This window comes from Salvelinus namaycush, chromosome 3 (assembly GCF_016432855.1).
Source record: "Salvelinus namaycush isolate Seneca chromosome 3, SaNama_1.0, whole genome shotgun sequence".
NCBI lineage: Eukaryota > Metazoa > Chordata > Actinopteri > Salmoniformes > Salmonidae > Salvelinus > Salvelinus namaycush.
In genome coordinates, this window is record NC_052309.1 from 56,739,916 (window position 1) to 56,811,289 (window position 71,374).

At 42.5% G+C, this 71,374-nt stretch overlaps 4 protein-coding genes across 6 annotated transcripts; 3 read left to right on the plus strand and 1 right to left on the minus strand.

Moving 5' to 3' along the window:
• Positions 1-96: 96 nt before the first annotated feature.
• Positions 97-6,047, minus strand: nudt9 (nudix (nucleoside diphosphate linked moiety X)-type motif 9). 2 transcript variants are annotated; one of them, XM_038979406.1, is made up of 8 exons: positions 5,365-6,047; positions 4,882-5,138; positions 4,665-4,754; positions 4,141-4,227; positions 1,963-2,074; positions 1,076-1,222; positions 873-957; positions 97-633 (listed from the first exon to the last, which is right to left on the minus strand). In XM_038979406.1, exons 2-8 carry the CDS (start codon positions 5,061-5,063, stop codon positions 488-490), a joined length of 849 nt encoding a protein of 282 aa, XP_038835334.1. In that variant the 5' UTR covers positions 5,064-5,138; positions 5,365-6,047; the 3' UTR covers positions 97-487. The 2 variants fall into 2 exon arrangements, with proteins under 2 accessions (XP_038835334.1, XP_038835324.1); XM_038979396.1 differs by having other exon boundaries at positions 4,882-5,166; positions 5,365-6,046.
• Positions 6,048-14,093: 8,046 nt separating this feature from the next.
• LOC120033084 (mitogen-activated protein kinase 1-like) lies at positions 14,094-31,394 on the plus strand. Its single transcript, XM_038979353.1, has 9 exons — positions 14,094-14,494; positions 15,983-16,165; positions 17,505-17,694; positions 18,190-18,306; positions 18,438-18,552; positions 19,867-19,998; positions 20,803-20,912; positions 27,227-27,355; positions 27,491-31,394. Exons 1-8 carry the CDS (start codon positions 14,292-14,294, stop codon positions 27,344-27,346), a joined length of 1,170 nt encoding a protein of 389 aa, XP_038835281.1. The 5' UTR covers positions 14,094-14,291; the 3' UTR covers positions 27,347-27,355; positions 27,491-31,394.
• A 1,129-nt stretch (positions 31,395-32,523) lies between these two features.
• LOC120033171 (lysophospholipase D GDPD3-like) lies at positions 32,524-54,134 on the plus strand. 2 transcript variants are annotated; one of them, XM_038979457.1, is made up of 10 exons: positions 32,524-33,329; positions 33,663-33,705; positions 42,662-42,797; positions 43,066-43,111; positions 44,766-44,884; positions 46,634-46,723; positions 46,935-47,068; positions 47,429-47,488; positions 47,604-47,655; positions 53,397-54,134. In XM_038979457.1, exons 1-10 carry the CDS (start codon positions 33,191-33,193, stop codon positions 53,523-53,525), a joined length of 948 nt encoding a protein of 315 aa, XP_038835385.1. In that variant the 5' UTR covers positions 32,524-33,190; the 3' UTR covers positions 53,526-54,134. The 2 variants fall into 2 exon arrangements, with proteins under 2 accessions (XP_038835385.1, XP_038835392.1); XM_038979464.1 differs by lacking the exon at positions 47,604-47,655.
• A 4,158-nt stretch (positions 54,135-58,292) lies between these two features.
• On the plus strand, positions 58,293-67,808 carry LOC120033301 (protein yippee-like 3). The gene is made up of 5 exons (XM_038979583.1): positions 58,293-58,662; positions 65,282-65,400; positions 66,612-66,655; positions 67,171-67,279; positions 67,470-67,808. The coding sequence occupies exons 2-5, from the start codon at positions 65,284-65,286 to the stop codon at positions 67,557-67,559; spliced, it is 360 nt and encodes a 119-aa protein (XP_038835511.1). The 5' UTR covers positions 58,293-58,662; positions 65,282-65,283; the 3' UTR covers positions 67,560-67,808.
• Positions 67,809-71,374: the final 3,566 nt, after the last annotated feature.

The window sequence follows — 71,374 nt, forward strand, 5'->3', positions numbered from 1 at the left end:
CCCTAATCTTACTACATTTGCACACACCGTACAGACTTTTCTATTGTGTTATTGACTTTGTTTATCCCATGTGTAACTCTGTTGTTGTTTTTGTCGCACTGCTTTGCTTTATCTTGGCCAGGTCACAGTTGTAAATGAGAATTTGTTCTCAACTGGCCTACCTGGTTAAATAATGGTGAAATAAAAATAAAAAGGCCATAACTACTTAGACCTTTCTACTGCTTCTAACCTTAATATGCATTTTGATAGTGTATATATATTTAGAATGTATATTACCTATTGCTTTTCACTGTTTACTATGTGGTATGTGGTTACTCTGTAACCACTCCCTCTTTAATCAGGGCTGATGGGAACATGATTTGTTCAAAAGAAGACATGCTCTCATTGTTTCGTTACTCCCTGACCAAGGCCATGATGCCAAAACAGTGATAATGCTGCAGGGCCTTGCTCCGGCCAATCCTCTTGAACGTGAGGACAGTTTCCTTGGTTACCAGTGAGCATGCCTCTCCTTGGCGACCACCTCCAAGAACTGGGAGTGGCTTGCATAGAGGGATAGGACGGAGTCAAGGTCGATCCAGTGGACTTGCCCGGCATCATCGCCCGCTTGCAATGGGAGCTCGCTCACACTGTTACCTAGGTAACCAGAGCAAAAATCTACATTTCAGAGAACTGCAATGTGTGTACAAATAAAGAGCAGAATGGGGAAAAATGTAAAGGATAAGGAAACATGTTGCATGCTATCCTGCTGTGAGAATAGCCAAATCCTTATTGTTTTCATTGAATTTTGTCAACATTTTTCCTGCATAGATAAGACTGCCTTAACTTGTTGTTTATCAGTGTCTATAATATCATAAGAGTAATCATTGATTTACCTGTATCATCATGGAAGTTGACAGCAACCGTTTCCATCCAAGAGTTGTCATTATTTCTTGGGTCATCTACATAGCCCTTATAAACCTGAGAAGTAGATGAGGGACAGAGAGAGAGAAAGAAAACAAGTGTTTTATGTCAACTACACAAACAAATACAAAATGAAAATAAATATATGATGATAAATTCTTTCTAGCTTGCTGACCTCCAGACCCGGCGAGTTGAACAGCTGAGTGATGCGCTCGTGGATCCGCTCTCTGTCCTGGGGGGAAGCTGCCAGGGAATTCAGAGCCTCCTCAGAGAACTCACGCTGCAGGGTGAGGGACACCAGCTCCCCTGGGTCTACCATACCCTACACACTCAAACACACGTCATCGTCCATAAGAATACAGTGAGGTGGCCAAGATGATACAGATGTTCAGAGCAGGTGAGCAAGAGGAGGGAATAGCAGGTGAGAGAGGAGGAAATAGCTTTTTTTGCTATTATTATGAATAATTATTTTTTACCTTTATTTAACTAGAACAAAGAACAAATTCTTATTTACAATGACGGCCTACCAAAAGGCCTCCTGCGGGGACGGGCTGGGATTAAAAAAATAAATAAAAATACTACAGGACAAAACACACATCAGGACAAGAGAGACACCACAACATAAAGATAGACCTAAGACAACAACATAGCATGGCAGCAAACATGACAACACATCATGGTAGCAACACAACATGACAACATGGTAGAACACAACATGGCAGCAGCACAAAACATAGTACAAACATTATGGCACAGACAACAGCACAAAGGGCAAGAAGGTGGAGACAACAATACATCACACGAAGCAGCCACAGCAGTCAGTAAGAGTGTCCATGATTGAGTCTTTGAATGAAGAGATGGAGATAAAACTGTCCAGTTTCAGTGTTTGTTGCAGCTCGTTCCAGTCGCTAGCTGCAGCGAACTGAAAAGACGAGTGACCCAGGGATGTGTGTGCTTTGGGGACCTATAACAGAATGTGACTGGCAGAACAGGTGTGGTATGTGGAGGATGAGGGTTAGACAGAGGAGGGAGGAAGGAAGGAGTTTAAAGAATCCCACTGACCCCTGGGATGGCCCATTCCCCACAGTCTCTCCTCTTGATGGACACAAACTGCAAAACTGGCAGTTTGGACACTGGGTGCGACACTTGCTGTCCAGCTGAGTCTCTCTTCCACCTGTAGGGCGGTGACACATACAGTAGCGACAGGTTAAACTACGGAAACTACAGTACGCAAATCTACCCCTAACTCCATAGGCCGGGGTATTCAACTCTTACCCTACGAGGTCCGGAGTCTTCTGTTTTTTTGTTCTACCTGATAATTAATTACACACCCGGTGTCCCTGGTCTAAATCATTAATTGCACACACCTGATTAGAGGTGAACAATGAAAAAATTCAGTGGCACTGGCTTCGAGGTCCAGAGTTGAGTTTGAGGGTCATAGGCACTTCTGAGAGAGATGAACAGTTGAAGTCGGAAGTTTACATACACTTAGGTTGGAGTCATTAAAACTTGTTTTTCAACCACTCCACAAATTTCTTGTTAACAAACTATAGTTTTGGCAAGTCGGTTAGGACATCTACTAAGTGCATGATAGAAGTAATTTTTACAACAATTGTTTACAGACAGATTATTTCACTTATAATTCACTGTATCACAATTCAAGTGGGTCAGAAGTTTACATACACTAAGTTGACTGTTCCTTTAAACAGCTTCCAGAAGATGATGTTATGGCTTTAGAAGCTTCTGATAAGCTAATTGACATAATTCGAGTCAATTGGAGGTGTACCTGTGGATGAATTTCAAGGCCTACCTTCAAACCCAGTGCCTCTTTGCTTGACATTATGGGAAAATCAAAAGAAATCAGCCAAGACCTCAGAGAAAAAAAATGGAGACCTCGACAAATTTGGTTCATCCTTGGGAGCAATTTCCAAACGTCCGAAGGTACCACGTTCATCTGTACAAACAATAGTACGCAAGTATAAACACCATGGGACCACGCAGCCGTCATACCGTGCAGGAAGGAGACGCGTTCTGTCTCCTAGAGATGAACGTACTTTGGTGCAAAAAGTGCAAATCAATCCCAGAACAACAGCAAAGGACCTTCTGAAGATGCTGGAGGAAACAGGTACAAAAGTATCTATATCCACAGTAAAACGAGTCCTATATCGACATAACCTGAAAGGCCGCTCAGCAAGGAAGAAGCCACTGCTCCAAAACCGCCATAAAAAAAGGCAGACTACGCTTTGCAACTGCACATGGGGACAAAGGTCGTACACTTTGGAGAAATGTCCTCTGGTCTGATGAAACAAAAATATAATTGTTTGGCCATAATGACCATTGTTATGTTTGGAGGAAAAAGGGGGAGGCTTGCAAGCCGAAGAACACCATCCCAACCGTGAAGCACCGGGGTGGCAGCATCATGTTGTGGGGGTGGTTTGATGCAGGAGGGACTGGTGCACTTCACAAAATAGATGGCATCATGAGGGAGGACAATTATGTGGATATATTGAAGCAACATCTTAAGACATCAGTCAGGAAGTTAAAGGTTGGTCGCAAATGGGTCTTCCAAATGGACAATGACCCTAAGCATACTTCCAAAGTTGTGGCAAAATGGCTTAAGGACAACAAAGTCAAGGTATTGGAGTGGCCATCACAAAGCCCTGACTTCAATCCCATAGAAAATGTGTGGGCAGAAGTGAAAAAGCGTGTGAGCAAGGAGGACTACAAAACCTGACTCAGTTACACCAGCTCTGTCAGGAGGAATGGGCCAAAATTCACCCAACTTATTGTGGGAAGCTTGTGGAAGGCTACCCAAAACGTTTGACCCAAGGTAAACAATTTAAAGGCAATGCTACCAAATACTAATTGAGTGTATGTAAACCTCTGACCCACTGGAAATGTGATGAAAGAAATAAGAGCTGAAATAAATCATTATCTCTACTATTATTCTGACATTTCACATTCTTAAAATAAAGTGGTGATCCTAACTGACCTAAGACAGTGAATTGTTACTAGGGTTAAATGTCAGGAATTGTGAAAAACTGAGTTTAAATCTATTTGGCTAAGGTGTATGTAAACTTCCGACTTCAACTCTATCTCTTGCCTAGGGGGTAGGGGTGACCAACATTGGGCACAGGAGTTGGTTTGACTTTAAAGAGATTTTGTGGGAAGGTTAGGGTTAAGTTATCTGAAGAGTAAATGCATACTTTAAGAGATGATGGAATAAAGTGGGAAAGTTACCTGGTAACAATGGGATCTGCTGCGTGATTGGGTCCCCACCGTCCCAGCAAACCTCTCCCAGTCAAACCAGTGCGACCTCGAGGATTTCTACAGGAGGACAAGAGTTAGTTTACGTATGATGAATTGCTACACATACAATTATTTAAAATTGATATGAGGTCATATACATGTAGAACTCTGTAGCAAAACACTACTTAGTAACATGCTGCAGAATGCTAGCTTATCATTGGCTAGGCAATGCTTGAATAGGGTCACACATTTGCCACAGTTGCTTCTGACAGCTCATGCCAAGTAGGCATTATGTTGGAGATTTTAAAGATACACTCAGCAAGATGACATCAGCTTCAACAGAATTCAAATCTGCTAAGAATGATTTTCTTGGGGATTGCCACAATTTGAGACAAAAAATGGCATACTTGGCATATTTGAATGCAGTTGATGTTGTCTGTAAGTAGGTAGTTGTGTATTATGATGTAATCTTGCTGAGGGTCACCATTGTAGAACTGTGTTGGATGAAGGCTCACAGTGGCATGCCTTGCTCCACTCTGTAGTCTCCCTCGTGACTCCGCCTGTCCACATTGCCATCCAGAGCGTTAAACCGCGGGGAGAAAGACCTGTGAAATAATACAACATTGTAAAAATACTTAAAAATCATCAATAATGAACTAATCAGTTATAACCACATGTCGGTAAAACAGATAACAAAATTAATTTGAAACCCTCTCTCTCTCTCACACTCACCTGATGTCCTGATCGGCCCATACAGGCTTGATGAGTACAGATGGGGCAGTGTAGCTCACTGGTCTGTACTGGGGCCAATCAGTATTCCAGTCAACTTTGTCATCAGGCACTGGGAACCGCTGTGTCTCTGAGCCGGGGTACTTTGGGCATCTGGCCTTGTTGTGAGGGGCTGAGCAGGGCATAGTGAAGACACTGGGCGGTAGCACACACAGACTACAGCCACTGGTACTGAGGCTTTTACTAACTCTGGCAGAAAACTGGTAAGAAGAGAATGAGGTGAGAGGCCTGGGGAGGGAGAGAGAGATTTAATATCTAAAAGTAACATTTTAAGTAATCTTAGCAATCTATGACCAATAGTAACATAAAACAGGGATTAGCTGCAATGCAGAGAAAAAGGCAGAAGGTGAAAAGAACAGATAACTACCCAATGATACGAATAGAATGATCATAGGTCTCCAAAATTACTTCAGAATGATTCCATACCTGATTCCTGAGGTGCAGAGGCAAAATGGAAATCCTAAAAGGGTAAGTGCTATTCGAATCGGCCCAACCCAGTTTCGTCCCACTCGTATCATAACCAGTCAGTCAACACAGTACAGGCCTGTATACACACGGATAATGCTGCAGTAACCAGGAAATACAGAAATCCCGCTGCTATGCTTTTTTAAAATTACTGAATCTATAGGAATATTTCAGTGTTGTTGCGGACGGCGCAATCATAAATTATTTTGAAGCTGCCTTTGCTCATATGATTCGATGTTTAATTCAGTTTCAACACACTGTACCACAGATACAACACAGCTTGTCGTATCCAACGTGACAAATGAGTCACAGTGGGCAGAACAGGCAAGGAGGGGGGCAGAGCCAAGCACAAGCTAGCGAGTTCCCATTGTCGCGTTCTAGCATGCATATTTCTGTTTAGGGAACTCCTACTCTGTGACTTGCGCGTGTTCAAAAACTCAATTGGCCCTTGCACTCCTTCCAAACAACGCAATTTAAAAAAATCTTTGGCAAAGGGTAAAATCTACAGAACTTAGATTACAGAACGCAGAACGCACGTCTCTGTTCGTAGCAGATTGTAGTTTTGGGAACAGAAAACTGTATTGAAATCAAATGTTTTATCGATGAGAAAATTAGCACAACGTCTGCCAAAATCCATCTCGTTCCATCTTCTCCCACTGCCGGCCACTTGGCTTCCTATCATCACCATATGTGGTAGTGAGTGGATACCCGGATGCTTCACACCTAAAGGTCTGGTGAAATATCTGTCTCATTGTTCTATATGTGACTGTACTGTCTTTAGTTTCAACCTGTGTTTCTGCTTCCGCATGTCGTCGTAACGTCATCGGCCAGTCTGCACTTTGACCACAAATAAAACAATGAGCCAGATGTTTCACCGGATGTATGAATCTGAAGCATCCGGTTAGCATTTCCACTTGGTGGCGTAGACATGAGAGGGATCAGAGAGGAAGAGAGACCCAACTCGGCGGAAAATCTGTCTCCCTCCAGCAGGTGGCGTTTTTTCATTGTTTCGCACACCAAGCAAAGAGGTTTAGTATGGAGGTCAATGAGTCGAATTTGGTCCCCAAATAGTGTCTTATTTGCTACATGTGTTTTATCTGATCAAATAGAAGTTTCTTAATGCTTAACTTGTTACAAGTGTACTAATATAAGTAGGACATGTGACATCCCGACAAATTTGAGGAAAAAACACTTTATATTAGAGTTGTCTCAAGATGGCTATGCATATTCATGGCATGAGGCTAGTAGCATAGCATCTCCCTCCATTGAATACAGGCGGTTCACGTCAACAACCCTCATCGAATATTTAAAAAAGGATTGCAATAATGAGACGTATCCACCAATCCAATGAAAGGATAGCTAGACAGCCCACCGCTTTGTGGACAACGACTCTTGTTGTTAGGGCGGAGAGACATGTATCTTGTCAGTTTATCCATAATCTTTGGTGGGATACAGATTTGAGGAAAGAGAAGGAACACGAGACAGACGAACGAGGTTCGATGACGTGAAAGCGTAAGAATGGCGCTGTTAAGATCAGAGATTCGTCTCCTGAGTTTACAACTTTGTTCAAGGTGTACATACCTACATCTCCTGATTTCAAACCAAGTAATACTACTTATAGTGTTTGTGACGCTCGCCGTTTGGTGAGACGTAGATCCGGTGGAAATGGCAAGACTGAGAATACCCTGTTTGTCTTGTTGAGCTTTGATACAGAGTTTCTTCCTGATAAGGTCAGGTAAGGTTATATTTGCTATTCTGTGAGGGCCTTTGTTTCGAACCCGCTTCGGTGCTTTAGGTGCTAAGGATTCGGACATGTTGCAGCAGTGTGTAGAAGGGAGATCCCACAATGTGAGAAATGTGCAGGAGGGCACAGTCAGAGGGAGTGTACAGTTGGGATAGAGAAAGCACTGTGTGTCACCTGTGGGGGTGCCCATGCAGCTGGGGATCTGAAGTGCCCTGTGAGAGAGACAGGTGGAGATTGCCAGAGTGTGATTGGGGAAGAACGTTTCCTATGCTGAGGAAGTGAAGAGAGTAGAGGATAGCCCAAGGGTGAGTGAGTCGACTGGGAGGCCCACAGTGAGTAGGCCTGAAGAGAGAGAGCCAGAGAGGATGAATTAGAGTAAAGTTGGATTTCTTGCTTTTATAGCCATTGTGATCCACTGCACGGCACTGATGGAGCGGAAATCACAGAAGTTAGATGTGGTAGTTGCAGAGGTAGAGAAATATTATGGTGTGAGAGATTTTAGTGCAGAAGATCTACAGGAGGTTTTGAGAAAAGGGGTTGTTGTAGGATCGTTTAGGGCCAAAGTAGTGGAATGGGGTGGTGGGTTTTTGGGGAAAGCGTATAGGTACAGGGTAAGATGGTGTGGCAATTAAGTTTTTCCCATTCCCCTTTGCCCTGTATTAATTTATTTATTTTTGTCACAATGTAGAATGCACATTCCGAACTATAAAAGGCGGCAATATGCCAAAAGCATCTAGTCTTTCCCGGAAATTCACAAGAAGAAGAAGGCATTTCCACTCACCACCGAATATGGTGATGAGAGGATGCCCAGTGGCCGGCAGTGGGAGAAGATAGAGCGAGATGGATTTTGGCCGACATTCTGCAAATTTTCTCATCAATAAAACATTTGATCTCAATACAGTTTTTTGTTCCCAAAATTATAATCGGTTACGAACAGAGTGGACTACGTTTTGTAGATTTTACCCTTTGCGAAAGTAAAAAAAAAAAAAGTGTTCTTTAGAAGGAGTGCAAGGGCGAATTGAGTTATTGCACATGCAGACTTCAAAGAGTAGGAGTTCCTTAACGGAAATATGCAAACACATGCTAGAACGCGCCAATAGGATTTTGCTAGTTCGTGCTTGGCTCTGCTCAACACTTTGCTTGTTCTGCCCACTATGATTAATTTGCTCCCTTTTGAAACAACCCAGTGGAAGCAACAGTTAATATTATACCTCAGTTTTCTATCTTGGGCTAGTTATAAAAATCTTTGTTTTGATCCCAAATCATCCCCTGCTTAGTCCCCTACCCTCCCTCCCGGTCATGAATCCAGCTTTGTCAAATGAACATCAAAAGGTTTTTTGTGTTGTTGCATTTTAGCTAACCCTAGCCCTTTTCCTAACATTAACATAATTATTCTAACCTGCTATGTTAATTCTCCTAACCTGCTGCATAAGTTCTCCTAACCTGCTACAAAATGTCAAATCCGATGTTAATATTACAAAAGCTTCTAGCCATGACCTATCCTCCCAAGCACTTGTGACAGACATTCCTACCTAAGCAATACGGTTGCTTACAATGTTCCCTCTTGTTTTTTTCAGCACTGAGCAAATTTCAGGTCTGCTGAGCATAAACTTGAACATTGTGAAAATTCTGTGCCAACTTCCAGCGTGCGTTTACTGTGAACAATAAGGCTGTACCCACTTTAAATTACAGTTTTAACAGTGGCCATGTAGGCTACTGTGGCTATCTGATCATAATGTAGGCCTACAGAGAGTAGCCTACCATCAAAAACAATGGAGAAAATGCATCCCATAACATTTTAACATGAAAATAGCTGTTCTAGCGGCCAATATGTGGTGTTCAATGTAGGTCTACTTTCCATGACACTTTTGGAGAAAAAAAAACATGCAGGGCTTAACATTAACCTGTTTATCCACTTGTCCTTCAGACAAGGATGTGACTGAAAATGTTGTTGTGTTGTTTGATGCAAGAAACCACTTTACAAAATAAAATGCATTATTATTCCTATATCATTATTACAGAGAATCAGACAAATTATGCTACCCCCTGCCTATTGGCTAATTAGCTTATTCAAGCCTGTCTCAAAATACAACCCTGCCCCTTTTAGACAAATTTTTTTTTTTACCTGAATCACTTTTCAAAGATGTCTAGAAATAGATACGTTTTGTACTCTTGTAGGAAGCAATCACTCCCCTATTACTTACTACAGATAATTTATAACTGGGCTAATAACTCACTAACTAGCAAACGATATGAACAAAATGTGCACGCTTGGCTACATGTAGCTCTCGCTTTGATCTCAAAACAAGTTTATCTACTCACCAACGCTCGTGCTGTAAACACAGTCCAGTTAAAAGTAAATGGCACAGATCCATATATGGCAATGGTCTATTTGCATATAAGCCTACTGCAGCTCTGATTGTTTATACCACACCGGTCTGTGTAGAGTACGGGCTGAGTAGTGCATGTCAATGCAATAGAATCCTACTCCAAAGTGTTCTGCCTACAACAAAATCTCTTACATAGTTTGTTTTGTTTCGGTATGTTGCATTGAAAGTGGCTAATATTGCACTGATTTGATCACAATTGTCACAGTAAAGGGACACGTTGATAGTGTTAACAGGGAAAACTCTAGAACAGTGGTCACCAACCTTTCCTGAGTCAAGATCACTTTGAGTCAAAATGCAAGCTGAGATCTACCACTCAGACTTAAAAAGCATAAGCCTATGCAACATTAACCAATTAAAAACAGTACTGTAGCAATGAGGTTTGTGCAGTAAGCTATAGGCCCAATACATTATCACTGCATATTGGCTTTGCTTGAATTGCCCTGCCAATGCATTGTTGTTCAGGACATTTTTGTAAATTATATTTCAAAATTTGAGATAGGCTATATGATCACACCGATGATCACACCGAACATCTGTTGTTGTATTACTCATGATTTTTATTATATATTTTTTTATTTAACCTTTATTTAACTAGGCAAGTCAGTTAATTAAAAACAAATTCTTATTTACAATGACCAATGACCCGCAGGAGGCAAAAGGCCTCCTGCGGGGACGAGGCCCTGGGATTAAAAATAAATACAATATAAATATAGGACAGAACACACATCACAAGAAGAGAGACAACACAACACAACACTACATAAAGAGAGACCTAAGACAACAGCACAGCATGGTATCAACACAACATAACAACAACATGGTAGCAACACAACATTGTAGCAGCACAAAAATGGCGCCGACAGAGATGGTCGCCTCGCATCAGGTCCATTAGAAAACCATGCAGTTATTTGTTTTTTTATGTATTATTTCTTACATTGCTCTCAACATCCCTCTGCTCTCACTACCAAAAAGGGACATCGTCTTCCAGTTGATGTCAAAACTCGAATTGCACCCCATTATTTCTGTCTCGTGTTGTTAACGTTACTCCTATGAACAGAGAAAGTGAAATATTCCTCGATATTAAAAAAGATCCAAGTCGCTAATAATAACAACAACGCAAGCCTATAGATACACTTTCCTACTAATTTATTACTTCTGCAGTACTTGTTATAGCACTGAGTGAAAATAGGAAGAACTCGCATTTTATGGCTGATAAATGTGTTGAATACAAAGTGTTGCGTAAACATGAACTCACATGAACTCAAACATGAACTCACTCATGTTGACAGCCTCTCCCTAGTCATGGTTTGAACGTTTTGAAATGTCACAATATCAATTTTTCTGTAGCTTTCTTTTATGCCTGCTACATTACTGCAAACACGGTCATCTGAGCCCGCTGATAGCCCGCGGAAACCAACAGTGTGCTTAATTTGCTCTCTGGGCCCACCGGGAATGCAGAGTTTGTACCTCAGTCTAGACTCTAGACATATGAAATTATTTAAAATTGTAACAGTTCGCATAGCTGGCGCGCAGGGCAGCTGAATCGAGTGCATCTACCACCAACACCCGAGACACAAAAAAGGAACACAAGGCTTTTTTTCTCCTTAATTTCGAAATTGTCTCATCGCTGCAACTCCCCGACGGGCTCAGGAGAGGTGAAGGTGGAGTCATTATCGTTAAGGTTTTTACAGAAATGTTTGGCGATCGACTAGGAATGCCTTGGAGATTGACCAGTCGATCACCGGTTAGGGACCACTGCTCTAGACAGTTGAGGGAAATTCAATCTCGTGTTTCTCTCTGTGGGCTAATATTTCTGCGTGGCAGTCCCGTGCGAGCTGCGCCGCAGTCTCGGGCACGCAGCAGTTCAGACTTTAGAGGTTAAAGGGAACGTTGGTTGGTTGTCCTATCCACCAGTGGCGGATTTAGGTACGGGCGACATTGGCAGCCGTTCAGGACAGCATCTTGCTGGGGGCGGCGGCACAAAAAAACAGCATTTTATTTAACTAGGCAAGTCAGTTAAGAACAAATTCTTATTTACAATGACGGCCTAGGAACAGTTGGTTAACTGCCTTGTTCAGGGGCGGAATGACATAGTTTTACCTTGTCAGCTCAGGAATTTGATCTAGCAACCTTTTGTGAGCTAGGCAGGCTACTGCCTGGGAAGGTCTCCCACTCAGAAGTACGAGATGGGGGAGGGGGGCGGGTGTAGGTTGACCTCAGTTCTCCCCACTGGAAGCCTGAGGTAGGGGGAGCGGGGGAATCTATCAAATAGCGCACCTCTAACTTTGTACAGTACTAATGCAATTTAAAAAATCAATCACACTACGAAATGATACCAAATAAACCACAATTCCTTCATAATACTGTGAATATGTCTGTTTCACAGACATATTGTTGCATTTTTGTTCTGGTTTGTGCAAGATCGTTAATAATAATATCAAAGCAGTCTGCACACCACCCAACGTGAATTGATTTAGTCTTGACTCTTGTTTGACAGTATTGGGGGATGGGTAATGAATGTATTGATGCTCGAGTGCCAAATCAAAACAAACGGATAAGAAAAGGTCTAAGGCAGGGGTGTCAAACTCATTCCACGGAGGGCCGAGTGTCTGCAGGTTTTTGGTTTTTCCTTTCAATAAAGCCCTAGACAACCAGGTGTGGGGAGTTCCTAACTAATTAGTGATGTTAATTCATCAATCAAGTACAAGGGAGGAGCGAAAACCCGCAGACACTCGGCCCTCCGTGGAATGAGTTTGACACCTGTGTTCTAAGGCATCAGGTGCCCAGTTTGGGAAAAAGAGGAAAGAAGAAGAGGAGAAACGCGCAAAAGATAAAAGGTATGCAGCTATGTCATCTCTTTATTAGTATAATATTATGCATGTAATGAAATAGGCTAGTATAACACTTATGTTTGTTAGCCTATGTTGCTATGTTGCCTGGTATGCTATTACACATAGTGCGGCAATATTCCGTTTTCTGTCCAACTAGCTTACATAACATTGGATATAATTTCACACAGTTTCATCATGATAGTAGCCTGCAGCAAAACGATTACAACCTAACTAGCACATTATTGATTTGGTTAACTTTCATTGAGGTGACATCATAAAGGTTTTCTGTGATTGAATTGACTAGGTCCTGAGCTCAGTAAGGGGAATTTCCAATGCTGTAGGCTAACTTAAAATATGTCTATATTATTCTAATATTTTGCATCTTTTGGGATATATTGAGTCTTTTGGGGTGTCTTATGTCTAGAATTAGCCAAGGAGGTTAAATAGTTAATTTGGTTCCTATTCTGAATGTTTGATAAATTGTGCATAATGACATGTATATTTAATTGTGCAACAAATGTATTTAGGGTGTCAGACTCATATACTGTATTTCAATGCAAATTCAGGGGCACTTCTGAAATATTTTGGAGCACCCTCTGGCACTGGCCAGAATGAGGAGCCATTACCTCCTCAGCCACACAGGCCTCTTCAGAAATTATCTCGGAGCCTCAGGATGAGGAGCCATCCACCTCCTCAGTCACACAGGTGTCTTCACAAATGTTGTCTGAGCCTGAGGATGAAGACCCATTTGCTTCCACTTCTCCCCAGCAGGATTCTTCAGGTGTGTTTGGGTACACGCACATGTGTTTATGTGTGCATCCCTGCATAACATAAACAAAATAAATGATTTCCCTTTTGTAAAGTTTTAAGTTTCCATATTGTAGGTAACAATGATGATTTTATTATTACTGGGTATGTATAATGTACTTTCTACTCCAGACATTTAACCTGACACCCAAAAGTACTCCTTACATTTTGAATGCTTAGCAGGACAAGAAAATTATCCAATTCACGCTCTTATCAAGACAACACATGTTCATCCCTTCTGCCTCTGATCTGACGAACTCACTAAACACAAATGCATCTGTTGTTTATTATGTCTGAGTGTTGGAGTGTGCCCCTGGCTATGCATACATTTAAACAAAAAAGAAAAAGGTGCCATCTGCTTTTCTTAAAAGAAGGAATTTAAAAGTATTCATACTTCTACTTTTGATACTTAAGTATATTTTAGAAATCACATTTACTTTTGATACTTAAGTATATTTAGAACTGTATACTTTTAGACAAGTAGTATTTTATTGGGTGATTTTTACTTTTACAAATTTCTATTAAGGTATCTATACTTTTACTCAAGTATGACAATTGGGTACTTTTTCCACCACTGCTGGGTTGAACCAGGGTCTGTAGTGACATCTCTAGCACTGAAATGCAGTGCCTTAGACTGCTGTGCCACTCGGGAGGCCCTAGATGAATGCAATAATTGGAAGTCGCTCTGGATAAGAGCGTCTGCTAAAGGACTCAAATGTAAATGTAAAATGTGTGGTAAAAATAAATAAAAAAAATGTCCTGGGTGTGGGGAAAATAAGGTTTGTTATCACAATCAACATCACATTGGATCACTTTTATTTGGGTTCAGTTTTAATTTTTCTATTCAGCCTGCCATCCAGATGGTGGCAGTAACGCATCACAGTTGGGATGCCAAACGCCGCTGAAAGTCCTAAGCAAAGAAGACTACGAAGAAGAACTAGAAACGAATCCATTTACACGCTCTGGAGGGGGGCCCTGAACGATTCGTCTTCATCCGTCAACGAAACGAACCAAGGAAATATTTTTAACCTTTCTATCAACCTGAAGTCAATTTTAGAGTTGCGCTAGGCCCCCTCCCAAATATTGTCAGAAAATAGTAGATTTCTAGATTGAATCATGGCGGATTCGAGCAACAGTGCTGCGGCGGCTGGAGCCACAGGCTCGAATACTGGTGCCGCTGGGGCTGTTGCGCCCGAGGGAGCGACTGGAGCTGCGGGGATAAAGCCCGTGTTGGAGGTGGTAAAGGGGCAGAACTTTGACGTTGGCCCCCGCTATGTCAACCTCTCGTACATCGGGGAAGGGGCCTATGGAATGGTTTGGTAAGAGAAAATACATGATGTTCGCCGTAAAAACGTTGACTTCAGTATAAAAAACAAGCCAGTTAAGCTTCGTCTGAAGGCGTTGGCTAGCTCACTGCCTCATATCGCCTATTAATTGACATAACAACCATCTGGCTGTAAACGCACAGTTCTGCGCATACCCTTGTTGTGTATTCAATTGCACTTAACGTTACCACTGGCAGTGATAAACTATTTCTACGTAGTTAACTGGCTAGTTAGCAACAGATTGCCAGCGTTTGGCTCACTTAGCTAGCTAGCTACATTAGTTAGGTTAGTAGGTAATTCGCTACTAGTTAGCTACGCATTATGGTTTTAGTATGTCCTGATGCCCACCTATTGTATCCCAGTAATGTTCACAATAGCATAAAATGAAAGATCTAGTTTATACGTCATTTTGTAACAAACAACGCTAGCTATCTAGCTAGTTTGCTAACTAGCTAAATTATAACCGCAGCTCAGGCTAACTTGCTAGCTAACAACGTTATATTACAATTAGCCACCTAACTAGCTAAGTTGCTAATAGGCGTGGTTATTATGAGGCTGCCAAATTCTTTTTCAATACAGGAAGTGGGAGGAAGTGATTGCGCAGGTCTTTGTAATCTTGATACAGTATAAACAGTTCATCGTTCACACCGCGTGAGTCGTTTTTTGATGGGCCAACTGTTACTATCTAGTTAGTTACCGGTAGCTAACTAAATAGTTCGTTGGCTAGTTAACCAACCTCACTGATGATACCACTTGTTTTTCTTGTAGAAAATGTCTCGCGAGGTTTTCTGGGCACAAGGTGCGCGTGAGAATTGTTTACCCAAGATCAAAGATTGCGTTTAGCTCAATTGCAGATGTTTTCATTGGTCAAGGAAATCATAGTTCACAGCTCCAGCTATATGCAGTATCAACAGTTTATCTACCACCTACCAGAGGTAGATAAACTGTTGATACTGCATGTCATGTCAGCGAAGCAAGTTTCTACTTGCGTGTCATGGCAAGCACTTCTTGCCTTATCCAAGTTATCTAAACAATGGCAAGGTAGTGTTACACCATTATTTCATACTTGAAATTTGTGACCAAATGCACAACTACCTAGGGCACACCATAGCATACACACCACACTCTGAATGTAATCAAAATGGTGTATAGACCGAATATTTATTTTAACTTGTACATTTCCTTGACAGTTATATTTGCTAAGTTGTTAAATATAGCCAAACTTAAATAATTCAATATGAGCCCCTCTTCTGCAATGGTTCCTCTTAGTTGGTTGTCTCATTGTGCTCATGCTCAAGTGTCAGTCAGCACTGTCACTATTATAAAGAACTGCCGTGTCATGCAATGTGCTGGGCTTATTGTGCTGGTTGTAACTGGAGCCCTCTCTAACCCATCACTCTCTACCCCCCCCCCCCCCCCCCCCGCCCCCCGTCTCTCTTCCATCTCTCTCCCTCTATCTTCTCTCTCCTCCACCCCACCCAGCTCGGCCCATGACGGCATGACGGATTCTCGCGTGGCCATTAAGAAGATCAGTCCGTTTGAGCACCAGACGTACTGTCAGCGCACCCTGAGGGAGATCAAGATCCTGCTGCGGTTCCGCCATGAGAACATCATCGGCATCAACGACATCCTGAGGGCCCGCCGCATCGAGTGCATGAGGGACGTGTATTCTTTCACCCAGAAAGGGAAGGGAAAGGGGGGATACCTAGTCTGAATGCATTCAACTGAAATGTGTCTTCTGCATTTAACCCAACCCATCTGAATCAGAGACAAAGGCTAATGGGGAAACTGGCTGGCTCACTGTGCGTGATCTCTGCGCATTATTAGTGGTGGGGTAGGCTAAATAAATACAACAGAATAGGCCTAATTAAAATAATAGTGATAAAGGAACCGAAATATGCTGGGTAGAGCATGCCCAGAGCTCAATAGTACCCGGATCGAAATTGGATTGGGAGAGAAGGCCAACGCTCATTATTATTATTATTTATTTTTTTACATCCTTTCCACCCTCTGCAAAATTACGCAAGCATGGCTCCTCGCTCCACTCAGCTCATGCTCTGGTGTGGTATTAAAAAAATGTTATGCTTGTCTCCAGTCATGTAAAATGACTTGCATGAAATGGGTTTATCAAAGGCAATTTTTTCTCAGACCCGCAAATACCATGATAGATTTATGTAATGCATTTATTATAAAGTAGGTATTTTCACCCCTACCCATGTCTGCGGTGGTCTGTGAACCCACAGCCTTCTGGCCAGCAGCCCTGCGCACTATCAAAATTGCTACGTTGCTATGTAATGCTTACCAAAAAACTCTTTCAAAAACTGCATATCTAAGGCTCTGGTCTGTCTTAGGAGTGAGGGTAAACGGTATGCATTTCCTCTGCTATCCACTTTTTTAAATTATTATTTTGGGTATAGGGGAGGGTCACTTTTTGTAAGTGTTCAGGGAGGGTCAGGTGCAAATCTATTTTACTGAAGGGAGGGCCATCCATTTTAATTTCAGAGGTTTGATTTTCTCCAAGTATCCCTCATTATAAATAACGTTCGGTCCCTAAATGTTTTGCATGAGCGCAGTATTTCCTTGTTCCTAGGTTGATAAACAAAGGTTAATACAATGTTATAATTCCATGCTATGGAAAATAAACAAATTCATTGGACCTGCGCCGAAGTGAATGTTAGCAATACGGGGGGATACGCGATATTACAATGTGTGTGTGAAGGCCTTTATGCTTTCTAAAACTCCACCAGAAATTCACACTTAATACATGGAATTGGTTACGGTCATGTTCAAATGGATATGTGGTTGTTGGCCCGTAGTGCCCGTAACTGTCATATGCCTCCTCATCCTCGTTTGTCCCTTTGAATGGTGCCCCCTGCTGGTTCCCAGCTATATAGTGCTGAACCTCATGGAGACAGACCTTTACAAGCTTAGATCTAACAGAATTACTTGGGTTATGGTTTGGTCCCCCTCTGTTTGTTAGGCTCCTTAGCCCCTTGTTTCCCAGCTACATAGTGCAGGACCTGATGGAGACAGACCTGTACAAGCTCCTGAAGACCCAGATGTTGAGCAACGACCATACCTGCTACTTCCTGTACCAGATCCTGAGAGGCCTGAAGTACATCCACTCTGCCAACGTGCTGCACCGTGACCTCAAGCCCTCCAACCTGCTCATCAACACCACCTGCGACCTCAAGGTAATAATAACCAGAATACTACTACTAACCCTATATCTATAATACTACTACTGCTAACCCCAACACTATAACTGCAGTACTACTACTACTTATTCCAACTGTGACCTCAAGGCACAGTTAGCTACCCCCTATCCATCGATCTAAGATCAGGGCCAATATTTATAAAGCGTTTCAGAGTACAAGTGCTGTTCTATGGTCAGTTTTGCCTTGTCAATTAATAGACATGAGGCACCTGATCCTAGATCAGCACTTTTTCTCTGAGACACTTATGAATACGCCCATTGTATCACCCAATCATAACCATTAGGGAGTGGGGAAATCTAACCGTGGACCAATGGTTAGGGTCCATTGTGTGAAGAAAATGATCTACTCTGTAACCAGAAGAGGGCTTAGTGGGGATTTGCTGGCGTGAACAGGCCCGTATTTATTTAGCTGATTCTTTTACAAAACGTTTTGTATGTGTTTCTGCGTATTTTAACCACCCTCCTCTGTCAGATCTGTGACTTTGGGCTGGCACGGATAGCTGACCCAGAGCATGACCACACAGGCTTCCTGACAGAGTACGTGGCTACGCGCTGGTACAGGGCCCCCGAGATCATGCTCAACTCAAAGGTGTGTGTGTGTGGACTGTGCATTGATTCCATGTCTGTGGACCGTGTTTTCTCTGTCAGGCCTACTCCTGGTGATTTGATAGTGTGAATGTGAATTCATGTGTTAGTACTAACTCCGTGTGTGCTGTTCAGGGCTATTCCAAGTCCATTGATATCTGGTCAGTGGGCTGCATCCTGGCTGAGATGCTGTCCAACAGGCCCATCTTCCCTGGGAAGCATTACCTGGACCAGCTCAACCACATACTGGGTGAGAGAGACATGTTGTGACCCAAATGGCAGCCTAATCGCTAGCTAATGCACTTCTTTTGACCAGAGCCTTATGGGCCCTAGTCAAAAGTAGTGCACTATAAAGGGAGTAGGGTGTGACACTCGCTCCAACTTTTTGCATAAGTTACTGTATGCTCTTTTCCAAAATACCCTTTGGAAATTTCCTTGACTTTGGCTTCTGTCTGTGAGAAGGGTGGACATGGCTAGACTTACCTGAACTGGCCATATACACTGAACAAAAATATAAACTCCACATGCAACAATTTCAAAGATTCTGAGTTAACTTTCATATATTGAAATCAGTCATTTGAAATATATTCATTAGGCCCTAATCACATGACTGGGAATACAGATATGCATCTGTTGATACCTTACAAAAAAGGTAGGGGCATGGATCAGAAGACCAGTCAGTATCTGGTGTGATCACTGTTTGCCTCATGCAGTGTGACATCTCCTTTGCATAAAGTTGATGAGGCTGTTGATTGTGGAATGTTGTCCCACTGCTCTTCAATGGCTGTGCGAAGTTGCTGGATATTGGCAGGAACTGGAACACGCTGTGAGCATCCCTAACATGCTCAGTGGGTGACATGTCTGGTGAGTGTGCAGGCCATGGAAGAGCTGGGATATTTTCAGCTTGTGTTCGTTGTGTGTAGCTTATGCCTGCCCATACCATAACCCCACCTCCACCATGGAGCACTCTGTTGACATCCGCAAACCGCTCGCCCACACGATGCCATAGACTCTGTCTGCCGTCAGCCCGGTACAGTTGAAACCGGGATTCATCGGTGAAGAGCACACTTCTCCAGCGTGCCAGTGGCCATCAAAGGTGAGCATTTGCCCACTGAACTCGGTTACGACGCTGAACTGCAGTCAGGACCCTAGTGAGGATGCTTGATGAGCTTCCCTGAGAAGGTTTCTGACAGTTTGTGCAGAAATTCTTTGGTTGTGCAAACCCATAGTTTCATCGGGTGGTTGGTTTCAGACGAATTTGAAAAATCCTGGGCTGGCATGGTTCCACATGGTCTGTGGTTCTGAGGCCGGTTGGACGTACTGTCAAATTCTCTAAAACAACACGGTAGAGAAATTAACATTAAATTCTCTGGCAACAGCTCTGGTGGACATTCCTGCAGTCAGCATGCCAATTGCACATTCCCTCAACATGAGACATCTGTGGCATTGTGTTGTGTGATCAAACGTCACATTTTAGTTTCCATTTTCAAAGCATTTTAACTGTTTGCTACATTGTGTCCTACTGAACAGGACCCAGGTGTAAAGTGTGTGATTGGTTGTGCAGGCATCCTTGGCTCTCCCACTCCGGATGACCTGAACTGCATCATCAACATGAAGGCCAGGAACTACCTGCAGTCTCTGCCTGAGAAACCCAAGATCCCCTGGAACAAGCTGTTCCCCAAGGCGGACAGCAAGGGTAGAACACGCACACATTATTACATTACATTATAGTAATTTATTTTACCCAGAGTGACTTAGTGCATTCATCTTAGGGTCACTAGGTAAGACCGTCATAGTAAGTAAAACTGTTCCTCAATAATGCAACAATCAGCAAAGTCAGTGCCATGTTTAGTGCAAGAAAGGCAAGTAAAACAGCATTGTTAGTTTTTTTCACACATGCATGTACACACACACAAATTGCAGACATTCAGATTTCAAATACATTTGCAAGCATTACCATGCATACACACCCTCACACTTTCCCTTTTCCCAGCTTCACTAGCGGTCCCTGTTCTCCAACTCAGGTGTGAGCTTTGGTACACCAAGTAGACTTCAACCTAGTTAAAATGGTCACATTAGGTGTCTCCTTCCCTTTCATGTGGGATTGTGGTATTTATGGGTAATCCATTGATTTTGGAAAGAACTATCTGTTTAATGGTCATGAACAGTAAAAATCATGCTTTTCATAAGTTGCTTTGTGTATCACAAAATTAGCTTGAGATTATTTTACTGCTCACTGCGTCCAAGTTGATTGACGTACGTGTTTCAAAGAGCTGTCAGTCAAGGGGAATTCATGAATGTAAGCTCCCCACTCACTCAGCCTGTCTTTTCAAACTTCCTGGTAGTTAGCCATGAGAGGGGGAAGTTTAATTTTTCTCAAATGTTGAGTATTTCTATCCAAAACAAATATAGGTGTTATTTTAGTAACTCAAAAGGCTTTTACATGGGAAACAGAATGACTGTTCAAGACATTTTAACAACACCCCGTCTCTCCCTCCAGCTCTGGACCTGCTGGGCCGCATGTTGACCTTTAACCCTATCAAGCGCATCACGGTAGAGGAGGCCCTGGCTCATCCCTATCTGGAGCAGTACTACGACCCCACTGACGAGGTATGACTGCAGCAGCCCGCCCTCACATACTCAGGTGCCCTGTCCAGAAACCATCCAAGTCCTTTGTCACATGAAATTCTTTACCCTGGTTCGGTTTCCTGAAGCATTTAAGAATACAACAAAATATGTTTTGCTTTCACAACACCTAAAAAATAGACCACATTTTACATGACTGGGCACAGTGCGCAGTTTGACTAGGCTACTGATAGGCGTGTAACAGTCCACAAAACCCACACTAGCATGGTACTTCTCATATCCCACTCTGGGCTAATGTGATGGACTGTCACTGCTAGGGAGCTCTCTGTAGCCCTGGCAGTCCGTCCATACAGTATGTAGGAAGTGCAACACAAGGTGCATTGGATAATTCATTGACAACTTCGACGTTAGCTTGCTTATATAGAGTGGGTATTACTTGTTTGCTGAAATGGGTGCGAGAGGGCGAAGTTCATAATGTGAAGCAAGCACTTTCAAAAGGTGCTGAAACACCCTATTCTTCTCAACCACTGAGAATGGACTCATATCCGTGGCTGTAAACATACCTGTCACTCTGGTCATGTCTTTGGCCCGGTCAATCAGCTGCGAAGTGCTGTTTGAATGCAGAGGGGAGACCAATGTGTTTTTTTTTTTTTTTTTTTTCATTTCCATCTTGCTCCAGTGGTAGGAATACTGGGGTGATATCGGCCTGTCAAAATCCAATTTTATTGGTGTCATACACATTTAGCAGATGTTATTGCAGGTGTAGTGAAATGCTTGTGTTCCTAGCTCCAACAGTGCAGTAATATCTAACAATTCACAACAATACACGCATCTAAAAGTAAAATTATGGAATTTAGAAATATTAGGACGAGCAATGTCGGAGTCCAGAGTGTATATGTATGTGATGGTATGTATAGACATTATGGACAGTGTGGGTAGAATATTTAGTATATTTGTAGAATACATTTATTTATTTAATTTATTTCACCTTTATTTAACCAGGTAGGCAAGTTGAGAACAAGTTCTCATTTATAATTGCGACCTGGCCAAGATAAAGCAAAGCAGTTCGACACATACAACAACACAGAGTTACACATGGAGTAAAACAAACATACAGTCAATAATACAGTAGAAAAATAAGTCAATATACAATTTGAGCAAGTGAGGTGAGAAGGGAGGTGAATGAATGCAAAAAAAGGACATGGTGGCAAAGTAAATACAATATAGCAAGTAAAACACTGGAATGGTAGATTTGCAGTGGAAGAATGTGCAAAGTAGAGATAGAAATAATGGGGTGCAAAGGAGCAAAATAAATACAGTAGGGAAAGAGGTAGTTGTTTGGGCTAAATTATAGATGGGCTATGTATAGGTGCAGTAATCTGTGAGCTGCTCTGACAGCTGGTGCTTAAAGCTAGTGAGGGAGATAAGTGTTTCCAGTTTTAGAGATTTTTGTAGTTCGTTCCAGTCATTGGCATGGAACTGGAAGGAGAGGCGGCCAAAGGAAGAATTGGTTTTGGGGGTGACCAGAGAGATATACCTGCTGGAGCGCGTGCTACAGGTGGGTGCTGCTATGGTCACCAGCGAGCTGAGATAAGGGGGGACTTTACCTAGCAAGGTCTTGTAGATGACCTGGAGCCAGTGGGTTTGGCGACGAGTATGAAGCGAGGGCCAGCCAACGAAGAGAGTACAGGTCGCAGTGGTGGGTAGTATATTGGGCTTTGGTGACAAAACGGATGGCACTGTGATAGACTGCATCCAATTTATTGAGTAGGGTATTGGAGGCTATTTTGTAAATGACATCACCGAAGTTGAGGATTGGTAGGATGGTCAGTTTTACAAGGGTGAAGGGTGCTTTGTTGCGGAATAGGAAGCCAATTCTAGATTTAACTTTGGATTGGAGATGTTTGATGTGAGTCTGGAAGGAGAGTTTACAGTCTAACCAGACACCTAGGTATTTGTAGTTGTCCACATATTTTAAGTCAGAGCCGTCCAGAGTAGTGATGCTGGACAGGCGGGCAGGTGCAGGCAGCGATCGGTTGAAGAGCATACATTTAGTTTTACTTGTATTTAAGAGCAATTTGAGGCCACGGAAGGAGAGTTGTATGGCATTGAAGCTCGCCTGGAGGGTTGTTAACACAGTGTCCAAAGAAGGGCCAGAAGTATACAGAATGGTGTTGTCTGCGTAGAGGTGGATAAGAGATTCACCAGCAGCAAGAACGACATCATTGATGTATATAGAGAAGAGTCGGTCCAAGAATTGAACCCTGTGGCACCCCCATAGAGACTGCCAGAGGCCCGGACAACAGACCCTCCGATTAGACACACTGAACTCTATCAGAGAAGTAGTTTGTGAACCAGGCAAGGCAATCATTTGAGAAACCAAGGCTGTCGAGTCTGCCGATGAGGATGTGGTGATTGACAGAGTCGAAAGCCTTGGCCAGGTCAATGAATACGGCTGCACAGTATTGTTTCTTATCGATGGCGGTTAAGATATCGTTTAGGACCTTGAGCGTGGCTGAGGTGCACCCATGACCAGCTCTGAAACCAGATTGCATAGTGGAGAAGGTATGGTGGGATTCGAAATGGTCGGTAATCTGTTTGTTGACTTGGCTTTCGAAGACCTTAGAAAGACAGGGTAGGATAGATATAGGTCTGTAGCAGTTTGGGTCAAGAGTGTTCCCCCCTTTGAAGAGGGGGATGACCGCAGCTGCTTTCCAATCTTTGGGAATCTCAGACGACACGAAAGAGAGGTTGAACAGGCTAGTAATAGGGGTGGCAACAATTTCAGCAGATAATTTTAGAAAGAAAGGGTCCAGATTATCTAGCCCGGCTGATTTGTAGGGGTCCAGATTTTGCAGCTCTTTCAGAACATCAGCTGACTGGATTTGGGAGAAGGAGAAATGGGGAAGGCTTGGGCGAGTAGCTGTTGGGGGTGCAGTGCTGTTGACCAGGGTAGGGGTAGCCAGGTGGAAAGCATGGCCAGCCGTAGAAAAATGCTTATTGAAATTCTCAATTATAGTGGATTTATCGGTGGATAGATGTGTTTGTTTGTGTGTGTGTATATATATTTTACAGCAATAGTTAAATAGGATGGCATTACCTAGACTACAGTATATACATATGAAATGAGTAAAACAGTATCCAAACATTATTAAAGTTACCAGTGTTCCATTATTAAAGTGACCAGTGATTCCATGTCTGTACATAGGGCAGCAGCCTCCGAGGTGCAGGGTTGAGTAACCGTGGTAGCCGGCTAGTTACAGTGGCTTAGTACCAGGCGTGGATCCAGTCCGACAGGATGCTCTCAATGCTGCATCTGTGAAAGTTTTGTTAAGGTCTTAGGTGCCAAGCCAGATTTCTTCAGCCTCCCGATGTTGAAGAGGCGCTGTTGCGCTGCCTTCACCACACTGTTTGAGTTGTTGGCAGCTGCATAGGCTATTGTATTTGAGCAGTGGCAACATACTCAGTCCATTGCCGTTATAATCTACTGGGAAGCCAACATTTTCCCAAACTGGAGATTTTAAACGATGGAGAATCCTCCTGGTTTATCGACCCCACCACTCGCCATTGTACAAAATTAGGTCCCAGCTGCGCATCACAAAAGGACAGTTTGAAATGCACCAGTTTAGATTTTATTTTTGATTACAATGTTCACATAGGATCTAGTTGTTTCAACGGAATAGCCTGAAATATTTTTTCCAGCTCAGATTTACTCGAGGCATACAACGTAACGTAGGTATAACCTATAGGCCTAGTGTTTTTTTAATGTATTTTATTTCATTTATTTATTTGGGTTCACAGTGCGTACCGAACCGAGGTCCCTGTACTGAACGGTTCGGGACGAATATGTGTACCGTTACACCCGTAGCTACTGATATTCCCTAGGGTTGTTAGTTTGACACAGAAGAAGAGGACGCATCAGTTTTCACAGAATTAGATTTTCAGAAGGTAGAAAGTAATATGAGCAACAACAAAAAATGTGAATGGGCAATTCTTAACGTTTGAAACGATTTTCTGACCGATGCATGCTGCATTTGGATCAGTTTGGGGTCCGTGGACCGATGCAGTTGTATCTTAAACATTTGAATCAGTGACTGATGCGTTTCGGTGAATCGTTACATCCCTACGGATCAGGGTACCAAACGCTCCAGGATCATATGTGAATGCACCCTAAGGTGTTTGTTAGGAGTTGTATACTGTTATTACACTTAACAAAATATACTGAACAAAAATATAAATGCAACAATTTCAATGACTTCAGCGAGTTACAGTTCGTATAAGGAAATCAGCCAAATTTAAGAATGTATTAGGCCCAAATCTATGGATTTCACATGACTGGGCAGGACATAGGCCCGCCGACTGGGGAACCAGTCCCAGCCAATCAAAATGAGTTTTTCCCCGGCAAAAGTGCGTTATTACAGACAGAAATACTCCTCAGTTTCATCAGCTGTCCGAGGGGCTGCTCTGACGATCTTGCAGGTGAAGAAGGCGGGTGTAGAGGTCCTGGGCTGGTGTGGTCTGTAGTTGAGGCCGGTTGCACATACTGCCAAATTCTCTAAAACGACAGAGGTGTCTTATGGTAGAGAAATGAACATTAAATTCTCAGTCAACAGCTCTGGTGGACATTCCTGCAGTCAGCATGCCAATTGCATGTCCCTCAACTTGAGATATCTGTGGCATTGTGTGACACAACTGCATATTTTAGTGGCCTTTTATTGTCCCCAGCACAAGGTGCACCTGTGTAATGATCATGCTTCCTGATATGCCACACCGGGTGGATGAAATGTTCACTAACGGGAATGCAAACACATTTGTGAACAAAATATTAAGAGAAATACGTTTTTTGTACGTATGGAACATTTGATAGTTTTGTTCAGTGTATAAACGCAACATGCAACAATTTCAAAGATTTTACTGAGTTACAGTTCATTTATGGAAATCAGTCGCTTGAAATAAGCTAATTAGGCCCTAATCTATGGATTTCGCATGACTGGGAATACAGATATGCATCTGACACTAAAGAAAAAGAAAAGTAGGGGGTGGATCAGAAAACCAGTCAGTACCTGGTGTGCTCACCGTTTGCCTCCTGCAGTGCGATATCTCCTTTGCATAAAGTTGATGAGGCTGTTGATTGTGGCCTGTGGAATGTTGTCCCACTGCTCTTCAATGGCTGTGCGAAGTTGCTGGCATTTCGCAGGAACTGGAACACGCTGTGAGCATCCCAAACATGCTCAATGAGTGACATGTCTGGTGTGTATGCAGGCTGTGGAAGAACTGGGACATATTTCAGCTTCCAGGAATTGTGTACCGATCCTTGCGACTTGGGGCTGTGCATTATCATGCTGAAACATGAGGTGATGGCGGGGGACGAATGACACGACAATGGGCCTCAGGATCTCGACACAGTATCTCTTTGCATTCAAATTGCCATCGATAAAATGCAATTGTGTTCGTAGCTTTTGCTTGCCCATACCAAAACCCCACTGCCAACATGGGGCTCTCAGTTCACAACGTTAAAACGCCATACTGTCTGCCATCTCTCCGGTACAGTTGAAACCGGGATTCATCAGTGAAGAGCACACTTTTCCACTGTCCCAGTGGCCATCGAAGGTGAGCAGTTGCCCACTGAACTTGGTTACTACGCCGAACTGCAGTCAGGTCAAGGCGCGGTTGAGGACAATGAGCACACAGAGCTTCCCTGAGACTGTTTCTGACAATTTGTGCAGAAATTCTTCCCTTGTGCAAACCCACAGTTTCATCAGCTGCCCGGTTGGTTGGTTTCAGATGATTCCGCTGGTGAAGAAACCGGCTGTGGAGGTACTGGGCTGGCATGGTTACACGTGGTCTGTAGTTGAGGCCGGTTGGACATACTGCCAAATTCTCTAAAATGACGTTGGAGGTGGCTTGTGGTAGAGAAATTAACATTAAATTCTCTGGCAACAGCTCTGATGGACATTCACAGCTCTGATGGACATTCCTACAGTCAGCACGCCAATTGCATGCTCCCTCACCTTGAGACATCTGTGGCATTATGTTGTGAAACCACATTTTATAGGGGCCTTTTATTGTTCTCATCACAAGGTGCTCCTGTGTAATGATCATGCTGTTTAATCAGCTTCTTAATATGCCACACCTGTCAGGTGGATGGCATATCTTGGCAAAGGAGAAATGCTCACTAATAGGGATGTAAACATTTGAAAGAAATAAGCTTTTTGTGAGTATGAAAAATTCTGAGATCTTTCATTTCAGGTCATGAAACACGGGACCAACTATACATGTTGCATTTTTTATATTTTTGTTCAGTGTAGTATTTTCATTGTGTGTGTGTGTGTGTGTAGCCTGTAGCAGAGGAGCCGTTCACCTTCACCATGGAGTTGGATGACCTGCCTAAGGAGAAGCTGAAGGAGCTCATCTTTGAGGAGACGTTCCGCTTCCAGGCCACCTACCAGGGCTCCTGAGACATAGAGGTACACACACATACATACACTCACATCATTCATAACGATTACTAGACCTTTGAAAAAGATAGGTGGGCATTCTGCAACACTTTTAGATGTGATTTTTGTTCTGTCATTTTCATCTCCTGTTCATATCTGTTTCAGCTTTGAAGACGAGTGACAAAGCCACACGGAGACTCCAAACGACAAGATACAAAAAAAATAACATATATACAGCATACAAAAAAGGACCAGAAACATGTACATTTTTAAGTTTTCTTTATTTCTTTCGCTGGGAAGCTGTTTTTTTGGTGGGGGGGGGCTATTGTCTACTTAAAGGAAAGATTCACCCATTTTGATTGTTATTGTTTTTGTGCATCTCAGCAACGTTCTATTGATTCCTGAGTTTTTTTTCATGTGTATCTGAGCTACTGCCATTCAAACAGGCAGAAATTTGGATGGTGTGTGGTAGCATTGCGATAAAGTCGCTCTCACTACACTGGAAGTTAATAGGAATTTGACTTTTAGATCGCAAAAACGTCTATCATACATGTCATATTTCTCTCGAATGAGCCATTGATCATATTTTTTGCGATAATCCTACCTTGAGAAATGTGTAATTAAACAGAGGGTCCACCTCATTTCTCCTATTTGTCTGCCTCTTTAGTCCATGGTGCATTTCATGGTGCTATTGCTTATGTTATACTAGGTTAAACATGGTGAGAGTGCAATTTTACAACTAACTATTTCACATGCTGATATTGACTCTGGTATTATTGTGTAGCTACCTTTTGCTAGCTTGCCAGCCGGTCCATAGAGAGAGCATTGCGTTGTGGGTTTTGTTGTCGATTTGAGCTGCAACAGATTTCCCACAAGATTTTCACATGTTGCTACCAACCTTATTATAACAACAAAATTTAAAATTTGTTCACAAAAATATTGTTCTCACATTAGTGTTATTTAACACTGTAAATTATAGGAATTAATGGTTTTGGGTGGATATTTCCTTTAAGTACTTCTGCGCTCATTTTAACCACCATCAGGAGACTGTTCCCTCTTTCTCTTTTACTGCTTTCTGCGAGGAGTGTGTACTGTTTAAAAAGCAAGAACTTAATCTGACCAACTCAATTTAGCACTCTCGTTCCTGTGAGCCTTTTCTCTTTTTCCCCTCTCTGTAAATCTGTGTTCTTTCCATCTCTTTCTCACTAGTCACAGTATATGTTACTGTATTAACCTACACCTTAACTGTCTGTCTTGCTCCATGGAATTATTGTTTGAGAAAAAACGAGAAAGAAAAGATAGACGGGCGCTAGTTAGATGTGTACATATAAATGGTTTTGTTTGCGTGATCTCGTGGCGGTTTGGTTTGTGCACCGTTATTTGAATGTTTATGAACAGTCAGGAGTCGTATTTGTATGTTTTGAAGTTTATATTTGAGAGAATTTTTTTGTTTTTGTTTTTTTGGAACATTGATTTCTAGACATTCTTTACTTGCGAGACAAACATTCTATGTTTTAACGGCATGTTGGTGGTTTTATATTTTGTTCTCTTTTTCTTCTTTTGTTTAGAAATTTGTATGTTGTTAATCTAAATGAACACGCATTCATTCTTGAAATGTACCAAAGTGGTAAAGGTAGAGTGGGATGGAGGCATGGAGAGATGAGGAATGGCTTGAATTGTCTTTGTACTGTAACCCACAGCTGGTTTATCTCCATCCTCACTTTTTCAAAGAGGACGTCAGAGTTTTCAGATAGAAATACATGGCCTAGAACAGGCATGATTACCCCACATCTTAGAAATTCTGACGCGATTCCCTATTCTCTGTGCTAGTCTCTGACTCACTAACACCGATCAGCGACATGCCACAGACCCTTAACCTCCTTAAATGGGAGGTTAAGGAAAAATTGCAATCTTTTTTGGAGAGGGGTGCCTATAGTATGTTTCTCTTCTCCCAAAACAAAATGTCACAATTCATTTTTAAATCTGCCACCATATTAGAAAATTCAAATTTCTCCTCTGCCTATTTGCCATTCCCCTCTTTCTCCTCCCTTCATGTGTCTGGTATTGTTTCAGGGAGGACAGTGATTTGTAAATACTCTATTTAGTTGTGGAGGGTGGCAGGCAGAATCAGCAGATATACGACTGATATTTACTTTCCGCTTGTGTTAAACTGATAATGGTTGCCACGGTTACGGTGTCTATGGTAATTAGTGGCTGATTTTGCTCTTTGTTTCCTTCTAATGTGCCGTGTTTCATGGTGGGCTTCGCTCAGAGCTTAACGCATTGCTGTCACATTTTCCACTCACATCTAACAGTGGACCGCTTCATTTTGCTGTAGCACATCCTTAGCCCCTTTAGAAGCTATAAGCCTCTATTCATGGTAGAAGTGGCCCTACTTTCAGATCTGGGATCAGTTTAGCCTCTCCTAATCCTTATGTTTGGCCATTAGAGGAGGCGGAGAGTAAGTATGAGTCCAGGGCTGTGTTCAGTAAGTTTTTACGTTCTGGAACGTTCAATTGAACGGACACAATTCTGTTGGGGAACGCTATCAGCATGGCTACTGCCCTTTAAAAACGCTGTCAGTTATGAGCAAACGTGCCTGTTTGTTCAAGAATATTTTTGGGAAACGTGTCGGTCAGTACAAACCGTTCCGCAAATGTTAAAGCGAACTGAACGCACCTCTGATTGATCAGTGCATATGGGCAGTATCATCCATTCCACACACCCCAATTACCAGCCATGCTTTACTCAAAGGGCTTTCCCCCTCAGGTCCCACCCACCACCCTTTTATCTCGCTTCTGATTGGCCGAGACCTACCAAACCACATCCCAGGTTGGCTGCCATTTGCTTACTCATTTATTTTTCTCACCTCCTCCTCCCCCCCTCCCTCAATGATTACTGTCCCATCCCCAATCATGGCTAGAAATGAAAGCAGATCTGATTTTAAAGTGGAGGAGCATTGCTTGAGTGACATCTGTCAGTCATGTTGGGGGAAGAGGGGTTACTTGCATCAATCATGTTTCTCAATCAGCGCACCTGCACTTTGCCACGCTAACCAAACTTTTTCCCCTTCTGTTTTTTTCTTGTTTTATTTTTAACTGTTTTAATCTTAAGTCAAGACATCAGCCTAGTCTTTTGCGCTTACTTCAATTTGTTTCCTGCCTCTTTAATCTTCTTGCTTTTCTGGGCAGATTTTTCATGGAAGCTCACTGGAGCCCGTCACACTTTTTAATGAGTGTGTGCGTGTCGAAAGTGTCTTAACACACATTTGCAGTGGACCACCCTGGTCCGCGCTGTTTCATTGTGTGTGTGTGTCTGTATAGTCTGTGGTTGAAACACAGCAGACACTACTCCAATCGGCAGTATGTATGTGTTCCTCTGCGTCTGTGTTTTTATCTTTTTGAAACGCACTCCAGAGGCTTTCCCGTTATTTCTATCTGCATGTTTGGATACTTGTGACTGTCTGTGGTTCTCTGACCAAAAGCTGCTTTACTATCCCCCAACCCATTTTTACCCCCCCACCACCACCAGCGACACGACCCAACTGACCGCCAGTCTCAACGGAGAACAATGCGAATGAACCAACGGGACCATGTTTGCAATACGCAATCACTCACTTTTTCACAGACACACGCATACACAAATCCTTGCACACAAAACACACCACATATGCACGCACGCACACAATACATGAAGAAGAAAAAATGCATAGTCAGGCCGGTTTCTAAATAATGTCCTTTTTAAATGGCTGTTCTTATTATTGCTATCGTTAGTGGTCTTTTTTTCACATAAGGGAGTTGTATCTTCTTTTTTTTTTTTGTATTAATGTTTTATTTCTCTTTTTCTCTTATGGGTGTGCTATAACTGGCAGTGTTTTCACTCTTTATGGAACCTATTTTTCCCCATTATTCTTTTAAATGAAGATGATATGCCATATGAGTAGGTTGTCAGAGATATGAGCTATTGAGGGTTATCGTCTATGTATATTCTATGGGTATTATGAATTAAACAATTAACAAAGAAACAAAATTATATACATATAATAAATAAAATTCCTGATACTGGTAAACTGTGTTGATTTTCTTGGTGTCTTATGGTCTGTCCTTCGTGGTACTGAATGGCAGTGTGGACAGCGTTTATAGAAACATCTTAGGATAATAATGAATTTACCAGTAATATTAACTGTTAATGTGTCACAACATGCTTATAAGTGTAATCTCCCTCCAGTTCTCCTGTTCCAAGCCAAGTTGTCTGTCCTGTTGGAGAACTATTCCTACTCCTTTTCCTCCTTGGCATGTCACCGCATGGGTTCGATATTGTCCCACAGGGCTCAGCCTCTTTACTTCATCAAGGTTTGGGAATAGGTAAAGCAAGGCTAGACTTGAGTTTCCTAGCTAATGCAGGACTGAGTGACCGACTGCATTTGATATACTGGTTGGTTGCAAAAGGCAAAGGGCCCCAGACTGTCTTACGTTTTTTTTTATAGTACCTGCTTCAACTGGACTTTGGATTGTGTGTGTGGTCATGTCAGTTGAGGAAGGAATGCAATACTGGGGAGGGAAAATATTCTTTCTCTGGCATACAGGCTATGTTGTTGCTTCTCTCTGATTTTATCTAGTTCAGTCACTTGTTTGCTACCTTTCAGCATTTCTATTGATGTAAACAACGCTGTGGTATACAGTATTCTGCTGAAGTTGCATGCCTGCTTGTGAAAGTGCATTTACATAGCTTTTGACACCTATTCTTTGTTAAGTACACTGTCTGTGTGTTTGCGCCTGTGTCTGATAATGAGTTTACATACACATCCTTTGTTAAATAAAAGGTGCCTAACGGCATCGAAACCTGCCATGTAGCAACGCTTGCTCACACACCCTTTACCAGCCTATACTGTTAGCTCGCTCATATAATCTGTTGCTAGAGGTAGCACCCATTCTGTTATTACATTCATATACCCACCCATAAATGCATGTTATTTGAGGTTTGCTTTCAATGCATTTTATAGCCGCACTTCATGCAGGATAGTTCCGTCATTTACATGATCACACACACAGTGAAAGAGGGAGTTTGTGTAACAAAAGGCAGAAAAGCCTGAGAGAAGAACAATATATGCCACAGGGAAGGGAAAGAGAGAGAGAGGTGAGATAGAGGCCAGCTCCTACTGACACTAGTATTTCATTAACTGATTTTACAGTTTTGTGTGGGTCCCAGTTACATGGTAAGAGGGAGGTTAGGTTGACTACAAACAGAACCCATGGAGGGAAGGAGAGTAGTGTTAGGTGAGGTTATGAGTAATAGTTTTTCTAGGCATTCGAGTGAATCTAATGGGAGTGGGACCTTGTGAGACTTCTTTCAACTGCCTCCTTTGGCTGTACCAGTTTTTCAAGTCCTGTTTTTTTCACATGTCACATTCTGTTCTAGGCTGACAGGTGACCAATGGACTGACGGAGAGAGAAACCGAGTGATCAGAATAAGAGGAGCAGTAAAGTGGAGGATAGAAAGAGCGAAGAGATTTGTGTGAAAGAGACAGTCGAGTGAAGTTTAGAATGTGAGCAGGTCAATTGAGTGTCTTTAGATGCACTCGAAGTGGTTTTGGAGTGGTTCCTTCATCGGTTGTTAGTTACCAGTGTTATGTAGCAGCTCGGTGGGGGATAGCTGAAAACTATTCAAAGTATTTTATTACAACTTGCAGAACAAGGGGACTCAACTCTGGCAGGTTTTTTCCATCAGTACTCAGCCTGACACTTATAGGTGACCTATTAATTTATTGTTAGAGTGTCTAGGAGGATCCAAGGACCTCTGCCTTTTGATACTGTGCCTAATTGCCTTTGGACACTTTTGAGGACTGTTTTTGGAGGAGAATTGATTATGGCCAGTTCCCTGTACTTTATCCTTCCGGCCCTAGGGGGCTACACCCTGACGTCACTTTACCTGTTGAAGAACCCTCAGATCCTCCACAAGAAGAAACGGGCTGCCTTCCACTGCACCCACATCTCACACAGAGGAGGTAAGGAAGGAACAGTGGAAGGATGTAGTAGTCACCTTGCTTCTTCACCTTTCCTATGTAACCATTGATGTGAATGGGCTGGACTAGTGAAAGTTGAATGTTTGGAGCCTGTGGTGCAGCTGCAAGCAGGAGGGCTGAGTGACTTTATTGATTTGACCCAGAGTCACACTGTATCTTGATAAATATGTGGTTCTGATTTGAGCTATCCTGCTGATTTGAGCTATCCCCATTTCAAGTCAGTGGGGATCATGGAAAAGCAGGCTATAGAGCGAGAGTCTTGGAGCTGGATAGGACACTGATATTATCTGCTTTTCTTCTGATCTGTGTTGGCAGGAAGTGGCGAGAGGATAGAGAGCACCATGGAGGCCTTCACACAGTAAGTGACCAACCCTAACCAAACCTGACTTCAGATCAGTTACAGTGCTTATCATAAGTATTCACCCCCATTTGATTTCTTCACATTTGATTGTTTTACAAAGTGGTATTAAAATGGATTTAATGTTGTTGTTTTTCAACGATATACACAAAATATTTTTTTTTTAATGAGTCAATGCATGTTAAACACCTTTGACAGCAATTACAGATGTGATTCTTTTGGGGTAGGTCTCTAAGAGCTTTGCACACCTGGATTGTGAAATATTTGCCCATTCTTTAAAAAAATACTTCAAGCTCTGTCAATTTGGTTGTTGGTCAGTGCTAGACACAGACAGCCATTTTCATGTATCGCCATCGATTTTCAAGCGGATTTAAGTCAAAACCGTAAGTACACCACTCAGGAACATTCACTCATTGGAAGATAATAATAATGTCGAATGGAATGGTATCAAACACATTAAAGACGTGGCTTTCATGTGGTTGATACCACTCCATTCCAGCCATTATTATGAGCCATCCTCCCCTCAGCAGCCTTCACTGCGATTCACTATCTTCTAGGTTATTGTCCAGCTGAAAGGTGAATTTGTGTTTGGTGAAAAGCAGACTGAACCAGGTTTCCATTCAGTCAATACTCTCGGTACAACACAACTGTATGTGAGTCATACTCACGACTTCGATTGAAGAACTAAAATCACGCCTGACAAGGCCAATGAAATCAACGCCTCTCTGAAATCCTTCAACTCTTCCGCTCTTCACCTCGATGTAAGCAGGAATGATTCATGCCAAAAACAAACATCTTTGGAACATGAGACTGACTTTTCGCCAACTGAACTGTCACTTTGTGGTAGCGGGTGCTCGTTGTGTGCAAACCAGTTAGTTATTCTATGGATTGCTTGGCCTGGCTGTAGCAATGAGCAAGGTGGCTAACACGACCAACACGATGAAGGCTAACAAGCTGGGTCGGGACCATGCCCAAATTAATACAAATAAATTCACGTTTGTTGTCTTGTATGTCTCAGCTCTGTACATTCTCTGGCTGCCCTCGCTCAAATCAGTTTGTGTGTGGGCCTAGGGGACGGTTTCACTAACTGTGTCTTGCCCCCAGCTGTCACTGTTCTGCTAGTCCAAGCCGCGGGTTCTCTTGACAATCGTGTAGCGTTCTTGAGGGGCCTTGGTGTTTCCGATAGTGACTTCCTCTCCCAGTTGCCTGTACCTCGGCTGAGTCTGAGTTGCGGGACGCGGAGATGGTCTTTGTTTGGAGCAAATGTCTTGTCTGCCTGGGTGTGGTGTATGCGGTAGCTGCCTGCACCAAACCCGGCTCCTATGAGCTCTGTCGCCGGTTACTGGAGGCTACTCAAAGAGAGAGGGCGGCCAGGTTCAGTGGGTACCCCCCGCCGCCTGTGTCTGCCTTGGTCAAGCACTGCTTACCTCTCTTCCCATAATCTTTTTTGATGAAGGGTCCCGGTCCCACCCTGGTGATCCGGTCCTACGTAGACTTTCGAGACCGGGCTAGCTAAACATGCGCTGCATAGCGTGCTAGCCACATTGGCTATTACTAGTTATTCCTGACGTCCCATGGTGGAGTTGCTTGGGTAGTTCTATTGTTTGGTATATGTAGAGTTAAGTCACTTGGCTATTCTAAACGGACCATGCTGCAGTCAAAGAGGCTAGCTAGCTTAGACTAAAAAGCTTCCTGCCTAACGTCAGCTAGGATGATGCATAACTTCTGGCGAGTGAAACTTAGTAGATTTCCCCAAGCACCTCCGATGAGGAAACAGCCCCTGAGCACTTGGCTCAGGTAACCCCCAGAACGATGGTCCTTGGCACGGGTGTGAGCGACCAGTGCGCCCTTCCACAAAAACATGACTTTGACAACAGTGCCCCCACATTTGGTTACAGTCCAGACGAGGTACTACCTCAGCCCTAGCAGGAGCCCCCCCTTTGCCCTTTACGTGGTTGTTGGTAGCAGAGTCAGGGGAATTAGCAGGGTTGGACACAACCATGCTATTATCCCACACAGTCTCTTTGGCTGTCAAAAGTGGTGGAAATGGAAAAATAGATGGCATTCAGATTGCATTTCACGGGAGGCTCGCTGTCTGCACCGACCAATGGCGCGCATACGTAGTGTCACCCAGGAAGATGCCAATAGGGATGTCGGGGTACAAGCTACAATTTGTTGTGGCTTCCCCACACTTCTGCAGCATCTTCACTTCGACTGTTCCCGAGTCCTCAGCGCCTGTTTTGAGCGAGGAAATATCCTCCTGTCTCCAGAAGCAGGTGATCTGAGTGGTTCCTATCTTGAAGATACAGTATTTCCTTGTTCCGAAAAGGGACGGGACTGTACATCCCATTCGAGACCTACGTGCCCTCAGCAAGCACCTTAGAGTATATATTCTGAATGTTCACGAGCCGACGGCTATTACAGCAGATTGGTTGGGATTACACACATTCATGCTACTGTCCCATATTCAGTCTCTACGATTCATAAGAAACCAGAAAAGAGCCATCTGACTCCATCTCAGCGCATTCCGTTTCTGGGTCACGAGCTAGACTCACTTGCAGATCACACTTTTCTATCCCCATGGTGGATGTCTGGGTTCCGGCTCTGCTTAGCCAAATTTTGGCTTCTGTAATGGAAGTGGTTCCCCTTCGGCTACTGTTGATGCGGCCCTTCCAGTGCTGAGTGCTAGCCACTCACCTTGATGCATCTCACAGCCTAAGCTGTTGCTTCGGGTGTCCCTGTTAGGCCAATGGGTTCAGGCCCGGTGGTGGGACCCTCTGCTATTCGCAGGGGGCTCCCATGGGCTGAGTTGTATCCCGCAAGGTGTTCACGACAGACGCATCCCCCCAAGGGTGGGGTGCGCTATACGAAGGCAACTCGATTCGAGGGGTACGGACAGTGGTGCAGAGCGCACTGCATATCAATTACCTGCAGCTCCTAACGGCGGATCTGGTGCTCAGGTGCCCCCCCCCTTTTGTCTCTCTCCCTCCTAACCTTGGCTCGCTCCCTAATGCTGGGAAGCAGTGCGCACATGTTCTCGCTTTGGGCGACATATTTCCCCAGTTGCCTCATTTTGGGTGCAGATCTTTTATCCAGGTGGGACCCTATTTCTCAGGAGTGGAGGCTACACATCTGGGTGGTCTCCCAGATAAGGGCAAATGTTTGGCAGGGCCGACGTAGATCTTTATGCATCTCAGGAAAATGTGCAATGTCGGCTGTTTTTCTCAATGAGGGACCCGAGCTCTCCATTGGGAACTGGCGCACCAGTGGCCTTGGACTCCTTTACGCATTTCCCCCAGTGGAGCTGATTCAGCCCACATTGGAGATTTGCGCCTGGGGGGCTTTCGTTGATTCTTGTGGCTCCCCGTTGACCCAAGCAACCTTGGTTTGGGGAGATCAATCGCCTGTTGGGTGTGGTCCTGTGGCAACTCCCGCTGCGCAGGGGAGTTATTTAAAGAACGTTTGGGATATTTGTGCTGCGGTGAGTTGGGCATCACCACACACTTTTGTGAAGTTTTATCACTTGGATGTCACTACTCCCAGTTTTGCCCACAGCGTGCTTACAGCTCGGAGAGGAGAGGGTCATTAGGCAGCACGCAGTGTGTGAAATACCCAGACCACTGGGCGGTCTGCCATGGGACATTTCATTTGGTATCCATTGGGCCCGGCTTGGGTTTGGATTCTAGTTACCCATACTTGTGTAGTACAGAGAATACTGACTGAAAGAGAACTTAATGTTATAACGAATAACTACTGTCCTCTGAAGGAGGGAAGCGAGGTACAACACCTGTTTGGCTCTGTGCTGCCCGGTTCTGGGCTTGGTGAAGAGCGAAACTGAATTGAAACCAAAAACTTGTCCATTGGAATTTGGTTGTACTTTTAGATTATTGAAAGGGGCAAGTATAACGCAAACGTCTAGCAACTCAAAGGTTGCGTGCTCGAATCTCATCACGGACAACTTGATAATTTTAGCTAATTAGCAACTTTGTAACTACTTAATTTTTGTTCCAGCTACTTTGCAACAACTTAGCATGTTAGCTAACCCTTCCCATAACCCTAACCCTAACCCTTTTAGCTAGCTCTTCCCCTAACCGTAATCCTTAAATGTAACTCCTAACCCTAATCTTATCCCCTAGGTAAAGTTAGCATTAGCCACCTAGCTAATGCTAGCCACAACAAATTGAAATTCAAAACATATCATACGTTTAGCACATTTGTAACATATTATACAAATTGCAATTCTTAACATATTGTATGCGTTGCAATTTGTAACATATAACAATTGTAATTCATAACATATCATACGAAATGGATGATGGACAACCACAAATGAATACATACCTCACACGCCCTGGCCATAGAGAGGTTTTTATTCTCTGGTTAGGCCAGGGTGTGACTAGGGTGGGCATTCTAGTTTCTTTATTTCTATGTTGGTGTGGTTCCCAATCAGAGGCAGCTGTCTATCGTTGTCTCTGATTGGGGATCATATATAAGTTGTCCTTTTTCGTTTGGGTTTTGTGGGTAGTTGTTTTCTGTTTAGTGTCTGCACCTGACAGGACTGTTTCGGTTTTCCCTCTTTGTTATTTTTTTCGAGTGTTTTGTGTTCATTTATCATGAACACTTACCACGCTGCGTTTTGGTCCACTCCTTCATACGACGATCGATACAATACCATATGAAATGTAACGTGTCATACGTACAGAATAATATGAAATGCTCTGAGACCAGGGTGCAAATACACAATTTGAAGCAACCACATATTTAGCCATGGAGCGCGATATGATTGGCCATTGAAGGGTCAAGCGTCGACACACAAACAACTTGTTTATTCATCAAAACCCAGCCCTTTCGTGCCAACGGCAGCAACTGCACTGATAATTATGGTTGTGAAAATATCAAAAATATTTCTGACACAGCCCCGAACCTACAGCGCTACGGCCAACGCTTAGATGGACCATTGCGTTAGGTTTGTTAAAATAGAGCCCCGTGTATCAATACACCCAGTCACTACAAAGATGCAGGTGCCCTTCCTAACCCAGTTGCCAGAGAGGAAGGAAACCTCTCAGGGATTTCACCATGAGGCCAATGGTGACTTTAAAATAGTTACAGAGTTTAATGGCTGTAATAGGAGAAAACTGAGGATGGATCAACAACATTGTAGTTACTCCACAATACTAACCTAATTGACAGAGTGAAAAGAAGGAAGCCTTTACATAATAAAAAATATTCCAAAACATGCATCCTGTTTGCAACAAGGCAATAAAGTAATACTGCAAGAAATGTGGCAAAGCTATTAACTTTTTGTCCTGAATACTAACTGTTATGTTTGTGGCAAATCCAATACAACACATTATTGAGAACCACTCTCCATATTTTCAAGCATAGCGGTGGCTGCATCCTGTCATGGGTATGCTTGTAATCGTTAAGGACAGGGAAGATTTTCAGGGTAAAAAAATATACAGAACGGAGCTAAGCAAAGGCAAAACCTGTTTCAGTCTACTTTTCCACCAGACACTGGGAGATGAATTCACCTTTCAGCTGGACAATAACCTAAAACACAATGCCAAATCTACACTGGTGTTGCTTACCAAGAAGACAGTGAATGTTCCTGAGTGGCTGAGTTACAGTTTTGACTTAACTCTTCTTGAAAATCTATGGCAAAACTTGAAAAAGGTTGTCCAACAATGATCAACAACAAATTTGACCGTTTGAAGAATTTTGAAAAGAATAATGTTGCACAATCCAGGTGTGGAAAGCTCTTAGAGACTTACCCAGAAAGACGCACAGCTGTAATCGATGCCAAAAGTTCTTCTACAGTGTATTATACAATGGATGGGTCTAATTTCTTATGTTTCACTGAGTCATGGCTGAACGACGACACAGATAATATAGGGCTGGCTGGGTTTTCCATGCATCGGCAGGACAGAAAAACTACGAGAGGTGTGTCTATTTGTCAAGAATAGCTGGTGCGCGATGTCTAATATTAAAGAAGTCTCGAGGTATTGCTTGCCTGAGGAAGAGTACCTCATGATAAGCTGTAGACCACACTTTCTACAAAGAGAGTTTGCATCTCTATTATTCGTAGCTGTCTATTTACCACCACAAACTTATGCTGGCACTAAGACCGCACTCAACGAGCTGTATAAGGCCATAAGCAAACAAGAAAATGCTCATCCATAAACAGCGCTAATTTCTACCAGCATGTCACATGTGCAACCAGAGGGGAAAAAACTAGAGCACCTTTACTCCACACACAGAGATGCATACAAAGCTCTCACTCGCCCTCCATTTGGCAAATCTGACCATAATGCTAACCTTCTGATTCCTGCTTACAAGTAAAAACTAAAGCAGGAAGTACCATTGACTCACTTAATACGGAAGTGGTCAGATGACACGGATGGTGTTTTGCTAGCACAGACTGGAATATGTTCCGGGATTCATCCAATGTCATTGAGGAGCATACCACCTCAGTCAACGGCTTCATCAATAAGTGCATCTACGACATCGTCCCCACAGTGACCGTACGTACATATCCCCACCAGAAGCCATGGATTACAGGCAACATCCGCACTGAGCTAAAGGCTAGAGCTTCCGCTTTCAAGGAGCAGGACACTTATCTGGACTCTTATACGAATTCCCACTATGCACTCAGACGAACCATCAAACAGCCAAAGCATCAATACAGGACTAAGATTGAGTCTTACTACACCGGCTCTGAAGCTCCTCGGATTTGGCAGGGCTTAAAAACTAGTACAGACTACAAAGGGAAACTCAGCCGCTAGCTGCCCATTGACGCGAGCCTACCAGACAAGCTAAATGCCTTTTATGCTCGCTTCGAGGCAAGCAACCCCGGAACATGCATGAGAGCACTAGCTGTTCCGGACGACTATGTGATCACGCTCTCCGTAGTCGATGTGAGCAAGACCTTTAAACAGGTCAACATTCACAAAGCTGCGGGGCCTGACGGATTACCTGGACATGTACTCAGAGAACGTGCGGAACAACTGGAAAGTGTCTTCACTGACATTTTCAACCTCTCCCTGATCGAGTCTGTAATACCTACATGTTTCAAGCAGACCACCATAGTCCCTGTGCCCAAGAAAGCGAAGGTAACCTGCCTAAATTACTACCGCACAGTAGCACTCACGTTGATTGCTATTAAGTGCTTTAAAAGGCTGGTCATGGCTCACATCAACACAATCATCCCGGAAAACCTAGACCCACTTCAGTTCGCATACCACCCCCAACAGATCCACTGATGAGGCAATCTCAATCGCACTCCAAACTGCCCTTTACCACCTGGACAAAAGGAACACCTATGTGAGAATGCTGTTCATCGACTACAGCTCAGCGTTCAACACCATCTTGACCGGTTGCATCACCGCCTGGCATGGCAACTGCTCGGCATCCGACCGTAAGGCGCTACAGAGGGTAGTGCGTACGGCCCAGTACATCCCTGGGGCCAAGCTTCCTGCCATCCAGGACCTATTTACTAGATGGTGTCAGAGGAAGGCCAAAAAATTGTCAAAGACTCCAGTCACCCAACTTTTGTTTCTACACTGATGCTACTCGCTGTTTATTATCTATGCATAGTCACTTTACCCCTACCTACATGTACAAATTACCTTGACTAACCTGTACCCCCACACATTGACTCGGTACCAGTACCCCCTGCATATAGCCTCATTGTTATGTTATTGTGTATTTAATTTTTTACTTTAGCTTATTTAGTAAATATTTTCTTAATTCTATTTCTTGAACTGCATTGTTGGTTAAGGGCTTGTAAGTAAGCATTTCACGGTAAGGTCTACACATGTTGTATTTGGCGCATGTGACAAATAACATTTGATTTGATATGAATCCTGAATGCTGATTGGTTAAAACCTCATTCAAGCCAGTGTCTATTCCACAAGTTACCACCGGTTAAATCTATGACGTTAAAATGCCTATTTACTCTGTTCCATCTGGCTGCGCAATCCACTGTCTCATCAACTGGGCAATGCAATTTATAAACTTGATCTCCACTATAAAATGCATCTAGACATTATCTCACATTTCTTTTAGATTAACATTTTGTTTTCAACAAATACAAATAAATGACACTAGAAAGCAACTTAAACAAATGCAAATTAAGCAAATTTGCTGTTATTCTGGATGCACTGTTTGACATGACTGTAAATTAGCCGTAGTTGGATAGCTAGAATGCAAGGGATAAGAATGTTGCCAGCCAGTATGGTTATGGAACATTTAGAACGAACGACTAGAACAATTTAGAACAAAAAGACTGAACAACTGGGTTGAGTCTCTGGCAACCAAACCGATAGAGCGAATGACCAGCCGGCTTGGGTAGCAACCTTAGATTTGTGTCGGGACTATATCTTGTGGAAGGATCAAATAGTATGAATAAATTCATCAAAATAAAAGAATATATGAAAATATGTCAATCATTATTTGAAAATGTTGGTAACCCGTTGTACAAAAGTGATAATGCCCTCGAAGCCGGTGTTTGGAGGATACATTGGCACAGTTTGCCGGCCCTCGACAAACACCCATGCCAATATATCCTCCAAACACTGGCATTATCACTTAATTGACTCAGGGGTGTGAAAACAGTACTTAGGTAAATGTTTTGGCGGTATTTCAAATCGGTGAGCAGCTGCTCCTGTGGCCATTGTCACAAAGCCACACCTGTCCCACTAACGTTAGAAGTTCAGAACTAGAAAGTGTAGGCTGTATAGAAATAATGAAACTCATATTGAAAATCATTAAACAAAATATTTCAGCCTAATCGAAATGTAGATTGTATCACACATTCCAGTGTTGGAACTCTACTAATGTGCCAGTGTCCACAATATAATGATGCCGGGAGCCAGCTATAACGCAGTTCCACCTAAGACACTATCAAATCAACAGCTATGCGGGTGTCAGCATTTAATCCCCCCCCCCCCCCCCCCAGTGCGGTGGAGCAGGGTACAGGAATGCTGGAACTGGACTGTCACCTGACCCGGGATGGTCATGTGGTCGTGTCACATGATGAAAACCTCCTGAGGCAGACCGGCCATGATGTCACCATCTCCTCCCTAAACCTAGAGGTCAGAGGTCAAATGTATATTAAAACCATAGAAATACAATGTAAAACTCCCCTTGATTGTTGCTTGAACGCTCTTTGTGTTACCTTAGCTACTCTGACTTGAATGTGTATATATTATAATGTGTGTACATGTAGGCCCCCCTTTATAATCTGTTCCATACAATTTAAGTGTTTATGAGCTTTTATGAGCGGTTCCATACAACTTAAGCCAGTAATGAGACAGTTCATCCATTTTGTACTATAAAATACTAATTGTGTTTTCTTTTCAGGAGTTACCCCTGCAAAAGGACAGACTGGAGGTCACGTTTTATGCAGGTATCCACTGTAACACATACACACACTACGTGGCCAAAATTATGTGGACACTTGGTCGTCAAACATCTCATTCCAAAATCATCGGCATTAATATGGAGTTAGTCCCCCCTTTGCTGCTATAACAGCCTCCACTCTTCTGGGAAGGCTTTCCACTAGATGTTGGAACATTGCACTGAAGTTGGGCGATTCCAATAAATCCCAAAGGTGTTCAATGGGGTTGAGGTCAGGGCTTAATGCAGGCCAGTCAAGTTCTTCCACACCGATCTCGAAAACCATCTCTGTATGGACTTCGCTTTGTGCACGGGGGAATTGTTATGCTGAAACATGAAAGTGCCTTCCCCAAACTTTTTCCACAATGTTGGAAGCACAGAATCATCTAGAATGTCATTGTATGCGGAAGCGTTAAGATTTCCCTTCACTGGAACTAAGGGGCTTAGGTCGAACCATGAAACAGCCCCAGGCCATTATTCCTCCTCCACCAAACTTTACAGTTGGCACTATGCATTGGGGCAGGTAGCGTTTTCCTGGCATCCGCCAAGTCCAGATTTGTCTGTCGGACTGTCAGATGGTGAATTGTGATTCATCACACAATTGCTCCAGAGTCCAATGGCGGTGAGCTTCACACCACTCCAGCCAACGCTTGGCATTGTGCATGGGGATCTTAGGCTTGTGTGTGGTTGCTCGGCCATGGAAACCCATTTCCCGACGAACAGTTATTGTACTGATGTTGCTTCCAGAAGCAGTTTCAAACTTGGTAGTGAGTGTTGCAACCGAGGACAGATGATTATTACGCGCTACGTGCTTCAGCCCTCGGCGATCCCGTTCTGTGAGCTTGTGTGGCCTACCACTTGGTGGCTGTGCCATTGTTGCTCCTAGACGTTTCCACTTCCCAATAACAGCACTTACAGTTGACCAAGGCAGCTCTAACAGGGCAGAAATTTGACGAACTGACTTGTTGGAAAGGTGGCATCCTATGGCGGTGCCACATTGAAAGTCACTTCAGTACGGGCCATTTTACTGCCAATGTTTGTCAAAGGAGATTGCATGGCTGTGTGCTTGATTTTATACACCTGCTAGCCACGGGTGTGGCAGAAATAGCCAAATCCACTTATTTGAAGGGTGTCCACATACTTTTGGTGATGCAGTGTATGTCTCGATCAGACCAACCGCGTCATTGCATCAATGCTGCGTAATACTTTCAATAGTCTTTTTTTCCATTATGTAATCCAATGTTTTTTGTGGCTATGTGTGCAACTAAAAGTTCAACATTGATCTTTTGCTACTATTTCTTTCAAGCCTAAGCATACAATTTTATGCATACCTTGCACCACACAGAACGCACTGCAACTGCCTCTGCAAGACAATGCTGCAAGGAAAATGCAGCATTCCATTGGAAATTAATGTACTTCTGGTGTACCAAAATGCAATAACGCTGTCGGTCTAATCAAGGTAATACACACACACAGATACACACATTCATCCACCATACTTCTCTGACAGAAGTGGGTCGATGGCATAGACAAATGCTCCTTGTGAGGTTTCGCACAATGTGTGCGTATATGCGTCCATGTGTGTGTGTGGATTATGATGACACTCACTACCTCACCCTTCTCCCTCCCATCCTCTCCCTTTCTTCCTTCCGTTCCCACACCAGGCCACTACAGCACCGGTACAGACAGGAAGATCACCCTGTTGGAGGAAGTGTTCAGGAAGTTTCCCAAGATGCCAGTCAACATCGAGATCAAAGAGGACAACAGCTTGCTGATGGAGAAAGTACAGGACTAAGCTGAATCAAATCCAACTTTTTTAATCAAATTTCAACTTTACACTTTACATTGTTTTAAAGTGACCCCGCTTTATTTACAGAATATACTTTATAAATATGTCTGCGAGCAACAATGAACGGGGTTCACAGGATGACAGAAAGGACACAAGATAGATGGATAACAAAGCAAGCACTATATCATGTAGGAACTATATTTATGTGCAAGGTCCTGAGTGGCGCAGCGGTCTAAGGCACTGCATCTCAGTACAAGAGGCGTCACTGCAGTCCCTGGTTTGAATCCAGGCTGCATCACATCCGACCATGATTGGGAGTCCCATAGGGCAGAGCACAATTGGCCCAGCGTCCGGGTTTGGCCGGGGTAGGCCATCATTGTAAATAAGAATTTGTTCTTAACTGACTTGCCTAGTTAAATCAAGGCTCAAAGTAAAATGTGCAATCAGTGAAAGCATTGCCATGGTTCGTGAGAATAATATTTTTAAGTATTTTTATTGTAGCATATGTGCTAACATGCATTTATAGGTACAGTGCAGCCATATTTGAATACAGCAACTAAAACCATGAAAGACTGATGTAATGAGTCTAAATACAAAATCTGGACTGAATCTGACATAAGGTTAATTATTTTAACCCTTATTTTACCAGGTAAGTTGACTGAGAACATTCTCATCAACAACCTGGGGAATAGTTACAGGGGAGAGGAGATGAATTAGCCAATTGTAAGCTGGGGATGATTAGGTGGCCAGATTTTGAATTTAGCCAAGACACCGGGGTTAACACTCCTAAGTGCCATGGGATCTTTAGTGACCACAGAGTCAGGAGACCCGTTTAACGTCCCATCCCGAAAGACAGCACCCTTCACGGGAATGTTCCCAATCCCTGCCCTAGACCAGAGGAAAGGGTGCCTCATACTGGCCCTTCAACACCACTTCCAGCAGCATCTGGTTTCCCATCCAGGGACCAACCAGGAACAACCCTGCTTAGCTTCAGAAGCAAGCCAGCAGGGGGATGCAGGGTGGGATGCTGCTGGTTTTCATGAGGAGAAGATGATTGCAGATGATTTTGAGCATAAGTGTTACATATGCAAAGAATGAGTTGTTAATAGTTACCTTGTTTTTTGAGTAATCAACACCAATTTCATTGTGGTTAATCTTAGAGACGTCCATGATAGCCGTTTCAAGTTGATAGGCCATTGTGAAGTGGATTTACAAAGGATTTAAATGGACACGTAAAATCTGATTTTTGATTTGTCATTAACCAATCCTCGAGCTTGGCGTTATTTGGACTTATTGTTCATGACAATACATTTTTCGAAGGTTTTCCAAAATTCCCAAGATGGATGAAAAAAAAGCCTTATGGGTCCTTGTGGAAAATTTGTTCAGCATGAGGAAAGACACTTAGGTCAAACAGGGCAGTGGATATGAGGGTTTAAGTGAGACTGCTTATAACAGTGCCACCTATAGGCCAATCAGTTTCCGTGTGCCAAATTAGAAGAAAAGTTACCAATCTATTCTTGAGTTATTTGACCATGTCAGGGAAACAATTATCTAAGAATAACAATAGGTTTCACAGATTTGCTGAATGGCTAAGTCACAGGCAATGAATAACTCGAATAACTCTCCTCACCCTCTCCCTTTCTGGCCCGGTCTCCAAACATCTCTCTTCCGTCTCTCTCTTCTGTCTCTCTCTTCCATCTCTCTCTCTCTCTCTCTCTCCATACCTTCTTCTGTCTCTCTCAGGTGTCCAACATGGTGAAACAGTATGATAGAGAGGACCTCACAGTGTGGGCGACTGTAGACTCTACCATTATGAAAAAGTGCCGCAGAACTGTAAGTGTCATCTAGGGGGAGATACAATAAACTGAACCAGGGTTCTCTAACTCCAACTCCTGTCCTAGGGAGAGATTTTCTTCTTGCACTCTCTCAACCCACCCTCTCTCTCTTCCCTGTCCATCCTGCTCTCTTCTATCCCCATTCCCCCATCTCTCCCTCACCTCTCTCCTCCCCTCTCTCTCGCTCTGCTCTCCCTCTCTCCTTGTAGAACTCCACCATGCCCTATAGTTTCAGCATGAGACGAGGGCTACAGCTGCTCCTCCTTTACTACAGCGGCCTGCTGCCCTTTGTACCGCTGGGAGAGAGCTTCTTGCAATTCTACCTCCCCCGCATTATCAACAGGTTTGTGTGTGTGCGTGTGGGTGCGTGCGTGCGTGTGTGTGAGAGTGCGTGTGTGAGTGAGTGTGCGCGAGTGCGAGTGCGTGTGCGTGCGCTCCATGTGTGTTTTTTTGCGTATTGGTTCCAAAGTTCATGTGCTGATACAGTACCTATCTGCCTTCACATTAATATGACTTCAGCATCATCTGTTATGTCTGTGCATGGATGTGTGTGGTCATATGTTTATCTTTGAGTATAGGTGCACACGGATGTGTGGTGACAGAGAGCTTTCTATTGTTCTTTCTGTCTGGCAACTCTGTGTGTGTGTACGTGCGTGCGTGTCGTAAATTGTAACTGTATCTAATCTCATTCTATTTGGTGCAGGACATATATTCCTGAGGAGCGTCTTCTGAAGAACAGAATGGTCATCTATCTGATAGAGAAGTGGGTACATTTACTACAGTAACAAAGCAGTTCCGTTTCCCTACTAAAAGCAACGGACCATATACAAGCTTTGATAAAAGATTAAACCACCTGATAATGTTTCATGTTGTTCCAGATTAACAATGAAGAAGAGTTTATTCAAACATCTGGCCAACAGAGGAATTCAGGTACAATATGTCATGGCCTTCAGTAGGCTCAGCAGAGCTCCTGTTACAGCCCACTTTCCCTTCTCAGACCTTTAAGAACTGTAGACACTGTGAGTGTGTAGGGCAAGGGGCAAACCTAGGAGGGGGTTCAATCCAGCCCGATTTTAGTGGAATTTCTCTGTTATACTGATCTATGATGGGCTTTTGGATGATCAGTGGGAAATGGCCGGCCCCCCCCTACCAAGATGGGCCGGCCAGGTTTTCTAATAGACTGAGGTCACGCAAACTCACATTCAAAGTCAAACGCGACATCAGCAAAGAGACCTGCTCCTACTCTGTCATCAGTTAGACAGCCAAGATCATGGGTTGTAAAAAATTGAAATTTGTCACCTCACTCAACACTTCCTATTTTTGGGGTGGCTGACACGGAACCCAAACCGGCTGCGCGCGTGCGCCATCGTGCATAAATGTATTTTGTCCCCCTACACCAAACGCGATCACGACACACAGGTTAAAATATCAAAACAAACTCTGAACCAATGACATTAATTTGGGGACAGGTCGAAAAGCATTAAACATGTATGGCAATTTTTAGCTAGTTAGCTTGCTGTTGCTAGCTAATTTGTCCTGGGATATAAACATTGAGTTGTTATTTTACCTGAAATGCACAAGGTCCTCTACTCCGACAATTAATCCACACATAAAACGGCCTACCGAATCGTTTCTAGTCATCTCTCCTCCTTTCAGGCTTTTTCATCTTTGAACTTATATGGTGATCGGCATCTAAACTTTCATAGTATTACCACGACGACCGGCAAAACAGTTCGTATTTCAATCACCCACGTGGATATAACCAATGAGGAGATGGCACGTGGGTACCTACTTCTATAAACCAATGAGGAGATGGGAGAGGCAGGACTTTCAGCGCGATCTGCATCAGAAATAGAAAGGAGTTCTATTTTAGCCCTTGGCATCGCAGACACTCGTTGGCGCGCGCGAGCAATGTGGGTGCAATAATTGAATAACATGGATTTCTACATTTATTTTCCGACGCTCGCGCACGCGACGTGTCCGGTCTGGTCAGCATGTGAAACCAGGATTTGGTCAAACAGTAAAGTGCATTATCCTCATGATTCCTGTAATGAAAGTGTCTGCCCTCCCAATGTGCCTGTGCCCTCGCTGGGGCCTGCTGCTGCAATGAGCAAGCCACTCTCCTCACTCCCCATGCGCTCAAGAGAAAAAGTATTTCTAAACGTACAACTAGCTTCATCCCCTTGTCCCTGTCGAATAGAGGAGGGTCTCAGCTTTCTGTAGGTATAATTATTTATTTCTCAACTCTCAATATTCAGCTCAAACGCAACTATTTTACATCCAAGATATTTGATATGGCTTTGAGATATGGAGATATACGTTTTTTTAGCACATAACATTTAATGTTGGATGAATACTTAGCTACTAGCATTGCGTAATATATTTAGAGTTAGAAATTTAGTTAATGTGCTTTTTCAGTAGTTCCCACTTCTACAAGTGTTGTACCCCACATTAATTAGCCTATGATATTAGTTACTGCACATAAAGATGTATGTAATTCCTCTCTATTGAACAAAAATAAATCAGTCAATTCTGGAGTCTCAAATATATAGCAACTATAATTCATGATATTCACTGGATTAGCACATAAAAATATATTGAAACATGTAGTACTGCTTTGATGTGAATACATCAGTAGTCTATTTATTATACTTCTTAAGAAAGCACTACGAATGACTTTATAAGATGATTACTCTGGATTTGAGTCCGACCAAATCATGGGCTGGTGCCACCAACTGTAAAAGTAAGTGGCACCAGTGAAAAATGATAGTCTGGAGGACTGTAATAGAAATGAATAGGGTAGGTGTCGATTCAGGGGAACACGTATGATAGGTACTCATTTGAAATATAGCTTAAGGCCTAGATTCAATCACATCAAGCGTTAACTGGCGATAGCTGCATTGCTGATGTTTTGGCGGTGTCGGAGGTGTATCTATGTTGGAGCTGTCAAATAGGTGAGCAGCTGCTCTTGATTATTGTCACAAAGCCACACCCCTCCCATTCGCGATAGAAGTTCAGAACAAGAAAGTGTAGGCTATATAGAAATAATGATGCTCATAGGTCCGCTTTAGGTATAATGCCAGGAGCTGCTTGTGGATTTGACAGTTCTAACACAGTTCCACCTCCGACACCGCCAAAACAACTGCTATGCGGGTGTTGGCTAAAGCAGAAGAAGCACAGAGTGACAGCAGAGAATATGATGAGACAGATCGACAGCACAACAGGGAGGCAAACAAAATGGCTAGAGCAGAGGAACAGTTCAAGTGGTGAGTTGTATCTCCAGTGGTGCTTTTACATATTGTATTTGTTTTAAAAATGAGCTGGTTAAAAAAAGAGGAGGAGGACCATGTCTCGTCAGTCACTGGTACAGAAATGGTTGAGAAACGCTGTACTTTACTGCCAATGTTATGTGTCAGCACTACTGCCTGTGTCTAACTTAGAGTGGTTTAACTTAGAGTGGATGCGAATGTCAGACAGAAGACTCGAACCTGGTGTAGATGTAGGTCTGGGCAGTGGCTGATAGGGTCTGGGCCCCACTTTCCCAGTGGTTTGGGGATGAGTTGGCGACACGAGGTGTGGGCAGGTATACAGTGGGGCAAAAAAGTATTTAGACAGCCACCAACTGTGCAAGTTCTCCCACTTAAAAAGATGAGAGAGGCCTGTAATTTTCATCATAGGTACACTTCAACTATGACAGACAAAATGAGAAAAAAAAATCCAGAAAATCACATTGTAGGATTTTTAATGAATTTATTTGCAAATTATGGTGGAAAATAAGTATTTGGTCACCTACAAACAAGCAAGATTTCTGGCTCTCACAGACCTGTAACTTCTTCTTTAAGAGGCTACTCTGTCCTCCACTCGTTACATGTATTAATGGCACCTGTTTGAACTTGTTATCAGTATAAAAGACACCTGTCTACAACCTCAAACAGTCACACTCCAAACTCCACTATGGCCAAGACCAAAGAGCTGTCAAAGGACACCAGAAACAAAATTGTAGACCTGCACCAGGCTGGGAAGACTGAATCTGCAATAGGTAAGCAGCTTGGTTTGAAGAAATCAACTGTGGGAGCAATTATTAGGAAATGGAAGACATACAAGACCACTGATAATCTCCCTCGATCTGGGGCTCCACGCAAGATCTCACACCGTGGGGTCAAAATGATCACAAGAACGATGAGCAAAAATCCCAGAACCACACGGGGGGACCTAGTGAATGACCTGCAGAGAGCTGGGACCAAAGTAACAAAGCCTACCATCAGTAACACACTACGCCGCCAGGGACTCAAATCCTGCAGTGCCAGACGTGTCCCCCTGCTTAAGCCAGTACATGTCCAGGCCCGTCTGAAGTTTGCTAGAGAGCATTTGGATGATCCAGAAGAAGATTGGGAGAATGTCATATGGTCAGATGAAACCAAAATAGAACTTTTTGGTAAAAACTCAACTCGTCGTGTTTGGAGGACAAAGAATGCTGAGTTGCATCCAAAGAACACCATACCTACTGTGAAGCATGGGGGTGGAAACATCATGCTTTGGGACTGATCCTTGTAAAGGAAAGGATGAATAGGGCCATGTATCGTGAGATTTTGAGTGAAAACCTCCTTCCATCAGCAAGGGCATTGAAGATGAAACGTGGCTGGGTCTTTCAGCATGACAATGATCCCAAACACACCGCCCAGGCAACGAAGGAGTGGCTTCGTAAGAAGCATTTCAAGGTCCTGGAGTGGCCTAGCCAGTCTCCAGATCTCAACCCCATAGAAAATCTTTGGAGGGAGTTGAAAGTCCGTGTTGCCCAGCAACAGCCCCAAAACATCACTGCTCTAGAGGAGATCTGCATGGAGGAATGGGCCAAAATACCAGCAACAGTGTGTGAAGACCTTGTGAAGACTTACAGAAAACGTTTGACCTCTGTCATTGCCAAAAAAGGGTATATAACAAAGTATTGAGGTAAACTTTTGTTATTGACCAAATACTTATTTTCCACCATAATTTGCAAATAAATTCCTTAAAAATCCTACAATGTGATTTTCTGGATTTTTTTCCCTCATTTTGTCTGTCATAATTGAAGAGTACCTATGATGAAAATTACAGGCCTCTCTCATCTTTTTAAGTGGGAGAACTTGCACAATTGGTGGCTGACTAAATACTTTTTTGCCCCACTGTAGATAAAATGCCAGGGTCTAATTCTTGTCCCAGTCCACCCCTGCGGCCCAGCTCACTAATAATCACCTATTTTTTGCACATTTTGACAGCGAGTACATATAACCAATTTTCAGTGCAGCGCTCTTGACCTTGTTGAAGACCGAATGCGCCCCCTGGTCAAACTGAGATTGACACTCCTGGTGAAGGAGTCTATACTTAGCTTGTAGGTTTCTCACTTACAGTGCATTCAGAAATTATTCACACCCCTTCACTTTTTCCACATTTTGTTATGTTATAGCCTTATTCTAAAATATATATATATTTTTAAATCCTCATCAATCTACACACAATACACCATGATGACAAAGCAAAAACAGGTTTCTAAAATGTTTTCAAATGTATTAAAAACTTAAAAACGGAAATATCACATTTACATAAGTATTCAGACCCTTTGCAATGAGACTCGAAATTGAGCTCAGGTGTATCCTGTTTCCATTGATAATCCTTGATGTTTCTACAACTTGATTGGAGTCCACCTGTGGAAAGTTTAATTGATTGCACATGCTCTGGAAAGGCAAACACCTGTCTATATAAGGTCCCACAGTTGATAGTGCATGTCAGAGCAAAAAACAAAAAAGTGAAGGGGCCTGAATACTTTCTAAATGCACTGTATGGGTGGCACAAAATGGGATATGGGTGAGGGGAATGGGGGCGGGTATATGCAAATTGAATACTGTAGTTTCACCTCTTTGAAGTCAGGTAGATCACATCATTACGCTCTTTTTGTTTACAAAGCCCTGCTCCAGAAACTTCCGACTTACCTAACATCACTGTTAAGATTTAAAATGACAAGTTATCAAACCCGTTCACAGGGTTGGTTAACTCAGGAGACTCCTTTGGTATCCAGAGAGTTAGGTAAATCAGCCTTTAATTACCTTGCACCTTACTTGTGGAATGATCTACAATACATTAAAAATGTTGAGGAATTGGTGCCGCTATGGCATTTCAGGCAGTTGTTTGTTAGGGGACATTTTTACTTAAGAATTCGTCTGTTTTTTTGTTTTGCTTTTTGTGTATTGTTGTGTATAATAACCTGTATATGAATGTGTAGTTCAATGTGTTTAGATGTGTATTGTGGTGCTTATACAGGGCTTGTCTGGAAAAGTGACTTTGGTCTGAGCATTGACTCCTTGTCAAAATAAAGGTTAAATACAAAAATTGTATTTACTATAGTTAAAAAAGTGTCGTGTTTTTGCGGACTGTAGTGTTTTTGTGGACATTACTGTAGTATTTACTACAGTGCTTATTTTTACGGATAATACTGTAGTATTCGCTATAATATTCTACACTATACTACAACATTATAAAGTTAAGGTACTACACAGGATCGAGGGATACTACAGTGCGTAGTACAGTATTCTACAGTAAACAAAAGTTCACTATAAAATTCTATAGTAAGTACTGTAGTATTTTATAGTAATCTGTACTATGTGGGATAACTGACGCCTGGCCCTCTTTGTCCTCAGGTGCACCTGTTCGTCTGCAATGAGGATCCGGACATCGAGGCGGCGTTCGAAGCAGGAGCCACAGGCGTCATGACAGACTACCCCACCCTCCTGACTGACTACCTACACAGACACAGGAGTCAAGACTGACAGCCCAAACCTCCAATCACACTACTGATTCACAAACAGGGTTCTTAACTGACAGCTCTAGCTACCTATCAAGAGACCACCACTCGTACGTTGTTTATCACTGAAAGAATCACACTTAAATCGCAATTTTCCTTCACAACTCCGGTCTCCACCAATGAGCAAAAGGACAGCTCTGTAAGGAAGTTGCCCGAAAAGCACAGATCCAAGACCAGCGTACCTTTCCCAAATCCCAACCTTAACCAATAGAGGGAAAAACACAACCAATCTCTGATCAATATCTTTAGGCAACTTCATTCCATCTACACAAAACGATGTCACTTACAGTTACTGTCTTTTGGTTAATGGATTGTGGTCATATATTGACACGGTTCACCTCTCTCTGCAACCTCTCTGCAACCTTCCCAAACCCTAATGGATCTATCAGTGGCTGTCTGGATGTTGTTGGGGGGAAAAGGGATTTCTTTAAGTCTATATCCTTGACGTTTTCCCATGGTATTATGACATTAACATAATGGAACTGACTTTTGGGGTCTTTATGACAGGCTATACAAATTGTATGTTTATCAATGCTAAGATGATTTAAATAAATACTTGTATAGTTTTAAGTGTTCTCAAGACCAGCCTCCATTTGTTTATACCACTGGAAAATAACGGCTTCCAAAACACATACACACACACACAGTATTTATGTATTTACTTGCTTCACTTCCTCATTCTCTCGGCCCAGGAAATGATCAAAGTCCGCTCACATTTCTTAACAATAATCTACCAGCCAGTCAGATCTCAGTGGGAAACAAAGGCTGCACTTTCCTGACCTGGTTCTCTGTGTGTTGCATGCAGTATAACAAATAGGTTAATGGAATAAGTGGATAAATTCAAACACAACTCTTTAGAGACATGGTAAAAGATTATGAAGACCTTATCCTTTAGACTTCAGAGAAATTGGGCTTCTGTGACGCACACAGCAGCCACAATGAATAAGAGCTGGAGACACAGGGCACTGGACTGGTTCATCTAAATCTAGATAAGAATATCAGACTTGAGAGTTGAGTACAAGTCAGACCTTTAGCTAATGTAATGTTCTAATAATGCAACAAAGTTTAAGATATACACTACTGGTCCCAAGTTTTAGAACACCTACTCATTCAAGTTTTTTTAAACTATTTTCTACATTGTAGAATAATAGTGAAGACATCAAAATGATGAAATAACACATATGGAATCATGTAGTAACCAAAAAAGTGTTAAACAAATCTAAATACATTTTATATTTGAGATTCTTCAAATAGCCACCCTTTGCCTTGATCACAGCTTTGCACACTTGGTATTCTCTCAACCAGCTTCATGAGGTAGTCACCTGGAATGCATTTCAATTAACAGGTGTGGCTTAAAAGTTGATTTGTGGAATTTCTTTCCTTCCTAGTGAGTTTGAGCCAATCAGTTGTGTTGTGATAAGGTAAGGGGGTATACAAAAGATAGCCCTATTTGATAAAAGACTAAGTCCATATTATGGCAAGAACAGCTCAAATAAGCAAAGAGAAATGACAGTCCATAATCTCATTTATTTTTTGTTTCTTTCTTTTTAGGGGTAGATCAGCTTTAATATTGCAGATAGATTGTAGCTTCCATCAATGTAATTGTCTGCATCACTTCCAATCCCCCATATATTATTTTGCAAATATACACTGCTCAAAAAAATAAAGGGAACACTTAAACAACACAATGTAACTCCAAGTCAATCACACTTCTGTGAAATCAAACTGTCCACTTAGGAAGCAACACTGATTGACAATAAATTTCACATGCTGTTGTGCAAATGGAATAGACAAAAGGTGGAAATTATAGGCAATTAGCAAGACACCCCCAAAAAAGGAGTGATTCTGCAGGTGGTGACCACAGACCACTTCTCAGTTCCTATGCTTCCTGGCTGATGTTTTGGTCACTTTTGAATGCTGGCGGTGCTCTCACTCTAGTGGTAGCATGAGACGGAGTCTACAACCCACACAAGTGGCTCAGGTAGTGCAGTTAATCCAGGATGGCACATCAATACGAGCTGTGGCAAAAAGGTTTGCTGTGTCTGTCAGCGTAGTGTCCAGAGCATGGAGGCGCTACCAGGAGACAGGCCAGTACATCAGGAGACGTGGAGGAGGCCGTAGGAGGGCAACAACCCAGCAGCAGGACCGCTACCTCCGCCTTTGTGCAAGGAGGTGCACTGCCAGCGCCCTGCAAAATGACCTCCAGCAGGCCACAAATGTGCATGTGTCTGCTCAAACGGTCAGAAACAGACTCCATGAGGGTGGTATGAGGGCCCGACGTCCACAGGTGGGGGTTGTGCTTACAGCCCAACACCGTGCAGGACGTTTGGCATTTGCAAGAGAACACCAAGATTGGCAAATTCGCCACTGGCGCCCTGTGCTCTTCACAGATGAAAGCAGGTTCACACTGAGCACATGAGCACATGTGACAGACGTGACAGAGTCTGGAGACGCCGTGGAGAACGTTCTGCTGCCTGCAACATCCTCCAGCATGACCGGTTTGGCGATGGGTCAGTCATGGTGTGGGGTGGCATTTCTTTGTGGGGCCGCACAGCCCTCCTTGTGCTCGCCAGAGGTAGCCTGACTGCCATTAGGTACCGAGATGAGATCCTCAGACCCCTTGTGAGACCATATGCTGACACATGCACATTTGTGGCCTGCTGGAGGTCATTTTGCAGGGCTCTGGCAGTGCACCTCCTTGCACAAAGGCGGAGGTAGCGGTCCTGCTGCTGGGTTGTTGCCCTCCTACGGCCTCCTCCACGTCTCCTGATGTACTGGCCTGTCTCCTGGTAGCGCCTGCATGCTCTGGACACTACGCTGACAGACACAGCAAACCTTTTTGCCACAGTTCGCATTGATGTGCCATCCTGGATGAACTGCACTACCTGAGCCACTTGTGTGGGTTGTAGACTCCGTCTCATGCTACCACTAGAGTGAGAGCACCGCCAGCATTCAAAAGTGACCAAAACATCAGCCAGGAAGCATAGGAACTGAGAAGTGGTCTGTGGTCACCACCTGCAGAATCACTCCTGTTTTGGGGGGTGTCTTGCTAATTGCCTATAATTTCCACTTTTTGTCTATTCCATTTGCACAACAGCATGTGAAATTTATTGTCAATCAGTGTTGCTTCCTAAGTGGACAGTTTGATTTCACAGAAGTGTGATTGACTTGGAGTTACATTGTGTTGTTTAAGTGTTCCCTTTATTTTTTTGAGCAGTGTATATATATACATATACATATACATACACAGACATACATACATATAAATACATATACATATATATATATACACACACATCTTTAAAAAAATATATATATTGTTTATTAACCTCCACTCCTACCACCCCTTCCCCAATTGGAGCAAACAAGTGAACAACAACGGCCTGTATTTCCTGCTTATACATACTATATACATTTTAAGGACACAGTCTATTTTACAATAGTTTTATTTTGTTTGTTTTTAACGCGTCATTCCTCTACCCTTAACCTCTCCCATATATTTATAATGTTTGAAGGTCAGTCAATATGGAACATTTCAAGAACTTTGAATATTTCTTCAAGTGCAGTCTCAAAAACCATCAAGCGCTATTATGAAACTGGCTCTCATGAGGACCGCCACAGGAATGGAAGACCCAGAGTTACCTCTATTGCAGAGGATAAGTTCATTCGAGTTACCAGCCTCAGAAATTGCAGCTCAAATAAATGCTTTACAGAGTTCAAGTAACAGACACATCTCAACATCAACTGTTCAGAGACTGCGTGAATCAGGCCTTCATGGTCGACTTGATACTTGAGTATATTTCAAACCAAATACTTTTAGACTTTTACTCAAGTAGTATTTTACTGGGTGACTTTCACTTTTACTTGAGTAATTTTATTTTAAGGTATCTTTACTTTTACTCAAGTGTGACAATTGGGTACTTTTTTCACCACTGACTCTCATTGAGCAGTGGCGACATATTGTTAACGTTTTATCCACAGCTCTCTGTCCATCACCATTGTAATCTCCTGTGAAGCCAAAATGCTCCCAAACTGGAGATTTAAATGGTGATGGAGGATCCTCCAATTCTTGTTTATCAACCCCACCACTCGCCATCATACAGAACTAGTTCCAGATTGTGCCTCACAAAAGGATAGTTTGAAATGCGCCAGTTAAGATTAGAATTTCGATTCCAACGTGCGCATATGCTATAATTGTTTTAAAAGACTAGGTGGGTGAAGTCTGTGAGGGAGGAGCGCCTCGTTCAAATCAAACAAATCGGCGCCGCTTGGTTATTTTGTCAACAAGGCAGCATTATCCAGGCTTCAGAAACATGCCCGGAAATCGAATGCAGTAGACGTTCAGCCAGTGCAAGACACGCTACATTGGCGCCCGGGCGAAATTAGTCGAATCCCCTCAGATACGAGTCCATTTGGACTCCCGAGTGGCGCAGCAGTGCTCGAGGCGTCACTACAGACCCTGGTTCAATCCCGGGCTGTATCACAACCGGCCATGATCGGGAGTCCAGTACAATTGGCCCAGCGTAAGATGGAGGGTTTGGCCAGTATAGGCCGTCATTGTAAATAAGAATTTGTTCATAACTGACTTGCTTAGTTAAATAAAGATTAAAACAAGTCACAATTCAACCTAATTGGCTGACCTACATTCCCAGTCAATCTGACAATTCTCATTGGTCGTCAGGGATTTGTTTTGTAGCTGGTGACGTGTTGGTACCGCCTCCTTAACCAGCGTTGTAAACAAACCCTGGATAATATTGGAAGTTTGTCCCCGCACCACGAAAATATCCTATCCTTAAAAAAATTAGTCGGAGTAGCTATAGTTCTTTTAAAAGTGTAACTACAAAATACACGAAACGGTTTCATCTCAGAGAAAAACTTGTTCCTGTTGTCAAGTGTGAGAAACCGAGAGAGAACAGCTGCAAGACGATTGTTGTTTGTTTGGTTTGGATCCGTCCGATGGTTTCTTGCTGAAAAAGTGACAAAACAAGCTATCCCCTACGATTGAGCAATTTACCGATGCAGTTGACCTATCCAACGGTAGTTTTCTGGTCACATATTCGTTAAAATTAGGTCTTCCATTGAACATCCGATAACTACGTTAGGTGAGTGAGCTATTTTCTATTGTGCTTGTATTTCCTTCCATGTTGCTAGCTGAGCCTGACATGGCGGGTTTACAGTAAACATATTAAACGCCTCCTGTAAACCCAGAATATGGTTCAGTTGATAGCTACTAAACTAATGTCAACATGTTAGCTAATCTCTCACGGTAGTTGGCTAAAATGGATAGTTTGGTAGAGAGGAAGACTGTCGGTGAATAATTCACTGTATGAAACGTTTTGGGGAATTCTTGGCTAGCTGGTTGCTTTGTTAGAATGTGGAGCGAGTCAGCTACGTTAACGTTAGCAGGCCAGCAAAACTGCAAGGATCAGTGATGTTTTGCTTGTTGTTGTGTATGCCGTGACATTAATACTGCCCGTTATTTTGAAATTACTCTAGCTACAATAATGATTTTTCACACGGATATTTAACCGTTTTAAATGACCCAAGACTTTTGAGTAAAAAAAAGTAACATTTCCCCCATCCATCTATAGAGCGCTACTCACTCTGACCATACATAGTCGGTTTTAGCTGGTACAGTAAAGTAGGTCAATGCATGTTGTGTTCTGTCTGGTGCAATGGTCAGCGTTATCGGGATCCTTGCGACGTCCTTAACCCAAAACTTAACCCCTAACCCTTACTTAAAACTTTTAAAATGTAAACTTCAATGGTGTAGGGACGTTCCAAGGATCGTGGATAGCGCGGAGCATCGCTTGATAGCACGGACCCTTCTGTAATTGTACCAGGAAGTGAGCTGCGAATTAGACAACGGAGGTAAAGTTGGTTTTATATTCACACGTTCAGACATTCGCCAAAAGCCATTTAAAACTGTATAAATCAATAACTAATTCACTGTTTGTCACAGAAACATCAAACTACGTATGACTTATTCTATAAATATCTAGCATACTTTAACAACCTTTGTTTTGAGGAAAGAGGCTGTTATACCCTATTAGAAGGGGCTTGGCAGAAAATTCTGCATCTTCAGTCATATTAAATTAGATTACAGGAAAAAACTACAGGATGAAGGGGTCAGGTCTGACTAACAAAGATGACTGGTGGATGGATCAAGAGAACCAAGAGGATCAACATGGACATTCCACAGTGGAGAGTGAACCATAACATACACTACCGTTCAAAAGTTTGGGGTCACTTAGAAATGTCCTTGCACATTTTTTGTCCTATAAAATAATATCAACTTTATCAGAAATACAGTGTAGACATTGTTAATGTTGTAAATGACTATTGTAGCTGGAAACGACAGATTTTTTAAAATGGAATATCTACATAGGCGTATAGAGGCCCATTATCAGCAACCATCACTCCTGTGGCACGTTGTGTTAGCTAATCCAAGTTTATCATTTTAAATGGCTAATTGATCATTAGAAAACACTTTTGCAATTATGTTTGCACAGCTGAAAACTGTTGTACTGATTAAACAAGCAATAAAACTGGCCTTTAGACTAGTTGGTGCATCAGCATTTGTGGGTTCGATTACAGACTCAAAATGGCCAGAAACGAATAACTTACTTCTGAAACTCGTCAGTCTATTCTTGTTCTGAGAAATTAAGGCTATTCCATGTGAGAAATTACCAAGAAACGGAAGATCTCGTACAACGCTGTGTACTACTCCCTTCACAGAACAGCGCAAACTGGTCTAACCAGAATCGAAAGAGGAGTGGGAGGCCCTGGTGCACAACTGAGCAAGAGGACAAGTACATTCGAGTGTCTAGTTTGAGAAACAGATGCCTCACAAGTCCTCAACTGGCAGCTTCATTAAATAGTACCCGCAAAACACCAGTCTCAATGTCAACAGTGAAGAGGCGACTCCGGGATGCTGGCCTTCTAGGCAGAGTTGCAAAGAAAAAGCCATATCTCAGACTGGCCAATAAAAAGGAAAGATTAAGATGGGCAAAATAATACAAACACTGGACAGAGGAAGATTGGAAAAAAAGTGTTATGGACAGACAAATCTAAGTTTGAGGTGTTTTGATCACAAAGAAGAAAATTTGTGAGACGCAGAAAAAATTAAAAGGTGCTGGAGGAGTGCTTGATGCTATCTGTCAAGCATGGTGGAGGCAATGTGATGGTCTGGGGGTGCTTTGGTGGTGGTAAAGTTGGAGATTTGTACAGGGTAAAATAGATCTTCAAGAAGGAAGGCTATCACTCCATTTTGCACCGCCATGCCATACCCTGTGGACAGCACTTAATTGCAGCCAATTTCCTCCTACAACAGGACAACGACCCAAAGCACAGCTCCAAACTATGTAAGAACTATTTAGGGAAGAAGCAGTCAGCTGGTATTCTGTCTAAAATGGAGTGGCCAGCACAGTCACCGGATCTCAACCATATTGAGCTGTTGTGGGAGCAGCTTGACCGTATGGTACGTAAGAAGTGCCAATCCAACTTGTGGGAGGTGCTTCAGGAAGCATGGGGTGAAATCTCTTCAGATTACCTCAACATATTGCCAACTAGAATACCAAAGGTCTGCAAGGCTGTAATTGCTGCAAATGGAGGATTCTTTGATGAAAGCAAAGTTTGAAGGACACAATTATTACTTCAATTAAAATTCATTATGTTTCACCTTGTCAACGTGTTGACTATATTTCCTATTCATTTTGCAACTAATTTCATGTACGTTTTCATGGAAAACAAGTGACCCCAAACTTTTGAACGGTAGTGTACATATATACTGTGTATATACAGCTCTGGAAAAAATGAAGAGACCACTGCAAACTATCAGATTCTCTGATTTTTATTATTTATAAGTATGTGTTTGGGTAAAATGAAAATTTTTATTCTATAAACTACTGACAACGTTTCTCCCATATTCCAAATAAAAATATTGTAATTTAGAGCGTTTATTTGCAGAAAGTGGTCAAAATGAGAAAAAACATGCAGTGTTGTCAGACCTAAAATAATACTAAGAAAATAACTTCATATTCATTTTTGAACAACACAAAACAATAAAAAAAAACTTTTAACAGAAATCAATATTTGGTGGAATAACCCTGATTTTCAATCACAGCTTTCATGCGTCTTGGCATGCTCTCCACCAGTCTTTCACATTGATTTTGGGTGACTTTGTGCCACTCCCCAGATTTTCACTGATCTTCCACCAAATTGCACAGTGGGTGTGAGACACTGTGGCTTGTAGGCCTCTCCAGGTCTCACACCTACTGTGAAATTTGGTACATGTTTGGTTTTTGGGCTAAATGTATACATTATGATTTGCCTCTGAACTGTATGTGAACCCTTCTGCAATCTTTTTCCCCAGTCTTCAATGCGAAGCAACACTGTTCAATGTGTGCTTTGCATCATCCAGAGAAAAATGATGACAGTAGGCTATGAAAACTCATGTAGTTTCATCTTTCAAGACATTTAGAAGTATGAAACTTTGTCTTTAAACTTTTTTATCGGGGTTATCCTTGTATTATTGCTCTAATGTTCTATTATCATGACTCTGTTATTATTCTACTATGAGAGATACTAGAAACACACTATGATAGCGATTCACTGTAATAGGTACACACTTTGTATCTGGCACAAGTGACGATTAAACTGATTTCAAATATTGCATTTATTGTCATGTTTGGTATTATAACATTGATGTGTGATACCTTTTTTTAATCAAATGCCTCTATTACTATATGATTTACAGTTGAAGTCGGAAGTTTGCATACGCTTGGTTTGAGTCAATTAAACATGTTTTTTAACCACTCTACAAATTTCTTATCAACAAACTATTTTTGGGAAAGTCGGTATTCACATCTACTTTGTGCATGACACAAGTAATTTTTCCAACAATTGTTTACAGACAGATTATTTCACTTATAATTCACTGTATCACAATTCCAGTGGGTCAGAAGTTTACATACACTAAGTTGACTGCCTTTAAAACAGCTTGGAAAATTCCAGAAAATTATGTCATGGCTTTAGAAGCTTCTGATAGGGTAATTGACATAATTTGAGTCAATTGGAGGTGTACCTGTGGATGTATTTCAAGGCCTACCATCATACGCAGTGCCTCTTTGCTTAACATGGGAAAATCAAAAGAAATCAGCCAAGACCTCAGAATTTTTTTTTTTTTTAGAACTCCATATGTCTGGGTCGTCATTGGTAGCAATTTCCAAACACCCGAAGGTACCACGTTCATCTGTACAAACAATAGTACGCAAGTATGAACACCATGGGACCATGCAGCCGTCATACCGCTCAGGAAGGAGATGCTTTCTGTCTCCTAGAGATGAACGTACTTTGGTGCGAAAAGAGCAAATCAATCCCAGAACAACAGCAAAGGACCTTGTGAAGATGCTAGAGGAAACGGGTACAAAAGTATCTATATCCACAGTAAAACAAGTCCTATATTGACATAACCTGAAAGGCCGCTCAGCACGGAAGAAGCCACTGCTCCAAACAACCATAAAAGTGCCAGACTGCAGTTTGCAACTGCACATGGAGACAAAGATCGTACTTTTTGGAGAAATGTCCTCTGGTCTGATGAAACAAAAATAGAACTGTTTGGCCATAATGACCATCGTTATGTTTGGAGGAAAAAGGGAGAGGCTTGCAAGCCGAAGAACACCATCCCAACCGTGAAGCACGGGGTTGGCAGCATCATGTAGTGGGTGTGCTTTGCTTCAGGAGGGACTGGTGCACTTCACAAAATAGATGGCATCATGAGGGAGGACAATTATGTGGATATATTGAAGCAACATCTCAAGACATCAGTCAGGAAGTTGAAGCTTGGTCGCAAATGGGTCTTCCAAATAAATCGACAATGACCCCAAGCATACTTCCAAAGTTGTGGCAAAATGGCTTAAGGACAACAAAGTCAAGGTATTGGAGTGGCCATAAAGCCCTGACTTCAATCCCATAGAAAATTTGTGGGCAGAAGTGAAAAGGCGTGTGTGAGCAAGGAGGCCTACAAATCTGACTCAGTTACACCAGTTCTGTCAGGAGGAATGGGCCAAAATTCACCCAACTTATTGTGGGAAGCTTGTGGAAGACTACCTAAAACATTTGACCCAAGTTAAACAATTTGAAGGCAATACTACCAAATACTAATTGAGTGTATGTAAACGTCTGACCCATTGGGAATGTGATGAAAGAAATGAAAGCTGAAATAAATAATTCTCTCTACTATTATTCTGACATGTCACATTCTTAAAATAAAGTGGTGATCCTAACTGACCTAAGACAGGGAATTTTTACTATGATTAAATGTCAGGAATTGTGAACAACTGAGTTTAAAATGTATTTGGATAAGGGTTATGTAAAGTTCTGACTTCAATTGTATACTGCCTGAATACTCAACAATGATTAACACCAGTTATGTGTGCTTCTGTCAGTTTGTGGTCAAATGCATGTCATTTTAGCAATTGAACAAAAATCCAATTAAATTTGAAAATGTTCCTGATTGCAAAAGCATGTAGCAGAATGTGGGTATTCCAGAAGTGTAATTTACATGTAAATAAACAACCCTGTTTTATGTTTTGAATACTGCAGATAGAATGCTCTGTGTGCCAGAGATGGTACCATTCAGCTTGTCTGGGGATGACAAAGGACTTCAACAAAGCCAAAATAGAAAATGATTGGAAAAGGCGCCTCTTTGCTGTTAAGTTAGAGAAGTATAAAAAAGGAATGTTGTGCCTTGTAACTACTTTAACATGTGGATCTGTTGCACTAAAATGCAAACATTGATTTGGCATACAATTTAAGATTGTACAACTTTATGGTAACATTGTTTAACTTCACATAGGACAAATAGCGCTTGACATTAACATTTCTTTAAAGTTATTGCAAATAAAAGCACATTTTCACTTTTTTCTGAAACAATCACTGAATTAGTTATAGATTTCTTAATCTTTAAATGCAATATTTGAGATTTTATGTATTTCTATCAAATAAAAACTGGAATTTCTACTCAAAGCAAAGGTTGTAAAAGTATACCAGACATTTATAGAATAAATCATACCTAGTTTGATGATTCTGTCATAATCAGTGAAAACGTTATTGATTTTTACAATTTTAAATTGTTTTTGGATCATGTCTGATGAATGTCTGTTGAATGTCCAAATGTGTGAATATAAAACCAACTCTACCTTGGTAATTAGACATGCATATGGCTTGAACTATAATCACTAATATGTGCCCAGACCTGTTTCCCACTCTTAATAATACAGTTAGTTCATTATTGTGTGATTCATATTCCTTCTGACATTTTTTGTGACTCTCTTGTACCATCACAAGGTGTGACCTGTCATGCGTAAATAGAGAGGCAATTAACATTTGAGTGCATACGTTTCTACAGACAGCCAAAAGTTATTGAACTTGTTTTGCACACTTTCATTTTCATTTGAAAGCCATGGGAATCATATGTTGCTCTTTGTGTTTGTGTTGTTTACCCAACTTTGCCTAACCCTATTTGGCAAATACGCTTACAAAATAGAATTTTCTCATAGTTACTGCACGACACAAATAGTGAAGTTTAGGGTTTACTACAGTCACATTTAGGAGTAGACTAGCATTATGAGTCCCTGTAATGCCCTATATCCTCTCTGTCTCCTCTCCTGTTTTCCTGTTAAACGCTAAGTCACTCTGTTTCCCTCTCTATCTCCGCAGACATGGTGAAGCTGACAAAGGCTAAGACGTTTCAAGCGTACCTAGACTCGTGCCACCGCAGGTACAGCTGTGTTCACTGCCGAGCACACCTGGCCAACCATGATGACCTCATATCCAAGGTGAGACTACATGGACCATTTATGGCTAGTGGGTTAAATTCCATATAGTTGAATAATAAGCCTATGTGTTATTTGCAGGGGTTGGAACCTGTACAGGGAACAGAACCGAAAACCGGAAAATAATGGTATTTTTCAAGGAACAGAAAAGGAACTGGGAACGAAAGTGATCCATACTGTTCCAGAACAGAACCGTTATTTTAAAAGCATGGAAACCGGTTAACGTTATTTTAAGTTTTTTTCTAGTCCCACAAAAAAACGCAACAAAGCGCCAATGCAAAACCCTCTCTATCACTCAAACTTATTCCAGCGTCTGGCTGCAAGCTGAGAATCTTTGCCTGTGCGTGTTTAGGCTACCTGCCCCCCCCCCCCCCCCCCAGGAAAGGATGGATTTACTTTTTCAATGCCAGTTAAGGATACTATATGCCTAGTTATCACAATTCACGTTGGATTTATTTTTATTCTGGTGCCGCTCTGCACACATAAGCGTTAGCTTGCTAGCTCAAGCGCGTTAGCTTGCTAGCTCAAGCGCGTTAGCTTGCTAGCTCAATGGGCATTCAAAGTTCCTTCATATAAACTGCTCCTCCTAGGTATAATTATGTGGACCTAATTCAGATAATGCATGTCATAACAAGATGCCTAGCGCTTCAAGTCTGCTCCTCAACCATCTCTTGCCCTAACCCCACCCGTAAAATTTCAGTCACATCTTGCGCCATAGGCTACCCTTGTCCGTCCATCACGCATGTAAACAACTAGCTTGCCTGCTCTATCCACACTGATTGGTGAAGTAATTTAATGAGCTAAATGTAAAAAGCGGTTTATTTTCACAGGTTAAATAAGGAACAGAAAGGAACTACATAAGCTGCTACTGTTTTTGGTTCGAACCGATCAGAGCTTTATTTTGCTGGTCGAAACAGTGAAACCGAACAAAAAAATTGTGGTTTTCTTTAGAACAAAACGATAGGAAAATAATTTTGGTTCCAACCCCTGGTTGGCTGTGTCAAATGATATTACATTTCAATAACAAGTAATAACATTGGAATAACGAGAAACAACAGCCACAGCCCTCTGTTGCAGTGTAAGCTGGAAAACGTTACCTCAATGTCACACTTTCCTTAAAACCACAGATTTTTTTTAAATATTTGATTTTGCATTGTCTCTCTCCCTGTCTTTTTGGCATATTTGAGTTCATTCTCTTTTTTTCTGTCATCCAGTCTTTTCAGGGTAGCCAGGGTCGTGCCTACCTCTTCAACTCTGTGTGAGTATCTTTACTTGTCATCCAGTGTATGACCATATAGCCTACACAGTGTACCCATAATTTAATGAACAAAATAGTATCCCTTTTAGGTCCCTAAAACACAGTCCTACCTTAGTTACCGCTCAAGCCTCAGTACACTGTCATTATCATGCATCTGCCAGGTTCCCCTTACGACACTTCAGTGTGTTTACGCTAGTCCTGTAAGCCATACAATGCACCCTGAAGCCAGTTCACTATCCTAACAGTGGAGGTCACGTTCTGTTTGCTGTAGTTTGCATTTAGTAGTTAGCATGTAATTTCTCAACTGGTGCATAGCAAACACCCCCTGATGTGGGGCTAAATATTAGGTTCTGAATAGAATTATCACTTTTCTTGTTAAAAAATATAATATAAATGCTTACCTGGTGGGTCACCAGAAAATCTGATAAGCTGATAAGTCGGGTCACAAAACGGACATTTGTGGCGGGGAACCATGGCGGTAATTGACCTGTGGTTCTTGTTCCTGGTGTTTTCAGGGTGAATGTGGGCTGTGGTCCTGCCGAGGAGAGGCTGCTACTCACTGGGCTCCACGCTGTGGCAGACATCTACTGTGAGAGCTGCCACACCACACTGGGCTGGAAATACGTAAGGACAAACACACACACATACTATGCTACTGCTCTATGTCTCCACACTGTAAATGATGAAGAACTAAAATAATATCCGCAATCCCCATCCTCAGTAAATGTAGATGTCTTTTAAGCTTGTCTACCATGCACTCCCGCCTCTTATTCCCCCCCCCCCCCCCCCCCACCCTCTATCCCTCTTCCTACAGGAGCAGGCCTTTGAGTTGAGTCAGAAGTACAAGGAGGGGAAGTTCATCATTGAGCTGTCCCACATGATAAAGGACAACGGCTGGGACTGAGAGGTGAAGGGAGATGTTTTCATTGATGTTTCGTCCCTCATCCGTTGTTCTTCCTGGCCTGAATGTGTGTCCCCTCACCCTGCGTAAGGGCCATCATCTCTGCCACTCCGTCACTTCATACAGCTTTGCCAAGAATAGCATGTGATGTTTGTTTTTATATATATATCTATATACACACGGAGTATTCCAAACATTAGGAACACCTTCTTAATATTGAGTTGCACCCCTCCCTTTTGCCCTCAAAACAGCCTCAGTTCATCAGGGTATGGACTCTACAAGGTGTTGAAAGCGTTTCACAGGGATGCTGGCCCATGTTGACTCCAATGCTTCCCACAGTTGTCAAGTTGGCTAGATGTCCTTTGGGTGGTCGACCATTCTTGATACACACAGGAAACTGTTGGGCGTGAAAAATCCAGCAGCGTTGCAGTTCTTGACACAAACCGGTGCGCCTGGCATCTACTACCATACCCCATTCAAAGGCACTTAATTATTTTGTCTTGCCCATTTACCCTCTGAATGGCACACATACACAATCCATGGCTCAATTATCTCAAATCCTTCTTCAACCTGTCTCCTCGCCTTCATCTACACTGATTGAAGTGATTTGAACAAGTGACATCAATAAGGGATCATAGATTCACCTGGTCAGTCTATGTCATGGAAAGAGCAGGTGTTCTTAATGTTTTTGTATACTCTGTGTGTGTGTGTGATACATGTATATATAACTATACACACACACTCGTAGGTTTTACGAGTTTTATATCAAATCTACCCCACTATTACGGGAGCACCTTTTGTCAATATCGATATATCCCAATGTTTAGTTCTATCATGGTAGAGAATGAGCGAGTATAGGCTGTGTGAGTGCCAGTGAGTGTGTGAGCGCAAGCAAGAGTTTGTATACCCTCGGGCATGTGTGAGTTGTGTGTTTACGAGTGTGTGTGTGTGTGTGTGTTGCAGTGCGACCACCTCCTTAGCAACCTCACTAAAGCCTACTCATGTAATCCGTGCATCTGTGTGGGATCGTAGTCAGACAAAAAACTAAATTCTCTCTCATTAAGTGCAATTCACAGGGTTGAGACAATTAGACTGTTATGCAAAACCCTAGCGCCCTCAAGGCTGTTCCCTTTTTTTCAGTTTTTAGGTGAATGTGTGAAAAAGCAAGTTACCTTGCTTTGCGTGTGTGTGTTTTAAGACTTCATACTTAATGTTTGATGGTACAAGCAGAGTTGGAAAAAAGTCATGTTTATCTCAAATGGACTATCAAGTGCAATAAAGTAGGGTGTGAGTGCGCCTGGTTAAAGTGTCAGCAATATAACATTGGTCATGTTTTTTAATCCTTTAAATGACAATCAATGTATTCAGTTGTTAATGATGTTAAAGGCTGCAGCATGACACAGTTTGTAAGTGTTTCTGTGTGATTGGCCCGTGTGAGTTTGAATACTGTGTGTGTAAATGTTTGGCGTATGGGTATTTTCTCTGTATTCTGCCTGTGGGTATGCATTTTATGGTTTGTGTGTGAGTGTTTATACTGTGTGTATGCAGTGTGAGTGTACAGTGTAAGTTTGTATGATCAGATGCAGTACTTGTTAGATAGACTGTTAGCAAATGCTTTAGTTTGGGGGTGAAATCTAATGTTTCTGATGTGTAATTGGATATCCATTTTTACGTTATTTCCTTTTGAGATCAATCTTGTAAATACAGCTTAACATTGAGCAGCATGTACATAAGCATTTATTTGATAATATAAGAGAGCAGTGTGTAATATCAAAAAGGATGAATATATCTATAATTATGTAGCAGATTGTGACTATGTAAGCTTTTCCATTAAAGTGTTTTATTTTAACCTGAACTCGCACATTAAAGTATGTGGTAAATATATCTGCCTGTTGTTTCTATTACAGTAGCTAGGTTTCCATCCAATTGGCCACAGATTTTCATGCGAATTTCCAAAATCTGCATGAACAAAATATGCGCATTTTTTCACCAGTGGTGTTTCCACCAAATGGACCGGTTGCGGATAAAAAGCAGTGCGTGATGACGTAGTGCACATAAAAATGTTATTTTTCGCATAAATTGTCATGAACCGAATAAAATCGAAAGTTCAATGTGTTTTCAACTCGCACTTTCAACTCTACAAATAATTTTGTCACAACTGTTTAATTAAATAGCAAATGTGCCCACTCCGGTCTTGGCACGTACGCTCTAGACAACAGCTTGCAGATATAGAGCGGGGATAGATAGCGGTCTGAAACCACGCAGTGCGCCTTGTCGGATTTTTGAGGATAGTTAGGTAGGCTCCGCCAGTCTTTCAGTATGGTGCGGGTGAAGCACGCCTCTGTTTCAAACAGCGCGTCTGAGCAGTTCTTCAACTGTCGGGAGAAATGGCAACTTCCTGGTCCTGGAGCAGCTCAAACTGTGTATGTCTCAATGAGATGCCATCTTCATCTTAACCGACTTCATTTGGCTTCAATGAGCTATTGAGTCTTCAAATAGGAATGAATGGTGTCACGTGATCGCTTGCTTTGTCCATTCATATACAGTACCAGTGAAAGGTTTGGACACCTACTCATTCCAGGGTTTTTCTTTATTTTACTATTTTTTACATTGTAGAATAATAGTGAAGACATCAAAACTGTGAAATAACACATATCAAGGAGCAACAACGGCTCAGCCGCAAAGTGGTAGGCCACACAAGCTCACAGAACGGGACCGCCGAGTGCTGAAGCGCATAGCGTGTAAAAATCATCTGTCCTCGGTTGCAAAACTCACTACTGAGTTCCAAACTGCCTCTGGAAGTAACATAAGCATAAGAACTCTTCGTCGGGAGCTTCATTAAATGGGTTTTCCATGGCCGAGCAGCCATGCAGCCAAGCGTCGGAGTTGTGTAAAGCTCACCGTCATTGGACTCTGGAGCAGTGGAAACACGTTCTCTGGAGTGATGAATCACGCTTCACCATCTGGCAGTCTGACGTACAAATCTGGGTTTGGCGGATGCCAGGAGAGCGCTAACTACCCGAATGCATAGTGCTGTAAAGTTTGCTGGAGGAGGAATAATGGTCTGGGGCTGGTTTTCATGGTTCAGGCTCCTTAGTTCCAGTGAAGAAATATCTTAACGGTACAGCATACAATGACATTCTAGATTATTCTGTGCTTCCAACTTTGTGGCAACAGTTTGGGGAAGGCACTTTCATGTTTCAGCATAACAATGCCCCCGTGAACAAAGCGAGGACCATACAGAAATGGTTTGTCGACATCGGTGTAGACTTGACTGGCCTGTACAGAGCCCTGACCTCAACCCCATCGAACACCTTAGGGATGTATTGGAACATTAATGCCCGACCTCACTAATGCTGTTGTGGCTGAATGGAAGCAAGTCCCTGCAGCAATGTTCCAACATCTAGTGGAAAGCATTCCCAGAAGAGTGGAGGCTGTTATAAAACCAAAGGGGGGACCAATTCCATATTTTGGAATGAGATGTTCGACCAGCAGGTGTCCACATACTTTTTGTAGTGTGTATATATATATGCAGTGCATTCTTATGTCAAACCACTTGATAAAGAAATGAGTAAAGGGTCTGAATACATATCTAAGTTTATTTTTAATACATTTGCAAAAATTTTAAAGCCTGTTTTCGCTTTGTCATTATTGATGAGATTATTTTTTTTAATTAATTTTAGAATAAGGCTGTAACGTAACAAAATGTGGAAAAAGTGAAGGGGTCTGAATACTTTTCGAATGCACTATATGCATTCGAAAACTGGAACACGCTGTCATACACTTCAATCCAGAGCATCCCAAACCTGCTCAATGGG

Coding starts and splice junctions, on each gene's coding strand:
- nudt9 (XM_038979396.1), bottom strand. CDS start 5,456: ATGATACGAGTGGGACGAAACTGGGTTGGGCCGATTCGAATAGCACTT. Junction 4,755..4,881: donor TGGGCCGATCAGGACATCAG/GTGAGTGTGAGA, acceptor ATTATTTCACAG/GTCTTTCTCCCCGCGGTTTA. Junction 634..872: donor CAACTTCCATGATGATACAG/GTAAATCAATGA, acceptor CTGGTTACCTAG/GTAACAGTGTGAGCGAGCTC.
- LOC120033084 (XM_038979353.1), top strand. CDS start 14,292: ATGGCGGATTCGAGCAACAGTGCTGCGGCGGCTGGAGCCACAGGCTCG. Junction 17,695..18,189: donor ACACCACCTGCGACCTCAAG/GTAATAATAACC, acceptor CTCCTCTGTCAG/ATCTGTGACTTTGGGCTGGC. Junction 19,999..20,802: donor CCCCAAGGCGGACAGCAAGG/GTAGAACACGCA, acceptor CTCTCCCTCCAG/CTCTGGACCTGCTGGGCCGC.
- LOC120033171 (XM_038979457.1), top strand. CDS start 33,191: ATGGCCAGTTCCCTGTACTTTATCCTTCCGGCCCTAGGGGGCTACACC. Junction 46,724..46,934: donor TGAAAAAGTGCCGCAGAACT/GTAAGTGTCATC, acceptor CTCTCCTTGTAG/AACTCCACCATGCCCTATAG. Junction 47,489..47,603: donor GTCATCTATCTGATAGAGAA/GTGGGTACATTT, acceptor ATGTTGTTCCAG/ATTAACAATGAAGAAGAGTT.
- LOC120033301 (XM_038979583.1), top strand. CDS start 65,284: ATGGTGAAGCTGACAAAGGCTAAGACGTTTCAAGCGTACCTAGACTCG. Junction 66,656..67,170: donor GCCTACCTCTTCAACTCTGT/GTGAGTATCTTT, acceptor TGGTGTTTTCAG/GGTGAATGTGGGCTGTGGTC. Junction 67,280..67,469: donor CCACACTGGGCTGGAAATAC/GTAAGGACAAAC, acceptor CTCTTCCTACAG/GAGCAGGCCTTTGAGTTGAG.